At 34.6% G+C, this 72,089-nt stretch overlaps 4 protein-coding genes across 4 annotated transcripts; all 4 read left to right on the top strand.

Moving 5' to 3' along the window:
* Window positions 1-33,478: 33,478 nt before the first annotated feature.
* Window positions 33,479-33,832, top strand: LOC139853856 (uncharacterized mitochondrial protein AtMg00810-like). Its single transcript, XM_071843199.1, has one exon. The coding sequence runs from the start codon at window positions 33,479-33,481 to the stop codon at window positions 33,830-33,832; it is 354 nt and encodes a 117-aa protein (XP_071699300.1).
* A 2,208-nt stretch (window positions 33,833-36,040) lies between these two features.
* LOC139852221 (KH domain-containing protein At3g08620-like) lies at window positions 36,041-42,253 on the top strand. The gene is made up of 7 exons (XM_071841461.1): window positions 36,041-36,267; window positions 36,398-36,486; window positions 36,923-37,074; window positions 38,626-38,742; window positions 38,827-38,943; window positions 39,661-39,804; window positions 41,662-42,253. The coding sequence occupies exons 1-7, from the start codon at window positions 36,188-36,190 to the stop codon at window positions 41,809-41,811; spliced, it is 849 nt and encodes a 282-aa protein (XP_071697562.1). The 5' UTR covers window positions 36,041-36,187; the 3' UTR covers window positions 41,812-42,253.
* Window positions 42,254-45,001: 2,748 nt separating this feature from the next.
* On the top strand, window positions 45,002-46,913 carry LOC139852791 (protein RETICULATA-RELATED 3, chloroplastic-like). The gene is made up of 2 exons (XM_071842123.1): window positions 45,002-45,118; window positions 45,565-46,913. The coding sequence occupies exon 2, from the start codon at window positions 45,630-45,632 to the stop codon at window positions 46,683-46,685; it is 1,056 nt and encodes a 351-aa protein (XP_071698224.1). The 5' UTR covers window positions 45,002-45,118; window positions 45,565-45,629; the 3' UTR covers window positions 46,686-46,913.
* A 5,387-nt stretch (window positions 46,914-52,300) lies between these two features.
* Window positions 52,301-58,165, top strand: LOC139852546 (thioredoxin H-type-like). The gene is made up of 5 exons (XM_071841846.1): window positions 52,301-52,360; window positions 52,727-52,783; window positions 56,868-56,990; window positions 57,335-57,457; window positions 57,789-58,165. The coding sequence occupies exons 2-5, from the start codon at window positions 52,763-52,765 to the stop codon at window positions 57,939-57,941; spliced, it is 420 nt and encodes a 139-aa protein (XP_071697947.1). The 5' UTR covers window positions 52,301-52,360; window positions 52,727-52,762; the 3' UTR covers window positions 57,942-58,165.
* The last annotated feature ends 13,924 nt before the right edge of the window (window positions 58,166-72,089 follow it).

The raw sequence follows: 72,089 nt of genomic DNA, 5'->3' as shown, positions 1-72,089 counted from the left end.
CGACATACTAGTCTACTCGAAAAGTATGAACGAACATGAACACCATTTGCGTGAAGTATTGAAGACGCTACGAAAGGAGAAGTTGTATGCAAAGTTCTCCAAATGTGAATTTTGGCTAAGGGAAGTTCAATTCCTTGGTCATATTGTGAACGAAAACGGTATTCAAGTAGATCCGGGGAAGATCGAGACGGTGAAGAGTTGGGGATGACCGACTACGCCTACGGAAATTTGAAGCTTTCTCGGATTGGCCGATTATTATCGTCGGTTTATCCACGATTTTTCTAAGATCGCTTCTTCGTTGACGAAATTGACAATGAAGAATGCGAGGTTTGTTTGGGAGAACGAGCAAGAAATTGCTTTTCAATTGTTAAAAGAGAAGTTGTGTCAAGCTCTGGTGTTAGTGTTACCGGAAGGTGTTGAAGACATGGTGGTTTATTGTGATGCTTCCTTAAATGGTCTCGGGTGTGTTCTAATGCAAAGAGGTAAAGTCATCGCTTATGCCTCTCGACAATTAAAGGAACATGAAACGAGGTATCCGACTCATGATCTTGAGTTGGCGGCGGTTGTGCATGCGTTGAAAATTTGGCGCCATTACTTGTATGGTGTCAAGTGTACGATTTATTCGGATCATAAGAGTTTGAAACATCTCTTTAATCAACGAGATTTGAATTATCGCCAACGTAGGTGGATGGATGTGGTGAAAGACTACGATTGTGAAATACTTTATCATCCGGGTAAGGCGAATGTGGTCGCGGATGCGTTGAGTCGAAAGAGTCAACATCCAGCGATACGAGTTGGATCGTTACGTTTGATTATTACCAACGATTTTCTTGAAAAGCTTGGTGAGATTCAAATAGAGGCTTATGTTCACAACAAGCATACGGAGCGAATCGTGGGCCAATCGGAGTTTATTACTATGGGTCCGCGTGGTTTGTTGTCTTTCCAAGGAAGGGTGTGGGTGCCTAAGATGGGTGATTACCGACGAGTGCTACTTGATGAAGCACATAAGTCAAAATATTCCATTCATCCGGGCGCGACGAAAATGTATCTTGACTTGAAGAAAGATTATTGGTGGCCGGGCATGAAGCGTGATGTTGTGAAGTATGTTGATCAATGCGTCACGTGTTTGCAAGTAAAAGCCGAACACCAAAAGCCGTATGGTAAATTGCAACCGTTAGAAATTCTGAAATGGAAATGGGAGCACATTACCATGGATTTCATAACAAAGTTACCTAAGACGGCGAGAACCCAATTTGATACGATTTGGGTGATAGTTGACCGGTTGACGAAAAGTGCTTTATTTCTTCCCATTAAAGAAGCGATATCGTCGGAGACCTTGGCTAAGTTGTTTATCAAGGAAGTGGTCGCTCGACATGGGGTTCCTATATCTATTATTTCGGATCGAGATACTCGTTTTACATCTCGATTTTGGGAAAAGTTTCATGAGGATATGGGTACACAATTGAAGTTGAGCACGGCGTATCATCCTCAAACGGACGGTCAAACCGAACGTACGAACCAAACTTTGGAAGATATGTTACGGGCGTGCATTATTGATTTCGGTGGTAGTTGGGATGAGCATTTGCCTTTGGTGGAATTCTCGTACAATAATAGTTATCATACTAGTATCGGGATGCCACCTTATGAGATGCTTTACGGGCGGAGGTGTCGAACTCCCATTTGTTGGGGAGAAGTGGGTCAAAGAGAAATCGGGAGTACCAATTTGGTTTTAGAGACGAATAACAAGATTGATATTATTCGGGAACATTTGAGAAAGGCTCAAGATAGACAAAAGTCGTATGCCGACAAACGTAGACGAACGATCGAATTTCAAGAAGGCGATATGGTGATGCTTAAGGTTTCGCCATGGAAGGGTATTATTCGATTTCGAAAATGGGGAAAGTTAGCTCCTCGGTTTATTAGTCCCTTTAAAGTTTTAGCTCGTGTTGGTGAAGTTGCGTATCGTTTGGAATTACCCGAAGAGCTTGCGGGGATTCATAATACATTTCATGTTTCCCATCTCCGTAAGTGTCTTGCGGATGATTCATCATGGGTGCCGTTAGACGAAATTGAGCTAAATAACAAGTTGGAGTATGTTGAGGAGCCGGTTGCTATACTCGATGAAAAGGTTAAGAAATTGAGAAATAAAGAGGTGAGGACTTTTAAAGTCCAATGGCGTCGAAGTATAGGTTCCGAGTTTACTTGGGAGCCCGAAGAATTCGCGTTGGTTTATCTTCCCTCTTGTCATGCGGCTTGGATTGCGAGGACGTAATCCGAATAAGTGGGGGAGAGTTGTAAGACCCTAATCAGTTTGTACAGCAGTCTAAATATGTTACATAGAGTGTGGGTGATGTTGTGCAGTTAAACAGAAGTCACTGAGTGAGCTGAGCCTAGTGCGCGCAGCGCACACTAAAGGGAGCGCGCCGCGCACCCCTTACTGTAGCCGGGTTCCAGCTTTTTAAATCAGATATTTTGATGGGCATTTTGGTAAATTCACTTATGGACGGGTTAAACACAGATAGGTCAGTTTGGGGAGCACCATTACTCCATTATCAACAACCTTATCACTTTAACTTTAATTCCAGAGAGAGATTGTGATTTTTGAGAGAGAAGGCTTAAATCCAAGAGGAAGGAGCTTATTTTGGGTTAAAGTTCAAGCATTAAAGTCGTTCATCTTATCTCTAGCTTCGTTGTGGTATGTTCTAATTTTATTTTCCTTACTTTGATTTAGTGTAAGGGTTAGAGTTTGAGTAAATGATGAACACAAAACCCATTATTGGTGATTTTGGGTGTTCTTGGGTAAAATTGAGTCTTGAATACTAATTGGTGACTAGTCTAGGGTTTCAAAGTATTAAATGATGTTTATGAACCCTAATTGGTGAGTTAATTGCTAACACACCTAGTTATTTAGTAAATGGGTGTTGGTTAGTTAGTGGATGACCCGAAATGGGTGTGTTGTCTTAAAATGGTTATTTGGGTAATAAATTGACCTAGTTTGGAAAGATGGGTATGAATTACCCTAATTATGTATTAGTTGGTGTTGTTGGACCTTAATCACTAGCTTTAAAGTGATTAGTGGTGGTCTTGACTTTAATTGGGCGGTTTTGGTATAAATGGGCGATTTAATACATTAAGTCATTAAATGCTCATGTGTAAGTGTTAGTATTGAGTCCACTTAGCTTGTGTGTTGATCAAGTACTTATTATATTAGGTACTTTGCTTTAAATCTTGTGGAGGTTGAAATCGTCATCTAATTGTTAAGGTGAGTGGAATAATTATATGCGTATGTATATAATGTATCTATTTGTTGTAGCATGAAAGGTGTAGTATCGAGGTGTTAAGACACCACGTTTCACGTGAAGGGTGTAGCAGCGAGGTGTTAAGATGCCACTCGGGTGTAGCATCGAGGTGTTAAGATGTCACCTAGGAGTGTAGTGTCGAGGTGTTAAGACACCACTCCGTAAAATAATGAGTGTTGCATCGAGGTGTTAAGATGCCACTCGGGGTGATGTGCCGAGGTGTTAAGGTTCCACCCTAGGGGTTAGTGGTGCGAGGTGTTAAGTGCCCTAATGGATGTTATGAACACCGATGGCGTTTTCGCGAGCGCCGTTCCCTTGTACTATTGGTCGACCATGGTTACTTGTGTTGTAAGCATATTATATCATTCCGAGTTATATTATTATGCGGTTGTTGCTAGCTTGTGGTATTGGAGATTATAGCTTGTTAATGTGACGATAAGCTAATTGTGTTGCTAGCAAGTTTGTGGTTTGTGTAAGTGTATGCAAGTAGGTATAATTATATATGTATTCGTATAATTATTGCATTCACTAAGCTTTGCTTACCCTCTCGTTGTTTACCATTTTATAGGTTCAGTTTTGGACAAGGGTAAGGGCATCGTATTGGACTAGAGATCCCGCTTGATACTAGGGGACGCTTTTGGCTTTAGTAGCTCTTGGAGTTTGACCGGTAGTTGGGTAGTTTAATCCCAAACGCCATGCTCATTGTGTAGTTTGGAACTTAAACTTTTTGGTGGTCGAAACTCTAAACTGGTATTAAACTTGTATTTTGGGTCGTGTGGGCCCCGCTTGTAAAACATCATTTTTATGTTTGATTCGTGTTAGTTTTACATATATAAGTTCGTTGTGAAAAGCGTTCGGTCTAAAAGTGTCGGGAAGTCGAAGATCTTTTCGCGAAAAATGGACATTTTGATCAGAACTGTCTCAGGCCTTGTGCGCGCCGCGCACAGGCAGTGGTGCACGCCGCGCACCCTCCAGATCAGTTTTAATTTTTTTTTTATTCCGCATTTTTGGTTGGTTAACGGGTTGGGTTGTTACAACTAACCTTACTACTCAAATAAAGGAGGCGCAACAAGGAGTTTTAAAAGAGGGAAATTTATAGGATGAAATACCCAAAGGATCGGAGAAGCATCTTAATATTCGAGAAGACGGAACCCGGTATAGGGCTGAAAGGATTTGGGTACCAAAATTTGGAGATATGAGAGAAATGGTACTTAGAGAAGCTCATAAAACCAGATACTCAATACATCCTGGAACGGGGAAGATGTACAAGGATCTCAAGAAACATTTTTGGTGGCCGGGTATGAAAGCCGATGTTGCTAAATACGTAGGAGAATGTTTGACGTGTTCTAAGGTCAAAGCTGAGCATCAGAAACCATCAGGTCTACTTCAACAACCCGAAATCCCGGAATGGAAATGGGAAAACATTACCATGGATTTCATCAATAAATTGCCAAGGACTGCAAGTGGTTTTGATACTATTTGGGTAATAGTTGATCGTCTCACCAAATCAGCACACTTCCTGCCAATAAGAGAAGATGACAAGATGGAGAAGTTAGCACGACTGTATTTGAAGGAAGTCGTCTCCAGACATGGAATACCAATCTCTATTATCTCTGATAGGGATGGCAGATTTATTTCAAGATTCTGGCAGACATTACAGCAAGCATTAGGAACTCGTCTAGACATGAGTACTGCCTATCATCCACAAACTAATGGGTAGAGCGAAAGGACGACACAAACGCTTGAAGACATGCTACGAGCATGTGTTATTGATTTCAGAAACAGTTGGGATCGACATCTACCGTTAGCAGAATTTTCCTACAACAACAGCTACCATTCAAGCATTGAGATGGCACCGTTTGAAGCACTTTATGGTAGAAAGTGCAGGTCTCCGATTTGTTGGAGTGAAGTGGGGATAGACAGATTACGGGTCCGGAGATAATACAAGAAACTACCGAGAAGATCATCCAAATTCAACAACGGTTGAAAACCGCCCAAAGTCGACAAAAGAGCTACGCTGTCATTAAAAGAAAAGATATAGAATTTGAAATTAGAGAGATGGTCATGCTTAAAGTTGCACCTTGGAAAGGTGTTGTTCGATTTGGTAAACGAGGGAAATTAAATCCAAGGTATATCGGACCATTCAAGATTATTGATCGTGTCGGACCAGTAGCTTACCGACTTGAGTTACCTCAACAACTCGCAGCTGTACATAACACTTTTCAAGTCTCGAATTTGAAGAAATGTTTTGCTAAAGAAGATCTCACTATTCCGTTAGATGAAATCCAAATCAACGAAAAACTTCAATTCATCGAAGAACCCGTCGAAATAATGGATCGTGAGGTTAAAAGACTTAAGCAAAACAAGATACCAATTGTTAAGGTTCGATGGAATGCTCGTAGAGGACCCGAGTTCACCTGGGAATGAGAAGATCAGATGAAGAAGAAATACCCGCATTTATTTCCAGAAGATACGTCAACACCTCCAACTGCTTAAAATTTTGGGACGAAATTTATTTAACTGGTAGGTACTGTAGTGACCCGAACTTTTCCATGTTTATATATATATTAAATGAAATTGTTATTTACATGATTAAGTGTTTCCAACATGTTAAGAAATCAAACTTGTTAATACTTGATTAATTGAAATAGGTTTCATATAGACAATTGACCACCCAAGTTGACCGGCAATTCACGAACTTTAAAACTTGTAAAAACTATATGATGACATATATATGGATATATATATATAGTTAACATGATATTATGATAAGTAAACATATCATTAAGTATATTAGCAATGAACTATATATGTAAAAACAAGACTACTAACTTAATGATTTTGAAACGAGACATATATGTAACGATTATCGTTGTAACGACATTTAATGTATATATATCATATTAAGATATATTAATACATCATGATATCATGATAATGTAATAATTTAACATCTCATTTGATTTAATAAACAATGGGTTAACAACATTTAACAAGATCGTTAACCTAAAGGTTTCAAAACAACACTTACATGTAACGACTAACGATGACTTAACGACTCAGTTAAAATATATATACATGTAGTGTTTTAATATGTATTCATACACTTTTGAAAGAATTCAATACACTTATCAAAATACTTCTACTTAACAAAATTGCTTACAATTACATCCTCGTTCAGTTTCATCAACAATTCTACTCGTATGCACCCGTATTCGTACTCGTACAATACACAGCTTTTAGATGTATGTACTATTGGTATATACACTCCAATGATCAGCTCTTAGCAGCCCATGTGAGTCACCTAACACATGTGGGAACCATCATTTGGAAACTAGCATGAAATATCTCATAAAATTACAAAAATATGAGTAATCATTCATGACTTATTTACATGAAAACAAAATTACATATCCTTTATATCTAATCCATACACCAACGACCAAAAACACCTGCAAACACTTTCATTCTTCAATTTTCTTCATCTAATTGATCTCTCTCAAGTTCTATCTTCAAGTTCTAAGTGTTCTTCATAAATTCTACAAGTTCTAGTTTCATAAAATCAAGAATACTTCCAAGTTTGCTAGCTTACTTCCAATTTTGTAGAGTGATCATCCAACCTCAAGAAATCTTTATTATTTACAGTAAGATATCTTTCTAATACAAGGTAATACTCATATTCAAACTTTGATTCAATTTCTATAACTATAACAATCTTATTTCGAGTGAAAATCTTACTTGAACTGTTTTCGTGTCATGATTCTGCTTCAAGAACATTCAAGCCATCCAAGGATCCTTTGAAGCTAGATCTATTTTTCTCATTTCCTGTAGCTTTATCCAGAAAACTTGAGGTAGTAATGATGTTCATAACATCATTCGATTCATACATATAAAGCTATCTTATTCGAAGGTTTAAACTTGTAATCACTGGAACATAGTTTAATTAATTCTAAACTTGTTCGCAAACAAAAGTTAATCCTTCTAACTTGACTTTTAAAATCAACTAAACACATGTTCTATATCTATATGATATGCTAACTTAATGATTTAAATCCTGGAAACACGAAAAACACCGTAAAACCGGATTTACGCCGTCGTAGTAACACCGCGGGCTGTTTTGGGTTAGTTAATTAAAAACTATGATAAACTTTGATTTAAAAGTTGTTCTTCTGGGAAAATGATTTTTATTATGAACATGAAACTATATCCAAAAATCATGGTTAAACTCAAAGTGGAAGTATGTTTTCTAAAATGGTCATCTAGACGTCGTTCTTTCGACTGAAATGACTACCTTTACAAAAACGACTTGTAACTTATATTTTTGACTATAAACCTATACTTTTTCTGTTTAGATTCATAAAATAGAGTTCAATATGAAACCATAGCAATTTGATTCACTAAAAATGGATTTAAAATGAAGAAGTTATGGGTAAAAGAAGATTGGATAATTTTTCTTGTTGTAGCAACGTGAAAATTGGTAACAAATCTATATTAATCATATCCTAGCTAACTTATATTGGATTATACATGTATTCTAATATATTATGTAATCTTGGGATACCATAGATACGTATGCAAATGTTTTGACATATCATATCGACCCATGTGTATATATTATTTGGAACAACCATAGACACTCTATATGCAGTAATGTGGGAGTTAGCTATACAGGGTTGAGGTTGATTCCAAAAATATATATACTTTGAGTTGTGATCTAGCCTGAGACGTGTATATACTGGGTCGTGGATTGATTCAAGATAATATATATCAATTTTTTTCTGTACATCTAACGTTGGACAACTAGTTGTAGGTTACTAACTAGGACAGCTGACTTAATAAACTTAAAACATCAAAATGTATTAAAAGTGTTGTAAATATATTTTGAATATACTTTGATATATATGTACATATTTGTTATAGGTTCGTGAATCGACCAGTGGCCAAGTCTTACTTCCCGACGAAGTAAAAATCTGTGAAAGTGAGTTATAGTCCTACTTTTAAAATCTAATATTTTTGGGATGAGAATACATGCAGATTTTATAAATGATTTACAAAATAGACACAAGTACGTAAAACTACATTCTATGGTTGAATTATCGAAATCGAATATGCCCCTTTTTATTAAGTCTGGTAATCTAAGAATTAGGGAACAGACATCCTAATTGACGCGAATCCTAAAGATAGATCTATTGGGCCTAACAAACCCCATCCAAAGTACTGGATGCTTTAGTACTTCGAAATTTATATCATATCCGAAGAGTGTCCCGGAATGATGGGGATATTCTTATATATGCATCTTGTTAATGTCGGTTACCAGGTGTTCACCATATGAATGATTTTTATCTCTATGTATGGGATGTATATTGAAATATGAAATCTTGTGGTCTATTGTTACGATTTGATATATATATAGGTTAAACCTATAACTCACCAACATTTTTGTTGACGTTTAAAGCATGTTTATTCTCAGGTGAATATTAAGAGCTTCCGCTGTTGTATACTAAAATAAGGACAAGATTTGGAGTCCATGTTTGTATGATATTATGTAAAAACTGCATTCAAGAAACATATGTCGATGTAATATATTTCTATTGTAAACCATTATGTAATGGTCGTGTGTAAACAGTATATTTTAGATTATCATTATTTGATAATCTACGTAATGCTTTTGAAACCTTTATTGATAAAATAAAGGTTATGGTTGTTTTAAAAATGAATGCAGTCTTTGAAAAACGTCTCATATAGAGGTCAAAACCTCGCAACGAAATCAATTAATATGGAACGTTTATAATCAATATGAACGGGACATTTCAATTGGTTCGTTCGTTCCGGTTACACTGCCTGTGGAGCTCGAGGAATCAAGTGAGAAATGTGACGACCCGGAAATTTCTGACCAAATTTAAACTTAATCTTTATATGATTTCGATACGATAAGCAAAGTATGTAATGTTGAGTCTAGAAAATTTTGGAACGATGTTCATATATTCAATTGACCTTCGACTGCTCTCGACGATTCACGAACAATTAATTGTAAATAGATATGTGTGTATGTATATATAAATAATAATTCAAAATATAATTTGAAGTATTATATGTTGTTGTTATTAGTAAAAAAATTAATTAATAAAATAAAAATAGGATGTTATAATAATTATTATTTAAAATATATCTCTATATATAAATAAAGTATATTAAAAATAAATATTAAATGATTGTAATACTCGTTTGATGTTTCGATTGATATTAAGCAAGTTAAATTCAAACTTATGTAATTTTAAAATAAACGGTGATACGAAAATGAGTTCTATAAATTTTAGGCTTATTAAAAATGTATTTAGGAACTATTTGTTGAATTTTAAAACTTTTTATATTTTACTTGGGGTTGGGAGTGAATAATTAATGTAATTTTTATTTAATAGTTAATGATCGAATTTCATAACATATTGACCAAAATAAATAAATATAGTTAATGTAAAATTTTGGGATTTTTCCGAAGACTTTTATTCGCCACTGGTTTCAAATAGTGCACGATACACAGTCCGCGAAGAAGCGTCGGCAGAGTAAGACTGCTAACTAATTACCGTGATTCATGTGATCCTTAATATTATTATATAATATTATAATTTATATTTTATATATAAATCAATACATATCCTTATATATTGATACTTGGAAGGATTCACTATCAAGAGCCACAAACAAATCTTCTTCTTCGATCACCAACAACCATCTCATCACCACACTTCTTCTTTCTCCTCCTGCAACAACCATGATCTTTCTTCTTCTTCTGCTTACGATGGCTAACCAACAAAAACTAGTATCCTTGTTCGATAATCAACCACAACTGGACACCATCCTTCATTATCATGAAACCACCACCAAGAGTATCATTATCATCTTATGAACACCATCACATAAAACCACCATCGACCTTCACCATTTTAAACCGACCACCACCTTCGAAGTACAATCAACACCATCTTTTCTCACCATTAAAACCCATCACTCGTCACCATCTCACCCTCTTTTATTTCTGTTGCACACGAAATCATTACAACCCTACACCACCTTTCTTTCTTTCCTTCTTTCATTAACTCGCGATATCTATTTTTCTGTTTAAGAAACAAACCACACAACAAACCACACAACAAACCCACTTCAAACCCACACGCCACCATAGTTGCTTCAACCATTCGATAATCACCACTTTACATCCATCAAATCTACTATTATTCAAACAACCATAGCATACCGTCACTATAACTACTATTTTTACGCTGCTACGCTATATATATATTTTTTTGGTTTTCCCCATCGTGAATTGCTTAGCAGGTACCTTTTTTTCTATTTAGTCATACACGAAACAATCACCGGCCTTTGATCAACCATTGAATTTCCCTGTTACTGCTTTTGCGTGATATTTTTTTTCCTTTTCCTTTATGGCAGACAAGTAACCAAAAAGATAACCCCACTTGTGATTAATAACTCAACAGCTAAAAGTTTCTGTTAAATCCACTTTTTGTTTTCGAATATTTGCTTGTATTATTGGGCTTTATGATCCATAAATCCTAACGGGCCATAAGTTATTCTCTTGGGTTAATTGTTCTTGGGCTCTAGGTGGGCTGTACAAATTTAACATGGCTGTTATTTTGCTCCTCCTTGTATACGATTGACAAAGGAAGACAAAGATGTTAGATAAAGGAGATAGAGCGATGGTGAAGATGTTGTTGCTACTGCCACAACCTTCTGCTACACGTTTATATTTTTTCTGTTCTATTCGAAACCCACCACAACCATTAAAACCACCACTAAATCGTAACAGTGACTGTGTAATCCTCGGTTATTATTTCCGTTCGAAACAATCACAAAATACTTATCAACTACTACATTCGTCGTGACTTTATACTACGTGGTGTTGTTTATGCTTAATATTCGAATAAAACCATAACAACCGAAACCAATACAAACCTATCGAATCCATTACAATTTATTTAATTGTTTTCCTGTTTTGTTCCAGTTGTAAACCACAAAAGAGTACCATCGCATAACCATTGCTGCTTACTGTTACATCCCAGTTCTTCGAAGCTGTTATCACCACAATTGAGTACTCATGTATTTTTTTAAAAACTGAACCAGGAACTAGGTTATCTACTATAGCGTGAATTTTTTTTTCTTCTTCTAACGATTCAATATTTCCAGACCCAAACCCACGTGAAATCCTTTGCTTATTGTTTCTATGTTGGGCCGAGAACTTTGATTAGTAATTGGGCCATTAATCTTAAAGCTAGTAAATCATGCATTGGGCCGATAAGTTAGGATTAAGCCGAGTAAATTTGGGCTGTGTTTATTCGTGGGTCCAAGAATCCGTCATATGTTGCTGTACGAAGTATTTGTTCTGGTCGACTAATACCATGAATAAGCTGACAGATAGTATGGCTTATATTTATTTCTTTTGGGTTAAATCAGAAAAAGCACTGATGGAGTAGTAGTTAGGCGTGTTGTGTTTAACCGAGGGGTCTCGAGTTTGAATCCTGGCAAAGACAGTTATTTTTTTGGAACTTTTTCTTGTAAGGTAGTATTATTATTACTCTTATTGTTGTTGTTGTTGTTGTTATTATTATTATTATTATTATTATTATTATTATTATTATTATTATTATTATTATTATTATTATTATGTTATATGTTATTAATGTTGTTGTTATTATTATTATTATTATTATTATTATTATTATTATTATTATTATTATTATTACAAATTATTTTAGTATTATTCTAACCATTATTTTAACAAACAAAAGATATTTATATAGAAATATATATTTATTACATATATCATAAGTATATCAAATTTACCATGCTAATATAAAAATAACATATAGATATATATAACATTTGACATAATAAATACATTACTATTCTAAATAAGTAAAATATTATATAGTTAATATATAAAAACATGTTTGAATATTATTATATGTTTTAATATATATAACTGATATTGGTTCGTGAATCTGAGGCCAACCCTGCATTGTTCAGCTCCGTCGTATGCATATTTTTGTTACAAAATATCGTATTGTGAGTTTCATTACTCCATTTTTAAATGTTTTTGCAATATATATATTTTTGGGACTGAGAATACATGCGCTGTTTTATAATTGTTTTACGAAATAGACACAAGTACTTAAAAACATTCTACGATTGAGTTACGAGTACACCAGATATCACCCCTTTATAGTCTGGTAATCTAAGAATTAGGAAACCGAGCTCCTAATTGACGCGAATCCTAAAGATAGATTTATGGGCACTCATAAGCCCCAGTCAGAGAATTTGAACTGCTTTAGCACTTCAAAATAGGTATACAACCGCCAGCTTTAAAAGATATGATCTGTTTGTGAGGTGTACACAACCATCATATTTAAAGAGTGGCCCGTTTGTATGCTTTTGCATGACCGTGCGGAATGCCGGTATGCGGGGAATATTCTATATGCATCTTGTTAAGGTCGATTACCAGGTGTTTATATATCGTATGAATGATTTTCCAGGAGTGAGCAGACCTGCACAGATTATTTTCTAAAAATGAGTATCTTGTGGTCTATTATATTATTGAAAAATGATTATTTATGATAAACTAATGATCTCACCAACCTTTTGGTTGACTCTTGAAAGCATGTTTATTCTCAGGTATGAAAGAAATCTTCCGATGTGCATTTGCTCATTTTAGAGATATTACTTGGAGTCATTCATGACATATTTCAAAAGACGTTGCATTCGAGTCATTGAGTTCATCAAGAATATTATTAAGTCAATTATAGTTGGATATATTATGAAATGGTATGCATGCTGTCAACTTTCCATGGAATGAAAGTCTGTCTTTTAAAAACGAATGCAATGTTTGTAAAATGTATCATATAGAGGTCAAGTACCTCGCGATGTAACCAATTGTAATGTATTCGTCCAGATGGATTAGGACGGGTCGTTAGAGTTGGTATCAGAGCGATGGTCTTAGCGAACCAGATCTTGCATTAGTGTGTCTAACTGATAGTTGTTTAGATGCATTAGTGAGTCTGGACTTCGACTGTGTCTGCATGTCAAACGTTTTGCTTATCATTTCGTGTTGAAAATTACCTGCTTATCATCCTTAAAGTCTAGACACATCTTACTACATTGATTGCATGAATAGTGGGTAGACAAGATTCGTACCTTAGCGTATCTGTTAATTCATATCTTAGCGTATCTGTTACTATAAACTTTGCCTGACATATTCTGCAAATTCCTCCGTAATCTACGGGTTCTTCTGTACTATATACAAGTATTCTATGTAATTAGAATACCATCCGATAGCCGGAAATCATTTCATATCAAAAAATCCTTTATTCAATCGTACGAAATGGAACTCACCACTAGTTGAAGTTCTTCGGAATCCGACAGCTATTCCGACATGGATGTTCACCTAAGCTCTGAAAGCAGCGTCACCAGAATGAATCAACCAATCATCCATCCCCAATTCATCTGATGGGTTCGTGATCGACCTAATCAATGGAGACAAGAACAAGGCGATCCATTCCACCAACCGAATTCACCTCTTGGCGAAGAACCTGATGCACTTACCGGAGAACCTATCCGAAACACCAATTTCAGCCTCATTTCCAGAGTATCTCGTTACGATTATATACTATACCAAATTCTAAACCTTATTCATCCGCTCGTTCCGACCGACAATCATCCCGGAATAATAGAAGAAGTCAACGAACTTTGCGCCCGAGTTGTAGCCTTGGAAAATAGGGTGCAAAACGTATCAGCTTCAGCAACATCACCGGCACCAACAGTACCACCAACAAACCAAGTTTCAACACCACATGCCTCAACATCTCATTCTGTACCTCGAGTATAATTATCGTTCTACGAATCGTTCTACATCAATTATCTTCATTCTACGTGATGATTATATAATTTCTAATGTTTTAGAGATTATGTGTTCTAGTTCTAACGATAAATCAAATGAGATTAATATCATATTAACTCATTAAATCCACGATTATATCTCAAGAAAATATATATGTATATATGTTTTCATAAAGATTGTAATAAAAAAAAAAAATTTTCTTTTGTACAAACTGTTAATGGTGAAAATATTTTAACGGGTAGGTAAAACCCGAGAAATATTTAGATTTCACCTTAATAAGTTACACTGTACATTCTTCGAAGCTGATTCAACAGTCATTTACTATCCTACTTACAACCACCGATATACGTATCCGTTCACCGCAGAATAACCATTTTCATTCAAATTCATATTTGGATTTTGACCTATTAGAATCCAACAAGTGGCATAATGAAGAAAACATTTGACAAAATAAAATTTGTTAGAAACAGACAAATTAACTATGAGGAAATTTTGTTAAGAATCCACGCTAACTGTTCCTAGCTAACTGATTACATTTTATTTATCGCAATTTAATTATTGCAATTTATATTCTCGCAATTTTATTTATCGTCATTTAATTTCTGTTATTTATTTTACGTACTTTAAATATCAGGACACGTATACAAGGTTTTGACATATCATATCGACGCATCTATATATATTATTTGGAATACCCATTGACACTCTATATGCAGTAATGTTTGAGTTAGCTATACAGGGTTGAGGTTGATTCTACAATAATGTATATACTCTGAGTTGTGATCGAGTCTGAGACATGTATATAATGGGTCACGACACGTATTAATTAATTTGAATATTATATATTAAACTATATATGAATTGTTGAACTACAAATTGTGGACTCCTAACTATGGACTAATGACATTGGACAATTAAAATGAATTAAAATATTGATTATAACAAATAAAACTAAACAATTCTTCAAGTTTGCCACTTGATTCAATCTTAAACCCATTTGTATCTTGACGATTCCAATCTGCGTTCAAACTTTTCATGATTCTTGAAAACACCTCAATCGAGAGGATGAACCAACCGCACTTCATATACGGAAGAAAAGATTAATGCATATATTTATGCACCTGAAAACACTCGGAACCTGGGTAAACGTTTAACACGTATCTGTGCTAACTCCTTTGGCATTGTTATTACCAAAAATAACATTGCAATTCTTTTTCAAATTAGCCAGTTTTGTCACAGCTCCAGCAAATTAACTTCAACTTTCATTTGGATTAGCCTTATTATAACCTTGATATATATGCGTGTTCTTTTATTGTTACCGTGGAACCTTTTATATTCCACAACATTATCAGCAGATGTACCAGCAACTCCATTGATCTTTGATTTTCCAAAAAATCATTATATTTATTGAAACCCTTATCATATACTCATCTGCATCTTGTAACGAGTATTGCCATATCAATTACCGGGAATCAGCAATCAGTATTTTGAATCTCGCAACAATTCTACAACAACAGTTATATGTATACATATAACATTTATCTCTTAGAATTATGATCTTCCATTCTGAAATTCTAAAAAGCACCCAGTTTGCGAATCGATACTTCAACTTTTGAAAAAGCTGATGAGACAGTGAAAACTGAAGACTGCCTTAACAGTCAAAAGTTTGATGATAAAGAATGAAGTGTTGAAAAAGCTCAAAGATTTAGATACTAAAAAATGAATTGAGCAAACTATGAAGAAGACTGTGGACAAATCACAAAGACTAAACCTGCTTTCAAAGAATCCAAATGATTCAGTATCTGCTGAAGTCATTAATGAATACCTTGCTTCTGACCATACACTTTTACGAACAAATCTTCTCCATCATCCTTCGATCTTAGAAATTTCAAGATATCATCGTACCTTTCATTATAAACATCCTCAATATTTCTGAAGATATCTTCATAAATATTCTCGTCCGATATTAATTATCTCTCCACGCTATCTGTGTTATCTCATAAAAGGAAACTGTTTTGGTTTCTATATTCTGTAAACCTTCAAGTTTGAATTATGAATGTTTTTGAAGTAGTGTTGGGAATTGAAGCATGAGTTAGTATAATATAATGACACTTGATCAACGTGATTATATTACAGTAAGTCATGCTGAGTTTCTAATGGAACTTGATGATTCACAGACCATAACGTCATCAGGTACCATGTTACATGACTCTTACATTCTACCTAATCTCCAAACATATCAAGAATATATCTTCTTGATAGTTCTATCTCTTCTCTTGAATTCTGGTAAATTAACCAAACAATATCATGCTATTACAAACTCTCTCTTAGAACATTAGTCATGCTCATTCGAACTTCATACTTACGAAATGTTGAACCATTTTTCGCTTGACTTAAAGTCGGGAAGAGAAAACAAAAGGATGGAACTTCAAAATATAAAAGAAATGAAGAGGGTGGATTTATAGTGAAATATCCGTCCGAGCAATCAAAACAGATTATCGCATTTAACCAAAGAAGATCATATTTCTTTAATTACCGAAGAATCAAATCTTATATAGATTTCGAAGATTATCTTTAAATCTCCGGAATTCCGGAAATCAACCATGACTACGTCAAGAGTTAAGACGAATCTCTATTTCATTATTTCAAACTTTTGCGATAGCTTCGCTTATACTCTTCGAGTAATCGAATTATCTTATCAATATTACTCAATAATGATAAAATTCTATTTATCGACTCATATTCGTCATGAAAACATTCTTAGTGTTATCCATGACAGCCTCGGTCAAATTTCGGGGACAAAATTTCTTTAACGGGTAGGTACTGTGACGACCCGGAAATTTCCGACCAAATTTAAACTTATTCTTTATATGATTTCGATACGATAAGCAAAGTATGTAATGTTGAGTCTAGAAAATTTTGGAACGATGTTCATATATTCAATTGACCTTCTACTGCTCTCGACGATTCACGAACAATTAATTGTAAATAGATATGTGTGTATGTATATATAAATAATAATTCGAAATATAATTTGAAGTATTATATGTTGTTGTTATTAGTAAAAAAATTAATTAATAAAATAAAAATAGGATGTTATAATAATTATTTTTTAAAATATATCTCTATATATAAATAAAGTATATTAAAAATAAATATTAAATGATTGTAATACTCGTTTGATGTTTCGATTGATATTAAGCAAGTTAAATTCAAACTTATGTAATTTTAAAATAAACGGTGATACGAAAATGAGTTCTATAAATTTTAGGCTTATTAAAAATGTATTTAGGAACTATTTGTTGAATTTTAAAACTTTTTATATTTTACTTGGGGTTGGGAGTGAATAATTAATGTAATTTTTATTTAATAGTTAATGATCGAATTTCATAACATATTGACCAAAATAAATAAATATAGTTAATGTAAAAATTTGGGATTTTTCCGAAGACTTTTATTCGCCACTGGTTTCAAATAGTGCACGATACACAGTCCGCGAAGAAGCGTCGGCAGAGTAAGACTGCTAACTAATTACCGTGATTCATGTGATCCTTAATATTATTATATAATATTATAATTTATATTTTATATATAAATCAATACATATCCTTATATATTGATACTTGGAAGGATTCACTATCAAGAGCCACAAACAAATCTTCTTCTTCGATCACCAACAACCATCTCATCACCACACTTCTTCTTTCTCCTCCTGCAACAACCATGATCTTTCTTCTTCTTCTGCTTACGATGGCTAACCAACAAAAACTAGTGTCCTTGTTCGATAATCAACCACAACTGGACACCACCACCATCACTATAACTACTATTTTTACGCTGCTACGCTATATTTTTTTTTTTTGGTTTTCCCCATCATGAATTGCTTAGCAGCTTCCTTTTTTTCTATTTATTCATACACGAAACAATCACCGGCCTTTGATCAACCATTGAATTTCCCTGTTACTGCTTTTGCGTGATATTTTTTTTCCTTTTCCTTTATGGCAGACAAGTAACCAAAAAGATAATCCCACTTGTGATTAATAACTCAACAGCTAAAAGTTTCTGTTAAATCCACTTTTTGTTTTCGAATATTTGCTTGTATTATTGGGCTTTATGATCCATAAATCCTAACGAGCCATAAGTTATTCTCTTGGGTTAATTGTTCTTGGGCTCTAGGTGGGCTGTACAAATTTAACATGGCTGTTATTTTGCTCCTCTTTGTATATGATTGACAAAGGAAGACAAAGATGTTAGATAAAGGAGATAGAGCGATTGTGAAGATGTTGTTGCTACTACCACAACCTTCTGCTACACGTTTATATTTTTTCTGTTCTATTCGAAACCCACCACAACCATTAAAATCACCACTAAATCGTAACAGTGATTGTGTAATCCTCGGTTATTATTTCCGTTCGAAACAATCACAAAATACTTATCAACTACTACATTCGTCGTGACTTTATACTACGTGGTGTTGTTTATGCTTAATATTCGAATAAAACCATAACAACCGAAACCAATACAAACCTATCGAATCCATTACAATTTATTTAATTGTTTTCCTGTTTTGTTCCAGTTGTAAACCACAAAAAGAGTACCATCGCATAACCATTGCTGCTTACTGTTACATCCCAGTTCTTCGAAGCTGTTATCACCACAATTGAGTACTCATGTATTTTTTTAAAAACTGAACCAGGAACTAGGTTATCTGCTATAGCGTGAATTTTTTTTTCTTCTTCTAACGATTCAATATTTCCAGACCCAAACCCACGTGAAATCCTTTGCTTATTGTTTCTATGTTGGGCCGAGAACTCTGATTAGTAATTGGGCCGTTAATTTTAGAGCTAGTAAATCATGCATTGGGCCGATAAGTTAGGATTGAGCCGAGTAAATTTGGGCTGTGTTTATTCATGGGTCCAAGAAGCCGCCATATGTTGTTGTAAGAAGTATTTGTTCTGGTCGACTAATACCATGAAGAAGCTGACAGATAGTATGGATTATATTTATTTCTTTTGGGTATAAATCAGAAAAAGCACCGATGGAGTAGTGGTTAGGCGTGTTATGTTTAACCGAGGGGTCTCGAGTTTGAATCCTGGCAAAGACAGTTATTTTTTTGGAACTTTTTCTTGTAAGGTAGTATTATTATTACTCTTATTGTTATTATTATTATTATTATTATTATTATTATTATGTTATTAATGTTATTATTATTATTATTATTATTATTATTACTACAAATTATTTTAGTATTATTATAACCATTATTTTTACAAACAAAAGATATTTATATAGAAATATATATTTATTACATATATCATAAGTATATCAAATTTACCATGCTAATATAAAAATAACATATAGATATATATAACATTTGACATAATAAATACATTACTATTCTAAATAAATAAAATATTATATAGTTAATATATAAAAACATGTTTGAATATTATTATATGTTTTAATATATATAACTGATATAGGTTCGTGAATCCGAGGCCAACCCTGCATTGTTCAGTTCCGTCGTATGCATATTTTTGTTACAAAATATCGTATTGTGAGTTTCATTACTCCCTTTTTAAATGTTTTTGCAATATATATATTTTTGGGACTGAGAATACATGCGCTGTTTTATAACTGTTTTACGAAATAGACACAAGTACATAAAAACATTCTACGATTGAGTTACGAGTACACCGGATATCACCCCTTTATAGTCTGGTAATCTAAGAATTAGGAAACCGAACTCCTAATTGACGCGAATCCTATAGATAGATCTATGGGCACTCACAAGCCCCAGTCAGAGAATTTGAAATGCTTTAGTACTTCGAAATAGGTATACAACCGCCAGCTTTAAAAGATATGATCTGTTTGTGAGGTGTACACAACCATCATATTTAAAAGAGTGGCCTGTTTGTATGCTTTTGCATGACCGTGCGAAATGCCGGTATGTTGGGGGGATATTCTATATGCATCTTGTTAAGGTCGATTACCAGGTGTTTATATATCGTATGAATGATTTTCCAGCAGTGAGCAGACCTGCACTTTATTGTTTTCTAAAAATGAGTATCTTGTGGTGTATTATATTATTGAAAAATGATTATTTATGATAAACTAATAAACTCACCAACCTTTTGGTTGACACTTGAAATCATGTTTATTCTCAGGTATGAAAGAAATCTTCCGCTGTGCATTTGCTCATTTTAGAGATATTACTTGGAGTCATTCATGATATATTTCAAAAGACGTTGCATTCGAGTCGTTGAGTTCATCAAGAATATTATTAAGTCAATTATAGTTGGATATATTATGAAATGGTATGCATGTTGTCAACTTTCCATGTAATGAAAGTTTGTCTTTTAAAAATGAATGCAATGTTTGTAAAATGTATCATATAGAGGTCAAGTACCTCGCGATGTAACCAATTGTAATGTATTCGTCCAGATGGATTAGAACGGGTCATTAGAAGAAATCCATATTATGTGTTTGGAATAGGGTTTGATATGAGATGAGTGTTGAATACTGAATGATATATTCGTCTCCTTGAATACGTATATATAGCAAAAAGATTCCGTAATTTATGGAGGAAATTTAGGAAAAGTGTTAGACAAAGTCTATTGGGATTGATATGATAAGATATGATTTGTCTATACTCCATTTATGCAATAATTACAGTATGACTTGTCGAGATAAAGAAATGATAAGTATGCAATCAGATAATCTTTCGATTAAAGACTTTCAATTCATAATGGCCTATTCAGGTCTAGGGACTTGAGCTATAGGATCGTTTAAATCGGTAATCCAAACCCTTCCATTCTAGAGTTTCGTAGACGCCACCCATCAAGAAAGTTCAATGATCAAAAATAACAAGAAAGCAAAGATTTTGAAAGTAATGAATATGAATAGTGATGACTATATAATGTCTTTGAGTTTATCGAGAATCTTTATGAGTCAATAATGACATTTTTCCAGTTCGCAAACCAATGCATAAAGGTATAAGGCACATAGGTACGTGATATAACAAGGTGGTTATAAACGTATGAGTATGAGTAGTAACAATTATAGAAATTTCAAAAATCAGGGACGACATTTCATGTAATACATACGTAATACACAAAACCAGGATAGATGACATAGGAATGTCGAAAATTTCAATAATAATGAGTGACAGCCCTCGGTTTAACCAACCGAGGTGGTTTTATAAAGATAATGCATGTGAGTTATTGAATATTGTGAATCACAATGGGAGTTCCTCCCGGAGTGACAGAATAAAAGATATGCATATATGTGATGCAAGTAATAATGTTCTAAAGCTATAGGTCAGGCTGTAGACTAGACTTTAATGCACCTTATAAATCTGGGTTATCCATGAGAATTTCAGCCAACATGGCCTAGATGGCCCACTCATCAAATTTTGATTTTATAAATTAGCCCGAACAATTAAACGAGCGCGATCCGAGAAAAATACCGCTACGCAAATTAAATACGCGAGAAGAATAATAATTCAAGAAATAAAACATAGGAATATTTTATTAACTCATACGACATCGGAATATCGTATTAAAGTAATTCGGAATTGGAAATCTCGAAAGTCTAATCGTTGGTTTGGAAACCGAGACGATTCATCGAATAAAAACGTTATACGTAGGAACGTACAAACACATAGTCACACATTTTTATTTAATAAATAATATAGGAATATTAGAATATAATTTAGTCACATAAATGACTTCATAAAACCTTTCAAAATTTTGAGACTCATAATAACAAGTTTGCTTATTGAGTCGAAAGCATTCAATCATGTAGAGAATAGACTTTAAAAATAAATTGAAATTTTCCAGCAAGAGATGATAAGTAAATTTTAAAATAAACACATGCGGTCAAAGTCCATACTCACTAATGCATCCTAACAACTACCGGTTAGACACACTAATACAAATTCTGGTTCCCTAAGACCAAAGCTCTGATACCAACTGTAACACCCCGTCAAAAACCATTAACGGCGATGTTAACTCTGGTCCCAGTGCTTGGCTTGACTTCTATGTAACAGCAAAGTTTTACAGCGGAAGCAAAAAGTACCTGAGAATAAACATACTTAAAAAGTCAACACGAGGTTGAGTGAGTTCATAGGTTTGTCATAATTAATGATTTTGATAATAGTAATAGATCACAAGATTTAAATTTTCATAAATATCCTTACACCGCAGTGTAATAAAAAGATTTCTACAACCATGAGCACCTGGTAACAGCCTTAACGATAATAATATAATAATGAATACCCTTGATGTCTATAGAGCACCGAATCAAGTGCGAAAAATACCCTCGAAGTACTAAACATCCGTTGACTGCTAGCGCGACTAGCCCGGATGGGGTTATCAAACCTGATAGATCTATCAATAGGATTCGCACCTACGGTACAGAGACCAATAGATTAAGTTACCAAGCTAGGGGAATAATTTGTGATTCTAACTCACGTAGAATTAAGTTTAGTACTTGTATCTATTTTGTAAAACATATATAAAACATTGCATGTATTCTCAGCCCAAAAATATTTATAAAAAGGGAGCAAATGAGAACTCACGATACTGTATGATATTTCGTAGTAATTACGAGTATGATGGTACTGAACAAGTGCAGAGTTGTCCTCGAATTCTAGAACCTATATCAGTTTTATATATATTAAAAACATGTAATCGTAATTGAACAATTTCATATATTATAATTTATATTATATATTATGTATATTTAATTTGTGTATATGTATTTAAAATGATAAACGTTTATATAGTTATATTAATATATATTTGGTTAGTATTATATTAAAAATACCTAATTTGTTATATAGGAATATTCGTATAAAAATTGTTAATATGGTTAATATATACTTATATGTAATATTACTTATAAATATGTTTTTATATACAAAATATTTATTTAGTAAAATAATATTAATATTGGTAATTCAAAAGTTGTATTTGATTATAAGGGTAATAATAATAATAATAATACTAATAGTAATTTATAACAATAATAATAGTAATAATGATAATAATAATACTAGTAGTAAAAATGATAATAATAATAATACTAGTAGTAAAAATGATAATAATAATAATAATAATAATAATAATAATAATAACAATAATAATAATAATAATAATAATAATAATAATAATAATAATAATAATAATAATAATAATAATAATAATAATAATAATAATAATAATAATAATAATATAGTTTTGATGATAACAAAAATGATAATTTTTATAAAAATGATAATAACAATAATACTTTTTAATAATAATAATACTAATAAAGATAATCATATTAGTAATAATAATAATAATAATACTAATAAAGATAATCATATTAGTAATAATAATAATAATAATAATAATAATAACATTAATAATAATACTTATAAATATAAAATGATACTAATACTAATAATAATGATAATAATAATAATTTGTATTGTTTTCAAAATAATAGTAATAATAATAACTCTACTCATAATAATGAAAATAATGTTTAAAATGATAATAATAATGATAGTTAGTAATAATAATACTAATAATCTTAATGATATTAATAATAATACTTTTAATGATGTCAATAGTAATAATAATTATAATTATAATAATATCAATAATAATAATAATAATAATAATAATAATAATAATAATAATAATAATAATAATAATAATAATAATAACAATTTTTAAAAATGAAAACTACCTTCAATAATCGGATTAAAAATAAAATGCCCCGAACCGGGCTCGAACCCGCGACCTCTCGCTAACCCGTAAACATCCCTTACCATCCGGCTGTCTTCCTTTTTTTGATTTAAAACACTCTTTAATTATATATATCCCGTTTTATAAACTGTTCTTCTTCCCCATAAATTAATCGTCGAACAGTGAATTAATCTGTCACTAAACGTTTCATTTGGTTTTTGGATTGAAATATAATCGATTATTAACAGACTCTTGAATTAATTTAAGCAATTAAAAAAATTTATAAACCTGCTGTGTTGTTCGTCGAGAAGAAAAAAATAAATAAATCGTGATTTTGGATTAAAGACCGTTTTAGCCAAATATTATAACACGAAATTTGTTGCATAACATTCCTATAAAGTATCCAAATCATCAATTTTAACAAAAATGTTAAAACAAAAGCGAATTTTATGATGAACACGAAGTTTGACTTTCAAAAACAGAAACTTTGACTCGAAAATTAGAGATTGATAGAAAGATTTGGAATCTGAAATTTTGAAGATAGTATGAGTGAACGATTCCTAACACAACTGCATTTACAGTTTTTGAAATTAATTTCGAATTTGAGCTTTTCAGAAATTGAAACACGTACAGAGTATTATCGAGTTTTTATTTATTTTTTTTGTTTTTATTTTCAATTAATAGAGACCTGCATCAATTATATAACACTAATAATGTTGTAAATCGAACGTGTAAAGCTGGATTCATTGTTGTTTAATAATATTGGGTGTCGACTGGACAAAATCAAAACCAGTACAAATAAAATAATAAGATGATAAATATAAAAAAAATTGGATCACGATAAATAAATAAAAAGCTGTTACGATCAATTAAAAAAATAAAAAGCAGATTTAAAAAAATTTCCATGATTAGTTCATTGTTTTTGACTTTCTTTTTATTTTTTTAATTGATATTCATTATTAATAATTATAATAATAATTTGATAATCTTATAATAATAAAAGTAATAATAATGATAATAATAATTATTATTAAAAATGTTAATAATGATAATAATAGAAATAATAATATTAATAATAATAATACTATTAATAATAATTTTATTACTAATAATTTGTAATATTAATAATAATGAAAATGATTATAAAAATAATATTATTAATGATAATAATAATATTATTTTTACAATAATAATAATAATTTATACAAATGTTAATAATGAAATTAATATAACATTTATATGTTAACTTGTAATTATATTCAATATATTAATATTATATATAATATATAACATATCTTGAATATTTAATACTTATACCTTTTATATATTTATTACAATATATTTATTATGTATAGAAATTATATGTGCGTATATATATATATACATACATATTTATTTACACACAAGGTTCGTGAATCGTCGGGAATAGTCAAGATTAAATGAAATCATGTAAAGATTCCGTTTAAATTTTGTCGAAAATTTCCGGGTTGTTATACCTACAGACTTGATGGAAGATTCTTGGACACCATGTTCAAAGTTCCCAACTAGAAGAGATATATTCGAAGGCTTTTCTCTACAAAGGAAAGGATACCAAATTCCAACAAAATTCCACTGAGTGAAGAATGCTCAGCATTACTCAGAAACTCTCTACCGCAAAAGCTATTAGATACGGGCTGATTCATTTTCCTGTGTTCAATCTACCAATCTGAAACCATTCATGCGCTAGCACATTTAGGAGTAAGTATCAACCTAATCCCCTACTCTCTCTACAAGAGATTAGAGCTAGGAGACTTGTCACCAACTAAAATGATAATCCAACTTGCCGATCACACAATTCGATATCCTAAGGGCATAGTTGAGAACGTCTTGGTGAAAGTCGACAAATTCTTGTATCCTACGGATTTCGAAGTGACGGAAAGTAAGGAAGACCTACATGCGCTAATAGTATTAGGGAGACCTTTCATGAACACGGCTAGGACTGTCATTGATGTGTACAATCAAACCTTGATCTTGCGATCGCATGGGGAGAGCGTTACCTTCAAAATTGACTGACCTACAGATCTTTTCGGACAAGCAGAGATGTATGCTATTTCCACCGGACGGATCACTTTCGATGATGAGTCCCCACCACCAGCCGATGATATCTAGATGGGTGTCAAATCACAGTCTGTTGACGACCCAGAAATGGAAGAAGAGGATCCCAACGAAGAAATGTAGGAAGAGGAAGAATCTTAGGAGGAAGAAGAAATGGGAGACGTAAAAGAAACTGTGATGATACCCTCTCCAAGCTTGGAACGTCACGAAGAATTAATGAGGCTAGAGACAGAGGATCACAGTTTAATCATTCGATTAAAAAAGAAAACTGCTAAGGACGTCGAAGTTAAAGATATAAAGATTGACCCTGCAAGTGTTGAAATGAAGCACCAGAATACTGAAGAAGCCCGTTCATCAGATGAATCTACAAATGAAAACTATACCGATGATGACGAGGAAGAGCAAAATGAAGACATTCAGGATGATTCATATTCTCCACTCGTACCAGATCTAGAGGAGCCCGACTCTTTTTCAGATCAGATTCTGGTCATATCTAATCACGCCGACATGATAACCTTCATCAATGACACCGATGAATTTGAAGACATTCTCGAAGCCATCCGTAAATCGAAAATTGTTTTCACGCCTCGCTTAAAGGAACGGATCAAGGCCATCGAAGATGAATAAAACCTCTATCTATCCAGAGAAGATGATGATGTTGAAATCTTAGAAGAACGCATTCAAGACTTTATCAATACTCTTCACGATCATATCTACCATGAAAAAAGGTAACGAGAGCACAATTCAGTGGATCGCACTATTCTTGAGACAAGGTTTTGTCGAGATCCAAAGATCATTTACTCTAAGATTTATAATGCCTTGGCCGGATCTGCACTTCCGTTCTCAGCAAACCAACGAGCACTACTGACTCTCATCCGAAAGTGTATGGATCTTTTCACCGGACGCCCGACTTATCACTCTGATTTGCAAATGATCGAAGATATTCACAGCCTCTTCATTCTCTTAGAAAAATATAATTTCAAAAGCACGCCAGACAGGCAAGTGATTTACGTAACAATTGATCAACACGCTTATCTGATTATCAAGGAGTTACGAGATGTAGTAGTGGAAGAAGGGAGACGCAACAATCCTTTCTCACACCTGGAACAAGACCAAGTCAACATTGCCACCTTTGTTACGAAGCAGATAACACGTATCTTCCACGAATCCATGGATCCTAGTTTCACATTCAAGGCTAGATGTTGAGAGATATACTCCAAGACGGTGACATTAATGCTTGGGTCAGGATTGTTTTTCACTTCTTTTCAGCTTCGCCTCTTGAAAAATTTGTACAAAGCTACAGAATCCTACTATGGAGATCATCGTTCAGAAGATTTTGAGATACTAAAGATACAATTTCTGACACTATTTGAAGACCTCCGAAATGAACATCCCGTCAGAGAAATAATCACTACGAGTACTGCCTCGATGATTGACATTCATGGATCAATCAGCAGAGCCGTAGATCATATTCTCATCGGACTTCAAGATTTGTCACGAGCTGAAACCACACATTATCTCTCCTTCAGAAGATCTTCAAGAGAAATACCAGGCCTTCTACCACTTTTGGTACGTTACTTTCTTTGAATCTATCCACCAAGACTCACATTCCCTCGAGAAGACCACGATTACAACTACCAGAGGGGAATGTCTACTTTTTAGGCATCATTATAGTTGAGCCAACAACCTTAAACAAAAGCGCCTCTCTAGAGGCAACCCGTGCAATAAAGTAGAATTGAAGAATAAAGGATGACAAATGAGCCGATCAATAAAGGACGTAACTTCCAAGATTGCTGACACAACCTGCAACCATCCGCTAGGGGTACTCCTTTATCCTCGTTACAAGCTTAAATTTAAAATTATGCCACATGCTAGCTTATCACTAAGTGTGGGATTCCAACCCAAATAAACACTAGACAAATATTCCCAAAATCTTTAACTAAAACTCCTAAGTGTGGGATACACTAGGAATATTGGAGACAATGTTCGTCTAAGTGTGGGATGTTGGTATAATCTTTTATGATGTATTAAACCCCATTATAAAGATTCCGAGTTCTTAAGCCAAATTTCAAAAAAATTTAACAAAAGAAAGCCTTTTCGAAAAAGTACTTTCGAAAACCTAAAACGTTTGTAGGCTTAAGTAAGGTAGAAATCTTGTTGGGACAAAACAAATCTCTAATAGAACATTGCATGACTAGGCATTTTTGACCTAAATTGATTATGGTGAGGCACCCAAATAAGACCATATAAGCATTCATCTTTAATGCTTCACTATTTTTCGTTGAGAATGCCAATGTCTGTACTCAGAATCAGAACTTACTCTAGATCTACATTTCCAAGTAATTAAATGTGATTCGTGTATAATCAGAAGAGCTAGCCATTTGTCAAATAAACCTTTCACACCTTCCACCACTTCCACCACATCAAACCATCATCCATATCATCTTTACTATCACTCGACAAATCCAGAAAAATGAGATTATTTCTGAAAAACGCGATGTTATAAACCTCTCAAGTATCACGACAAAGGTCTTACGAAAGTTTACCGGCAGAAAGTTTCTCGAGATAAAATCTCCAAAAAATGTGTATTTTTAAAGTTCTGAGAAAAGGAGCAGATCTTATAAAGAGAAACGCCGAAAAAGAACTTGACCAAAAGTGCTTCTCAAAAATATCAGCACTCCTATCCTATCTTTCAATTCCGCAACTCAAAAATAAAAGTCTTTAAAAAGACTATATTACCGTTTTTCTCAACCCCTTAGAACAACTTCACCACCACTCTAAAATTCATTTCCATCCTTCCAAATTGAAAAATGACCTAGAAGCTATGGTTATTACCGTTTTCACATTAGTAGCAAGGATTTGAGTCTTTATTAAGCCTATGACGATGGGTGCAACATGAATGGCTATGAACGAATTCATTTCTTAGATCTATAGGGAACTCTAAACACTTGTGTGATTTGAGTGACCCGTGAAAGCTAGACTAAGTCATGTAACCTCCTCGCATTCTTGCAGAGATAGTTTCAACCCTAACATAGATAATTCACCAAATTTTTCGCTCTTATAATAAAAAACAAACCGCTTATGCTGATAGAAAGGAAACTCTAAAAAGATTTCTTAAGGTAAAAATGAGAAGTTTGCTAGAGGACAAGCAAAGTATAAGTGTGGGATATTTGATATCGGCTGAAAAGTCACGTTTTCACCTCAGTATTGAGGCCCAAAAACAATAAAGTTCCAAATTTTATCACCAAAATACTCGCTTTGTCGGAAGAAATTGAAGATCAAGTGATTACTAAGCCGGTGCAAAAAGAATCAAGAGAATCGGAGCTAAAACAAAGATTATAGAGCTAAAACGGCGAAAGACAAGAAACTAAGTTACGATCAAGGAAATCAAGTTACGATCCAGCAAAAACAGCAGACCAGGGCAGGCCATCCGGCCTGCCACTATGAAAAACGGCCTGCCATACGACCTTAGTATACAGGCACATAAAACGGCTTGCCTGGTCATACGGCCTGGCCATACGGCCTGCTATACGGCCTGCCAGCCGTATGCCAGGAAAAACTTTGCTTATTTAAGGAGCTTTTTTCATTCACTTTTACACACACTTCAATTCACTTCTCTCTTTCTCTCTCTTTCTACAATATTAGTCATACTTTCAAGGTCTTCGACTCCGTGCGGGAAATCTAGTACCCGGAGAAGAACGTCGAAGATTGTATTAGAAGTGTTCTGGAGTTTGAAGTTGTCACTTTTGTATTCGGAACTCTTTTAATCTACTTGTACTTCTATCCTTTGCCGTTATATAATGTCTTTCATTATTATGCTTTGTGATGTTGTTGCCATGATTAGCGAGTACTTTTCTTTAGTGAATGCTATCATGTAGTCAGTTATAGTGTCGAAATAATATTTATGGTTTGTGTATGTTGTCGAGATGCTTTCCGATTATGCTTTAAACTCAATTGCTTTTACAACTAATAGAACGTAGTTATCGGCTCTGTTATTGGGAAGTCGTGAACCCCAATTCAGAGTACACTATCTGTGTCACCCCTTGGTAAGAGAAGTCTATCGGATACAACGTAAGTTTAAATGAGGCACACCGGTTGTAGTAAGTCCACCGAGCCTTGGATTCTGACTGAGGATTCTTTCGTAGTGGAACATCTAACTAGACCCCTAGTACATTGTCGGTCCTAGACCAAGCTAGTGTAGTCACCAAGCATATAAACTTTGTATGTGGCTATGTGTACGCTGAAGCACAACGGTTGTTGTAAGCTGTACCTCTGCTAAGTAAGGCCATGGAACCCGGTCAGTGCTGATTAGTACACTTCACCATAACATGGTCTCAAGCATTGCACCCTGCTTAAGGGATTCTTAGTTAATTAAGGAACTGTTTGTTTAAACACATAAAGGATTGGACCGTTAGGATAACCAAATGTGTTCATGAAAGTCAAACTGACTTGGCCATGGTATTCTTTATGGTTGAACTCTTTTCAAAGGGCTTAACTATCTTTTTAAATCCAATCATTAATGAAAGCATCAAAACACATCACGTATCTCGAATATGGCACACCATGTATTCTATTATGCTTAAGAAAGTTTAGACCTTTGTGGAATGTTAATACGTCACCCAACCGAGTCGCTCAATTGGATGAGCCGTCTGAACGTGTATGCATGTAGTCAGACTGCACGGGCGTCGGGGGTAAGGGACGTTGCTGTCTACTCAGAATCTTCAAGCTTAACGCATTACCAGTGACATGTTGTATGACAGGGGCGTTAGGACTAGTTTAATGAATACAAGGTCACTACATATTCATGAGCCAGCATTCCATAATCTCGGCAAAGTAACTGATGAAACCATAGTATGAACTTGCTTTAACCTTATCTGAATTACAAATTTTATCGCATTTACTTTATTTTATCTTATAAACTATAAAAACCCAAAATTAGGTAACAAACCACTACTCCTTCACTTTAGGATTATCTTAAGTTTTAGTTATAGGTTCGATTCTACTGATATCTTAAAAATTAGACACTATGTCACACTTCCCTTACTGACCATAATAAGGAGTAGTACGATTTAGGCCCCGCTAAATATAAATTTAAAACTATTGCTTCCTCTCCCGATAGCTGATTCTGACGTCCTGCGGCCTAACGACACCGCAAAAATAAAACCGTCCGTTTCAGTCATATCAATTAGCAATGAGGGCGACTTCATTAATTATTGTATTATCGTTTAAAGAGTGAACGATGGTGCATACAAACCATCTGATCTGATTTACATCCATATTTTACTTCCGACCAAATGGCCCGAAAAGGTAACATGTGTTACCCTATTAATCAAGGTAACCCCCAATTTACCTAAGCCCAAAAGGACTTCAATTTTATTTTTGCTCAAGAAAATGATTACGTATTCAATTTTAAAATTGAGGTAATCTTAGTTAAATTCATTAACGATCGTTAGTCAAAAATACAAAATTGATCCATGAAGTTTCTTAAAATTTCACCCATAATCCTCTTCATCACCATCTTCATCTTCACCGCCACCATCTGCATCTTCACCACCACCATGTTCATCATCGTCGTCATAAACCGCCACCATCATCATTTTGTGTGGAATCCGGTGAAGAACGGTGGCGGCAGTAGGTGGTTCACGGTGGTTTTCAACAAAAACACCTCAAATCATAACAAAAATCCACCAAATGATGCAGTTAGCTGCGTTAGATCAATCCAAAATGTTCCTAATGCCATGAATTATACTTGCATGATTAGTTCTAGTTCTAATGATTCCGGTTTGTGTCATGCACATTTAGGACATGTACATTATAAAATTTTACATGATATGTTCAAGGAAGATTTGGTACCAAGTTTTGATCTAAATTTGGAAAAATGCAAAACTTGTATGTTGACTATAATTAGACAACCATTTAAAGAGATAAACCAAAAATCTATGCCACTATAGCTAATTTATAGTGATCTATGTGACTTTCATGCTACTCTTTTAATAGGTAACAAGAAGTATATGATCATATTTATAGATGATTCATTTAGGTATCACTATGTGTATCTTTTGCATGCTAAATATGAAGCTTTGGAAAAGTTTAAGATCTATAAAACTGAAGTAGAATTATAACGAGATTGTTCAATTAAAACATTGCGTATTGATAGAGGTAGTGAATACTATGACCCAGTTTATTTCCATTCAATAGGTGTGATTCACCAAACCACGGCTCCTTATACACCACAACGAAATGGTGTAGCTGAAAGGAAGAATAAGACACTTAAAGAAATGGTTAAGTCATGAATTCCTATTTGGGTTTGAGTGAAGTTTTTTAGGGTGAAGCCATGTTAACGGTTTGTTAAATCTTGAATAGGGTTCCCAACAAGAAGGGAAAAATGACCCCTTATGAACTTTGGTATAAAAAACAACCAAACTTGCATTACTTGCATGTTTGGGGATGTCGGGCGGTCGTGAGACTAATAGAACCTAAAAGGAAAACTTTAGGTGATAAAGGTATTGATTGCATCTTTATCGAATATGCCTAGCATTCCAAGGCCTATATGTTCTATGTCATTGAACCTAATAACTCGGTTTCGGTTAACACCGTCATAGAGTCAAGAGATGTTATCTTTGATGAATCGAGGTTTACTTCAATACCTAGACCAAAGGACACAGTACCTATTGCAAGTACCTCCCAAGGAGCTCAATTGGAAGAAATTACAAGTGAGACACCCGAACCTCGTAGAGAGAGTAGAACAAGAACTCCTAAATCGTATGGTTCTAACTTTCAACTATATCTAGTTAAGGGATCTATGGATTGTATTCAATATCATCTCTACTATTGTCACAATATAGAGGTTGTACCTATGACCTATGATGAAGCTATGAGATCTCGAGACGTTGCTTTTTCGAAAGAAGCAATCCGTGATGAGATGGACTTTATTGTCGAAAAATAATACTTGGGTTTTAGCAGACTTGCCAATGGGGTGTAAACCATTGGACAATAAATGGATCTTCAAACGTAAGATGAAGGTTGATGGGACGATTGATAAGTTTAAAGATCGATTAGTTATCCAAGGCTTTAGACAAAAGGAAGGCATAGACTAATTTGATACATATACTTAGATTGCACGTATTACCACATTAGATTGTTGATAGCTCTTGCTTCTACTCATAATCTAGTGATCCACCAAATGGATGTGAAAACAACCAATGGTGATTTGGAGGAGGAGGTATACATGAAATACCCCGGGGGATTTGTAATGTCAGGACAAGAGACAACGGTGTGTAAATTGATTAAGTCATTGTATGAACTTAAACAAGCATCTAAACAATGGCATAAAAAATTTGATGATATGGTGTTGTCTCATGGCTTAATTTTAAATATATCGGACATGTGTTTTTATAGAAAATTTGATCAAAAGGGGAAATGTGTGATCATTTGCTTGTATGTTGATATTTGGCACCGACCATGATCAAGTGGATAAAACCAAGGAATTTATGTCATCAAAGTTCTCAATGAAGGATATGGGAGTGGCGAATGTGATCCTTGGTATAAGGATTAAACGTGATGACATGGGTATCACAATCACTCAATCTCGATATATTGAGAAAATTCTCAAGAAATTGAATCATGAGAAGTGTTCGACGATTAGTACCCCTATTGAACATAATATTAAGCTTTTGCCTAATACGGGCAATGCGGTATCGAAACTTGAATACTCTCAAGCAATAGGTTGTTTGATGTATGCTATGACTAGTACAAGACCGGATATTGCTTATGTTATGGGGAAGTTAAAGTAGATTTACAAGTGACCCGAGCACTCACCATTGGCATGCGATTAGTAGAGTATTCAAGTACTTGAAGCAAACCATGGATTATGACATCACATACTCCGGATTTCCTTCTATCATAGAAGGATATTTAGATGGGAGTTCAATTACAAATGTTGAAGATCATTCTTCTACAACGGGTTAGATATTCCTACTTGGTGGAGGAGATATTTCATGTGCATCGAAGAAACAAACATGTATTACTACTTCGACCATGGAATATGAGTTTGTAACTTTGGCGGCAGCCGATAATGAAGCCAAATGGTTAAAGAATTTAATCTATGAGATTCCTTTGTGGCCAAAGCCTATATCTCCAATATGTATTCATTGTGATAATGCTTCAACTTTGGTTAAGGGCTTATAGCCAAATATATAATGGAAAGTCTAGACACTTAGGTGTTAGACATAGCATGATTTGAGAGTTGATCGCCAATGGAGTAATTTATGTTGACTTTGTGAGGTCACAACAAAACTTTGGCTGACCAAAGGATTAGCAAAGGACTTAGTGCACAAGGCTGCTATTGATGTGAGATTGAAGTCCATTTAGATCTTCCAAAGTGGGATATCCAATTCCCTTCTAATACAACGCTATGAGCTGAATTCAATGTGGAATGCCTACTTTTTGAAGTTTGGAACACATGTAAATATGATCTCAAGGTATGTGTTCTGACCTACAAGATAAAGTTAGGTTGAAGTTTAACACCTCTTAATAGTTTTCTTGAAAACTGCATTGTAGGAGCGAGATTGAAGAAAACTACCTATATGGACATGAACTTTTTCCGATTCAAGAAAGCTTGGGAAATAGTTTTCGATATGTTCATGAATGGATTGGGACACATGGTTTTTAAATTGTCAGGTTTAATTGTTAGAAAGTACGAAACTGATGTGTATATTATCTTTAAATTTTCAAATGGACTGATGGGTCCAAACGTTACGAGCACCCTGATTTTTGAATTCTTAGAATGTGTAATATACTAGGTGGTAATTCAATTCCATGAACATTTCCATTGATGCATTAGTTTGACTGTTTGTTTACATTTTAGTAAATCAAGGTTAACACTAAAATAGGGGGGATTTGTTGGTATTTTAGTGTAATATAATGAATCATTTTGGTATATTGGATTTGCTAGGTTGAAAGTGAAGGTAATCACTAATACTCTGGAACGAATTTTGAGAGTGTGGAGTACACGTCCGTCAAAGATTTGAAGAGATTACTTGAGTTGGGATTTAGTTTGAGTTGAATTAAACTTTGGTTGGGATGTCCAGGATTAAGGTGCACCGCACCATGTTGGTGGTGTGCCACACCATAAAACGAGAAATGGACCATTCATTAACAGTAAGTTTTGATAAGTTATGGTGCTCCGCAATCATCAACAGGTGCGCCACACCTCTTGTATGGTGTACCGCATCATAATGTTGGTTCTGCAGAAAAGTGGTAACTTTTGCCCAAACGTTTTGCAACATTTCATAAACGGTTGCATGGTATACCTAGACGTTTTGGGACATGTTCAAAGAGTTTATTAGTGTTCTAATGCACCCTTTCAAACATGTCCATAGCCAAATGTTGTGTCTTTTGATCATAACCAATTTTGAAAGAATGCATCACTTCAATGCACATTTTGACCTATTATAAATATACACTTTCATTCATGAAAAAATGTCCCAGAAATTTGCTATTTCTAAACTCATTTTCAACACACCAACTTACAGAAAATACTCTATACACTTATAGGATTATCATCTTTTAGTCGAGACAATAATCCATTCATCGTCTTATCCTAATATTGATTTCGTGCGACCCGTGGCCGATTGAGCATATGTGATATCTGTCTTTGTAACAGTGCTAACGCCCTAGAGCATCCTATCTCTTTTTTATTCGGTTATATAATTTGTGTTTTCGGGAAAAAAAGATATCATGTATCATTGTCACTGTTCAGAATTCAAAACCTTTAAAAATGAAAGATAATGTTTGCGTATTAACTTTTGATCCTAACCAGATTCGCATCATAATACATATACAGTTACTAGCGAAGTAAAGACTAAACAGTACAGATCCGATTAATGACTAAAATTCTTAGTAAAAAATTCTGACCGACCTTTTTGTTCTGCGCCTCCTTTATTATTATTGGCACAAACAAACCCTTTTCATTTTCTTTTATTTTATTTTAATTAAACAAAATAAAATAAAATACTGTTTTCTTCTCATCATCTTCCCTCCGCCCCCAAGTTCCCAAACCCCTATTTTTTATCTACTCAATTTCCACCCTTGTTTATCGCTGGAATATTATTATTATTATTATTATTATTATTATTATTTTATTCTTTATGTCAGGTTTGTATAATCCTAACTTCTCTCCAGCAAGAGCTGTTTCACCACTTATCAGAACTAACCCAGATGCTGATAGGTTTGTAAAGTTTGTATCTTTTTCACACTTTGTTATACTTATTAGGTTTCTTGATTTTTTATTTTTATTTTATTTTGATCTAATCCTTTTATGGGTTGTATTTTGATTGGATTTATCTGTTTGTTTGTAGTCAATACTTGACTGAATTATTGGAGGAGCATCAAAAGCTTCAACCTTTTATGCAAGTTCTTCCAGTATGCAGCAGATTATTGAATCAAGGTTTCATTTTCTTGTTGGATCTTTATTGTTTTGTGTGTGAATTTTTGGCTGTGTGATGTAGATCCCTTTGAATGTTTCTGGACCAACAATAGTATTTGGACTTCATGAATTGACAAATGGGTCAATTTTATGTTGACCCCCCCACCTACACAAGTTGATAATTAACTAAAGTCTTAATAATTATTTCATTTACATTATAATTACATTAATTATCTTGCTCTTGGTTAGCGGTTAAAATGCTGATATGGAGGTTGAGTTGGGGACACACCGATGAATTATATAGTTCGTTGAATAATGTTGCTGATTGGGAATTCTAGTATTTTGATATAAGTTTTATCCAGTGCGAAAATTACATTTACAATTACAATTACAATTACAAATGCAATATGATTTTAAGTTCTTTAATAAATTAAGAAGTTTATTTTGTTGTTTCTAGAGATCATGAGGGTCTCGGGTATGCTGCCTAATCAAGGGTTTAATGAGCTGGATAGACTGCGACATAGAAGTCCGAGCCCCATGGCGTCTTCAAATCTGATGTCAAATGTTTCGGGGACTAGAATGGGTGGCTGGAACGGTCTTCCACCGGAGGTAATTATGAATCTTTTGTCATAATATTTTGAGAATGATTACTGCAGTATATGTATCTTAATCCATGTTTGTTTATTGGATTTTGCAAAAGGATTGTCGTTAACACTCTTAAAACACTTGTATATAGCAGTTGGTTATTAACTTTATGGTGGCGGTTATCTAATAGTACAAGTGTTTTAAGTGTGTTAAAGACAGCTCCAAGGGCCGTCGTTAGCAAAATCCTTGTTTATTACTGTAGTATGTAGTATTTTTTTTTTTTCCCTTTGGTGAGAACATCCTAGCTGAGCTTTCTTGGATCACTTATTATCATAACTGGCACCACATTACCAAAACTGAAACACCATAAAACACATTCTAGCATGACTTATTAGTTACTCATCACTAACCAACTGGGACCCACATTTTTTTATTTATTTATTAACAATATTTTAGTTACAAAGAAAAAAATGCTACACGCTCATTGTGTACACCACGTACCCGATCACCACAAGGTAGTACTTATGGTGTCGCTTGTGGTGCAAGTTAGAAAGCGCACACGACCTTTTCCATATGGACTGCTCTTAGAGGAGTTGTTAAGACTTCTAAGAGAAATTGGTGATTAGATGGAGCTTTGCAATTTGTTAATTTAAGAATGAATCTTGACGTTGAGAGTGAGTGAAACAACCTGATATTAAACGACGGTAAATGTCATGGATTAACAGCATTTAGTCACAAATGCTCCATTTTGTATCGCTTGCTTTTCATTGTGCATGCCCGGTCATTTGATTTTGAAATGGTGTTTGGTCCCCTGGTTACAGTAAAAATGCTAATATTGAGATGGGACACTGATGCAGCATTTTTCGTTAAAAAAATGTTGCTGATTGGGAATTCTGTTATTTTGTTGTATTTAATATAATCATAGCCCTCGGACTCTGGCATAGTGTTATTTTGTATTTGATTGCTGGTGAAATGAGACATGTTCATGGAATAAATAGGGTTTTTGTTAGTTGTTTTTTGGTCCCTGTGATCTATCGAGGAATCATAATACTCGAAGGAGTAGGTGGGAGCACTAAATTGGAGACTTCTTTTGGTTACCCATTACCACGACGTAGTCTTTTGTACATGTCGAGTCTTGTTTCTCCACACGTTTGTTTTGATCTCTTAGTCTTTTTTTTAATGCATTTTATAATTTTTGTGTATTTTAATTGTGATTAATTCGAGTAGAAAAATTTGTTGTAACTAATATAAAATTTTAACAGAACTATATAGAAGGTTTCTGCATTTTAAATACACTTGGACAGTTGATCTAATCCTTTTTTTGGGAATGGAATCATTTTATACATTTGAGATACAGTGCTGCCCATTTGAACTTATTTATGGCTTGAAATTGGTGTAAACACTATATTGCACCTTTTTTGTTTGAACATGATTATGCTAATTTATTCTATTCAACCTCTTCGAGTTAATGGTTCTGCTAGAATAAATATCTATACATATTGTTGAATCACTCAGTAGAACATGTGTTTTGTCTGAAAAACTGATACATGTTTGGTTGGATCTTATTTATGACAGAGGTTAAGTAGACCACCAGGAACAACTATGGATTGGCAAGGAGCTCCCGCAAGTCCGAGCGCATACACAGTGAAGAGAATTTTACGATTAGAGATACCAGTCGATAGTTATCCAAATGTGTGTATTCTTCTTTCTACTTTTTACGGATTACGTTTATTTTAATCACATTTTACTGAGTTTATCTATCTTTTTGTATTTTAGTTTAACTTTGTTGGAAGGCTACTCGGTCCCAGAGGCAATTCACTAAAGCGGGTAGAGGGTACAACTGGTTGTCGCGTTTATATTAGAGGAAAAGGGTCAATCAAGGATGCAGAACAGGTATAATTCAACCAAAAGCTCTGTTTTTGTATACAGGGTGTGTTTTTTGACAATATAATTGGCAAATTGACTTATTTACATGTGAATGGGTCGGTTTGAGTTATTATATAACTTTAATGATTAACGTGGGGCATAGCCAAAATACTCAATAAATTGATACATTTCAAACAGGTCAAACGGGGTAGTAACTAGTAAGGCTGCGTTTGAATGACTAATGATGTTGAACCATATAACATGTGCTGAATCATTGAGAGTTAAAATATTCTCTTCACCTTTCAGCACCTCAATTTATTTTATCATGTTCCTTAAATTATATCCAGAACACTTATTAAACAATTGTATTATATTTATTTATTCATTTATAAGGTTAATACCTCAGTTTACATCATTCATAGATATCATTCAGAATGATTATCGTACATGTTTTTTTCGTTCAGTACCAAGTCAGAACCTTTGAATCATTCAGATTTTGAATCATTCAGCACTTAATCATTCTCTTTTATCAAACGCACCCTAAGTCTCTCAAAGTGTAAATTTTATGTATACGAAGTTTCTAAAATGTTTGTGCAATAAAATGTGTTGGTTTAAGCTGACTTGTTTCAAACCTTATAAAAGAACTTGCCTCTTTTGACCCATTACAGAAGCGTCAGAGTGGCCCATTTTGCTACCTTTATATGTCAATGTTGTTTTGTTGATTCTCGATTGTTATTTCTACAGGAAGATAAGTTGAGAGGACGACCCGGCTATGAACATCTAAACGAGCCTCTTCACATTTTGATCGAGGCGGATTTACCTGCAAGTGTTGTCGATATCAGGCTGAGGCAGGCACAAGAAATTATCGAAGAACTGCTTAAACCTGTGGTATCTTTCTTTACCATCAATGCTCCTATTTGTCAATGTTAGAGGCCGTGAAATGCGTTGGTTTTGACAGATTGGGTAACGGTCTAGTGTTAGTTTGGTTAAAAACGAATATTCTGCTAATGCGGATTGATAAAATTTATGAAATGCATCCTTTAGAATTACGTTTCTAGTTAGTAATAATAAATTACTACATTTTTAATAAGTATTTAAGGTAAATTTTGGGTTTTGATTCATCTGGAGGTGGAAACATTACGTTGGTTTAAATAACTAAAACTAGAAAGTTATTGGGTTATTTTGATGCTTGAACGTTGATGTGCGTTTTGAAAGTGATTATGTAGTATTATAAAATTAAAATCATATCATTGGCTCTAATTAAATGTGATGTAGGAGATAATTTTTGTGTATGAGATTGAGTTTCACATAAATGATGTTGGAAGTTGGACACACAATACACACTTTGGTAAAAAAAAAAAAAAATCAAAATAGAAAACGAAAAACGATCTGGACACATGGCAACATGGGATTGGTCCAAACCTTCAGTCACACCATTTCTCTTCCTGTGATGAAGCTTATCACGCCAAAAAAAATATCAGCTACGCCGCTGTAACACACCGCGTTAATTGTGGTCTAAGTATTACCATTATACTTTTGGTGGTCCCCTGTGCTAGGCTTGGTTGTGTTGTCATATTCCTTTAAGGAGCTTATTTCCTTTAAAAAATTTTGGTCCCGCGTTTGATTCGTATGCCTAGTGCATGTGCGTAGAGTAATGCCTAAAAAAGATGGTTAGATAAAATATATAAGTTATGTGTCAAACAAGAAATGTAGTAGAGGCATATATGTTGGTATTTATATTAGTCACATTTATCATCACTCTTCGAGTATTATGTCTTCTGTGATTGAAAGCTAAGCTAGAACACAAGGTTGTTAAAGATCAAATTGGGCTAAGTTTCACCCCTAAGTTTGACTTATGAGGTCAAATAAACTACTTTTGATTTCCAAACAAGAAGTGTATTTTTGCTTTATTAAAAGCGATATATGTAGAGGTCGTCAAATACGTCCATTTAGTTATCCAAACGTTGTTGATGACTTGACGGCTTAAAGAGATTGTCATTTGTGGATTTACAAACTAATTTGCTTGATCTCTAATTTTAAAAGTTAACCTTTTTATTATTTTATGTCTATAAATACAACATTCTGATATTACTTGAGATTATTACAGACATCATAAGTAATGTCACAGAACATGCATTATATGTTCTTCCGTGTTGAAAGAAATGCAGCTGACTTTTGATGAAGTTTGCACTTTTTAGTTTCTGAAACTTCTAATAATTTTATTATAGATTATTACCTCAATTTAAATTTCTACCGTGTGTAACATTTTTATTACATAGTGTGGCTATCAAATTATTATAAATATGGTAACTAAATATTATTATCAACTGAAAATAAACTGTATTTTATTATTTCCCTGCAACAAAATTTGTACTTACATAAGAGATGATTGTTTCGACCCATTTACTCATCACTGCGCTTGAGGTTTATCTCAATTGGGTCAAGTGGGTCAAACTGTTTACTCGGGTGAAAATCCTCCCCAGTATACTTTTAATGCATGCAACATCATAAATTGTTCTTGTTTAAAGATCTTAATTATTATTATTATTATTGTAATATCACTGTTTTAGTAATCAATTAATCATAGTTGATGCATTAAGTATCTGTAAATATAGATAACATTTGTTTGCAGCTTGCTCTGACCCAATTTAGTCTATTTTGACCAATGCTATTTCGACATTATATATTTTATGGTATCATTTCTGTAATTTTGTGCTTGTCTTACATATGTCGTGATGAACACAGGACGAGTCCCAAGATTATATAAAAAGACAGCAGTTACGTGAACTGGCGATGCTCAACTCAAATTTTAGAGAAGATAGTCCTGGACCGAGTGGCAGCGTATCACCATTTAACACCAGCAGTGGAATGAAACGTGCAAAAACTGGACGTTAAAAGTGAACGATACTATAAAACCTTCTGCAAACAATCTGAATATAATGAACACCGATGGACTTGGCTTCAAGAATCATATATGTGTGTACACAGAACCAGTGGTATGCTACCTTCCTATACGCCTTCGTATATTTCATGGATTTTGAAACACAAATCAAGAGTATAGGATGGAGGTTGTGGCGGACGATTCTTGTTTTTTTTTTTCTTTCTGAAATTTAATGATGGATATAGCAATGAAGTACAAAGCAAAAAAGTTCTTTTTTTGGTTATTTTTTTTTCTTCCCTTTTTTGGTTCGGTCTTATTTATATTCTTGTTCGGGTGATTATAAGGTGATGGGTGTGTTTTTAACTTCGATCAATTCGATTTATTCTTGTGTTGGTAAAAGTGTGACGGTATCATATCTATATTTATAAATAGATTGGTGGATATGAACTTGTTTTTTGTTGCTGTGTTATTAAATTCTATCTGCTGATGCTGATACTTTGTAAAGAATCCAGTTTGTTCTTGTACCCATTCTTAACAACTGTGTTGTTATATATTCTCTTGTGATCATATTTAGTCTCTAGTTACAGATCTTCGACATGTACTGTTTACCTTATGATGAATAATAGTGAACACTGGACTACTTCAAATGTTGTTTAAGCGTGACAATATATGGATTCGTTTGTTATTTGTGTGATGTCATGTTAATTTCTGAAAAGTGTGAAGTAAATGATGTAGTACAATACTACCATGCTGTTCTTCATTAGCAACTTGGATGATTTATGCATAATGCTTATATACAATACACAATATTTGCCCATTTGTTAATATTCTTTAAAAACTTATGTTTGCTACATGTCTGAGAAAACTTTTTGTGCTGCATAAATAATTGTGTGTTATGATACAAACATTTGGTAAAAGATTATATAATATTTCCGTAAATATAAGAAAATCTATATGATATTTCCACAATGTTTGTTGTGAAGGATCAATCCAAACTGGGTAATAAATAGGTGTTGATCAAGTCAAAATTGACTTGAGTGTAGTAGCGTGGATTGCAATTAAATGTACACCAGTGTAGTAGTGTGGATTGCAATTAAATGTATACCGTAAATAAGTCTAGGTAACCATTTCGTTAAGGAGCCACCAGGACTCCTTGTGAAGCTGTAGGCTCGGGTTTAATCTTTGCCAATGTCTCTTTAAGCCTAATTAGGAATTTTTACAGTGGAAGGTCTTTTACCTGGTATCAAAGTGACGTCTGAGTTCCCGATGTTCGAGGTTTACTTGCTATAAGGGAGCCAATGTTCTCGTTCATGAAGGAGATATGAATTCCATTCATGTGGGTAATGGCTTGGCAATGATATGAAAACACATTTTCAAAACCTAGCATTAAGGGTATTACGACGATATATGAGAGGAATGGAGAAAAACTCATGATTTGTGTGGAGGGGAAGCAATAGAAGTAGAAGCATGCTATGCAAAATAGAAGTCCTGAGTGCTAAATCGACCAATTTCATCGGCAAGCACAGTTCCCTTTAACCGAGATGTGCTTCTCCTGAGTGAGAACTTTACGGGAGACTACTTATCGCGAGTGAGAGACATTACTTATTTGTTTATAAATAAACATAATCTTAGCTTGTAATCCCGAAGCCTTTCCCTTAACTTTTAGCATACCTCTTAATATAATAGGCGGCAAAGCGCAATAGAAAAGAATAGACGAGCTACATGCAGGGAAACTTATACGTGTGGTTCTGGCCGGGGAACCTAGTATCTTTCGAAGGACTTCTTGATTTGCTCCTCTGACGAGCCCCCTCTAGCCTACCCGCCCTCCCACTCTCTCTCATTTATTCAACAAAAAAACTCAAAAAACGTGGGCCCTTTCTTCATAAGTAACGAATCGACTCCTTTTTTTTACACGTGCAACATCCCGAGAGGGTATGACTTCAAGGGATGGACTCGATCGAGTGATGCGCATCATTTACATTTACATATATACTTGTTACCTTATTTTTGGTCGTATCAGATTCTAAAGCATGTCGTATTTTCTCAAGGAAGATAACTGTCAAATGAGACATACTTAAGGGGTAAAAGATGAAAATGTTCATGGGTAAAAGATGAAATATTTCAGGAGCAAAAGCTATAACTTCAGGGGCTAAAATGTAACTTTTGAATTTAAATAATATTCATTAAATAAAACTCACCCATTTTTTTGACGGGATATATTTTTTTTTTCCGCCCCGATTTAGGTTTCTCCGTTACCACTTATCACTGTTCAACTCGAAATAATTTTACAAACAAAATGCAACTAATTATATTCGAAACGGAATTTTATTTTTTATTTTTTTTAAAAAAGGAAAGCATACATATAATAACCTAACTTATTATAACAAGTGGATGGCTAGACCGATTGGTAAATTTATTTTTTCGAGCCACGTACAGATAAACTTGCACGTGTGGTTCTGGCCGGGGATCCCGATATTTTTCAAAGGACTTCTCCATTTGCTCCCCTTATGAGCCCACTCCAGCATACCCGCCCTCCCACTCTCTCTCATTTATTCGGCGAAAATACTCGAAATTGCGGGCCTTTCGTTCAGAGTAACGAATTGACTCTATTATGACACGTGCAACATCTCAAGAGGGTACGACTTCAAGGGATGGACTCGATCGAGTGATGTGCGGCTTTAGATCTAAGATGTAATATGCGCAAGAATTGTTACAGTTTGTTGATGAATTTATTATAATTAATGGTGAAAATATGTCATAAACAAACGAGTGAAGTATAGAGGTGATAACCACGCAGACTTGTCTGAGTGGTTAACGAGTTGTCCAATGAAGCATACCACCCGGGTTCGATTCATATCGTTCAAAGTGTGACTAGAGGGTGTGCATAATGCGCAATTCACCCGCTACTAGATCTCGCGTTCGGAGATCTTGATTACCCGAGGTTTTCTCTCTATGAGAGAGCCAATGTGCTCGTTTATGGAGGGTCTTATTGCTAATAAAAAAATAAAAAGCATAAATGTGATGAAAATTTCGTTTTCAAACAAATAAGAAGAAGAAAAATATGAGGAAAACAAATACATATATTATGCGTATATCCCCATCCTCATATGTGACAAAACACAGATATTTTTTGATTTCTATTAATTTTTGAAATGATAAATAGTTAAAAACGAAAACAAACGAAAAACAAAAACAAACACCTATATCTCGTTCTAGGGTTTTTTATATTAATTTTTTTACTCTTAATTGCGCTTTCTCATTTCACTCCGTTATTTGACTGCCGTCGTGGTCTCATTCCGGTCATCTACAACACCGCTCCAGGTATATTCAACATACTTAATTCTCCGTTTATTCATTATATAATAATAATAATTAATATTTAATAATTAATAATTAATAATTAATCTTGATTTTTTCCTTACGATTTCTGTTACTTGTATTGTAAGTTGATACCTCTGCCTTTTGATGTTAAGGTTTTATCAGTCGTAGTTTGTTAATAACGACACACTCTACAAACTGTGTTTAACATATAAATAAACATATAAACATATTAATATTAATTATTAATCTAATAATGATAATAATTCTTGTTTTTTCCGCCATTCATTGATTATATGGTTTTCGTTAATTGTAATTTGTAAGTTGATACCTCTATATGATTTTATAGAGGTAATCAATAGTAGTTTGTTAACAGTAACACCACTAAACACGAACTTTAATATAACTATACTGATGCTAATTCTTGCCAATGGCTTATTCATTTTCAGGTTCAGTTTGTTCTTCATCAATTTTGAACCCTTGTTTCTCTATTGTTAGAAAAAGAGTAGTTAGTATGGCTTCTGTAGCTCAGATTCATTGTTCACATATCATCGGTAACCGTCGTCCTAGTGCTCGTCCTGCGTCACACATTTCTAGCCTCAATTTACCTAACTTAGCAGATAAAAATCAGCTTTTTAAACCAACCTTAAACATTACATTTTCGGCTCTAAAGTCAAAGCCTGATAAACCTAGTTTACTAGCCGAATTGCATCCAGTCCCGTGTGTCGGTGGTGGTAGTGGCGGTGTTGGTGGCGTTGGCCATGGAAGTGGTGGCGGTGGAGGTGGTGGTGGTGGTAGTGGTAGTAGCAGTGGAGGATTTGATAGTTTCGGACCGTTTGGTGCGTTTCTTAGTGGTTGGAGATCGAGGGTTGCTGCTGATCCTCAGTTTCCGTTTAAGGTCTTGATGGAAGAAGTGGTTGGTGTAAGTTCAGCCGTGATTGGTGACATGGCATCTCGTCCTAATTTCGGGCTTAACGAGCTTGATTTCGTGTTTTCAACACTTGTTGTAGGATCAATTTTGAATTTCACTCTTATGTATCTATTGGCACCCACTATGGCTTCTACATCAGCAGGCCTTCCTTCAATTTTCGCCAATTGTCCAACTAGCCACATGTTTGAGCCCGGTTCCTTTACTCTCGTGAACCGTTTGGGTACGCTCGTTTACAAAGGAACCTTATTTGCAGCCGTTGGTTTTGGCGCTGGCCTAGTGGGAACTGCGTTATCGAACGGGTTGATTAAGATGAGGAAAAAGATGGATCCTAACTTTGAGTCACCGAACAAACCGCCACCTACGTTGTTGAATGCCGTCACTTGGGCTATTCATATGGGCGTGAGTAGTAATTTAAGGTACCAAACTTTGAACGGGATTGAATTCTTGCTGGCAAAAGCGTTACCGCCTGTTTTGTTTAAGTCCTCTGTTGTTGGATTAAGAATGGCGAATAATGTTCTTGGTGGGATGACGTTTGTGATGTTAGCAAGAGTGACTGGATCGCAAAGTTCTGGTGCAGATACGAAGACGGATAAGGTGGAGAGTCTTCTTGAGGAAGAGGATCGGGTTCAGGTTAAGTGAGTAAGTTCGGTATGTGTTTATGTTTTAGCATCTATGTATGAAAATTTAAACGATGTTAGGGTCGTCGGCTTGTTTTAGGATGGTTTCGGTTTTAATAAGAGGATTTTGAAGAGTCTGAGTTATGTTTTTATTTAGCGGTCGGATAGTCATTGTGAGTTTACTACTTTTAATGGTTGTGGGCTTGCTTTCCTTGCATTATGAATGAAACCATCTAAATGTTGAATGTTTTATTTTGTCTTATAATTTCATTGTCATTTTCTGTACAAGTATTTGGTTTCTTTGGAGTTGTTTATAGTGGTTGATGTGGTAATTTCAACCCATATATTTTGAGTTGGTGACATGTCAAAGTAAAAGGAGTAGTTAATAAATGGGTCAACTTGGTGTTTGGGTCAAATGGGTCTAAAGTACAATCTTGCAAATTGTTCTACTCCATAATCATAATCATAACTCTTTAAAAGCGGGCAAAAAGGTTTGTGGGTCAAACTGATCCGCACTCAAAGTAACCCATTTCAGTGACATTATCATCCAACCCTTGCATTTCGCCATCTATAATGTTTGAGAAGGAAAGTAGATATGTTCCTCCAGGTCCATGACGATACCAAGTATACTTTTTTTTGGCACAAGAAACAGTAACATCTATTAAACAAGGGGATCCCTTAAACAAGAGACTTCAATAAAAATTGAAACTCAAAGCGAGAACTACAAAGAACTACCAAACCTAATTATCTAAACTAACATAATGAAATTACACCAACAAACAACCAATGACTCAATAAAGAAGGAAAAAGAGGGCGACCAATCAAACAAAAGATGAGCGATTAGCAACCATCTTTCTCCGGGTCTCACTAAGCATCCTTGCTCAAAACCCCAAATTTCTCCATCTTGGCCCTTTGAATTCGGCGTCTTCTTCTTGAGTTCCTCCTTTTGTACGTTTTTGAATCAACCACATTAGAAGAGGAAAGGAATGGCTTCACCATTCTCGGACTCGGCCACCATAGTATCCATAATAGACACAAAGCGTCCATTGATTGAACCGAAGTCAAAGAACCATCTTCTTTAGCCAAATCCGCGGGTAATATAACCAAGTTGGCAAAGATCATAAATAATGGACATTTTTTTGTTTGTGCTTAAAAAATTTCTTATATTGTGACGTGATATTCAAGATTTGCATGTTCATTATTTACTTTTTAGTTTTTACATGTTTGTGCTTAAAAAGTCGTAGAAATCGTTATTCATCATTTGTTTTTACATGCTTATGTTTAGACCAATATTGACCATTCTTAACGATGATGGGTGATAGGGGTGTGATGGGTGTGTTTTTATGGGGTATAGTGCTGATTTGGCAAAGGTGATAGCGTGATAGCGTGATGGAGTTTGTGGTGGTACGACGTGATGGTTGTGTGATGGGGTAATTGGTCCCATATTTTTATTTTCTTTTTCATTTTTCTATAACTTATTAATTTATTTTTTTAGTTTATTATTATTATTATTATTAATTATTATTATTATTATTATTATTATTATTATTATTATTATTATTATTATTATTATTATTATTATTATTATTATTATTATTATTATTATTATTATTATTATTATTATTATTATTAACAGAATATAATAATTTTAATTGAACTGAACGATTACATTCTTTTAATAACATAAAGCGGTTAAATTTGTTTAATTACACTACGGAATTAAACTAAACAATTAAAACAACAACGTACGTTATTAGAAATCATCGGAATAAAATTTGCCATCAGTGTCGTATTGTGACCCGGAAGGTACATACTCTTCATCATCAGCATCCACAACATACTCGCTTTCATCTCTGAATTCGATATACACCACAAATTTTTCATTGCGTGTCACTGCTCGACCAACCAGAGCATTTAAGTTTTCATCATCTTCAAGAACTTTGGCCTGAAGGTTTGAGTCTTTGAAAAACCATACATGTTTGTGTTGAATAGGTATGTATTCCTTTAAAAATGCAAGTACATTCGTTAACACCAAATTGTGCACCTCCAAACAATACTCCTTTTGTTAACCACTGGAGTACGTCTTCACTTCGCGGTCAAATTCACTGTCGAATTTAACTTCTAACACAATACGTGTTTGACTCATTTTTAAGTGGAAAGTTGAGGTGTATTGTGAAAAATGGAAAGAATGAGAGTGATAGAAATGAGAGTGTTTTTGTGAAGAAATGTAATGAAATGTATTTTATTTATAGAGATATAAAAGATTTATTATTTATAAAATTAATTAAAATATAAAAAAAATAAAAATACAGCAACGAATAGTTTCAAACATTCAACGGGTAGTTGAATTTGCAGCCAATTAGAAAGCAACATGCCCAGATCACGCTCCGGTGATGGGCTCATCGCGCCGTCAGTTTTTGCCACCCATCACGCTCCACAGTGGCCAATGGTGGTGTGATGGTGGTGTTTTTGAAGCGACCACGCTGCATTACAACCAGTCTTAACGGTATGTGATTCGTGTATTTTTACTCTCAAGCCATTGATCGCTCCACAAAAAAAATGTTGGTGTGATGCTTTTTAGGCATGAAGGGTATTTAACCAATCATAATTTAGATAAATATATTTATAATTTAATTAAATAATTAAAAAAAATAAACTAAAAAGGGTGGGACTCACTATTCATTATACTCCATCACTATTATAAACTTCATCACTTTATTCACATTTTTCACATGAGCATTATACTCCACAAAAATCCAGTATCACATCCATCACGCATGCACCATTAATAATGATCGTTAAAAGTTTCTTATATTATTGTTTGTGAATTGTGATATTCAAAATAAGGTGTGATAAATATACAGAATATTTTTTTTTACTAAATGTATCAAAGTCAACTTAATTATTACATTGTCACATTTATAAAAGTTCTTCCATCTTTCAAATAAAAGTTAATGATCAAGTTGATTTTTTCTATAGAAAATTTTAGTTTGTTTATGTTACATTTTTAATTATTATTCCATCAAATATGTTTATTTATTAGTATTTATTATTTATTTCCAACATAAAATAAAAGGAGTTTTGTAATGATAGTCGTAGGAGCTATCTTAAAAAAATTGTGCGTATGAATTTGTACAAGGAACAGTGACGGAAGCAGGATTTTTCTTCACCGGGGGCGAAATTTTTTTTTAAAACCGTAGCAACTTTTTTGGGCAAAATACGGAGTTTTGGGACAAAAATTGGAGGTTTTTAGGCAAAATTTTGAGGTTTTTGGATAAAATTTGAAGGTTTGTGGGCAAAATTTGAAGGTTTTGGGGCAAAATTTAGAGAATTGTGGGCAAAATTTGAAGGTTTTGAGGCAAAATATGTAGGTTTTGGGGCAAAATGAAAAAAATCTAAATTTTTACACTAAAATTTCGAAATCGACTGGGGGCGGGCGCCCCCTGCCCCCCCCCCCCCCCCTCCCTCTAAATTCGCACCTGACAAGGAAGTTAGTTAAATTGGTTATTTGCATGTTATTAGGGTTTTTATTACTTATTAGAATTATACAAACATTCAAATGCATGTCTTAAAATCGTAAGGATAGCTCTAAGAGTTATATTTAGAAATTTCTAAATAATAATACAATGTGAACAATCGTACATAACTGCGTGTGTTTTTACTGATAAAATCGAACTTTCACTAACTCCAAACAAAATTGAAGTTCTAGTCCTATTTGTACAAATAAACTTATTTTCTACCAATATTTTTGAAACAAACTTGTTTGAATCTGCCCCTTTTATTTAAAGAACCAAAAAAAATTTGGTTCCAAAAAAGGTAGAAATTTTCATATGGAGATCGAGAAAAAAACGCATTCCAACTTTAATTGAGCTTGATAAACGTGGGATTGATCTCCACTCCGTTCGTTGCCCACTTTGTGACGAGTGGTGGAATCGGTTGACCACGCCTTTCTTTTGTAAACATGCGTTCGAGGTTTGGGAAAAAGTCTTCAAATGGTGGGGGGGTTAAATGTGTTCTCTTCGGCTAGTTTGTGCGAGATTCTTCAAGGTTGTTCAAATGTTACAATGTCGGATTCGGGTTACAAGATTTGACAAACGGTACTTTGGATTTGTTGCTACCTCATATGATGGAATCGAAACCAAACGGTCTTTAACAAAAAAAAGTTGGACTTCTCCGGTTGCACTATGTGAGATACAAATTAAATCATTCGAGTGAATCGCCAAAAGATGCAAGACAAAGCAAATCGATTGGCACTCTTGGCTACATAATCCTCAATCTCTAGTATTGTAATTATTCGTGTAATTTTGTATATGTTAGCTTAGCGACTTGTTGGTTAGCATATAACTTTCGAGATGTAATTTTGCTAGTAATCTAATAAAATTGTTGCTTTTCAAAAAAAAAAAAAAAAAAAAAAAGGAAAGAAAATTCCTGATTCATATATTCGTTGGAGTTGATTATGTCACAACTGAAGTGTAAAGTAACTTTCTAGCAAAATGTTATGCTTAATTACAAAAGTGTAATTATAGGACAGTAACACTACCGTCCTTTTATATGGACAATAATTTTATTAATAAAGAATAGGACCATGATTGCTATTAGTTTGACTTTTTATACAATTGTATCATTTTTTTTTTGTTTAAATTTAATTATTTTATGAGTCTATTGATACGTGCTCACATAAAACATACCATGTTTTATTTATATAAGCTAAAAAAATTTCAGGTATTAACATTTTTATTTATTTCTTAGACTCAGTATTAAATTTAATATTTTTCATTTTTATACATATATTAATTATTAATTACTATATATATATTATAATATATATATCTTTTTTGAACGACGATATTGACATCGAATGCTTTCATTTGTCATCTACACACGCGTTGGGAGGAAACCCAATTCCCGATGATGTTGACAGTACTATCGAAGATTGAAAAAAACCCCCCACAAACCTTCTCAAATCACATTATGTTAGCAGTATCATCAAAAGTTGGAAACTCTCTACCTTAGTTAAAGAAGTTAATCAATTCAAATTCAATTCAAAAAGAAGAATAAAATAAATATTTTAACACATTTTAAATTGAACAATTTTTGGTTGGATGACATTTTTATTCGAACTGACAGAATATCTATTACTTCCTCCATCTCTATTTTAATGTCAAGTATACTATTTTGAGAAGTCCAATTTTAATTGTGTATTTAATATTACAATCAATCAAAAAGATTATAATTGAGAGGAAAATATATTATTAGTAGAGAGTCAAGTTAGTATGATTTTTTAAAACTGTGCGTTTTCTATCTAATGATAATTAAATGGGAATGGAGTGAGTACATAATAGATACATCAAAATAAGGAATTGTAATTTTATAATGTATCAACTCAATATATAATTTTAATATATTTTTATCAAATAATATTATTACCATAATATTTTTACTGTGGCAAAGTAATCGGGATATCCGCATTTCCGAAGACCCCACTATACGGGTTATGTCATGACTTTTATGTCATATATTTTCCGTTTGGCAGCTGTTATTTAAAACAAGTACTAGTTCCACCCTCTTTCTCCTCCTACCAAATTTCAAGTCTTCTTTACTGTTTCTTCATTACCCTTTCTGTTCTGTTCTGTTCTGTTCTGTTCTGTTCTGTTCTGTTAGGGTTTATTATAACAATCAACTAACCTCAATTCTCAGGTATTCAATTTCTATCAATCGTGTATGTATTACCAGTTCCACTTCATGTTCTATTTAGGGTTTTATATGATTAAGATCTTTATTATATTCATATATCATGTGTTTTTTTCCCTCCAATTTTAGTTTCAGAATCCTAAATATCTATCTACTAGTTTTATTAGATCGCAATATGTAATTTTGGTATGTGCTCACTTCTCAATTTGATCCTGAGTTACAGTCGATATATATGATTTTTCTGCTCTTTAAATCGACTACGTTTAGCATTATATTTTGCTATCTTGCATATGTTTATGTTTATATAAATCATACGGTTCAATTTAATACATTATACACATTTTAACGTATCATGTTTAATCATTTGATCAGAGTACAGCTACAGTAACCGAAGTTTCAAACGTCATAATGGGAATTTGCTTCTCTTCGGTGAGTTCTAGCCAACTTGACAACTAATGGTAGTGTTTAGCATGTGCGCACATCGTAGATTCGTGACTGAAATATTATTACTGCTAGCTTTTCTTGAATTTGTGTGCCATGAATTATATGCCTTTGTTTTGTTCCTATAACAAATCCACAAGTTATAGAGCACTATAGATTATATGGATGTTGTTGGTAGTGAATTATCCCATTTGTTATGTTATAAGGTGAACCTGAATGTATTACTTTCGGTTGACATATAAAAGGTTAAGGTTTGTTCATAAGTATACATATATAATGGGACTTGTAGCATCATTTTCTTGATCCTGCATACTGATTTATGGAATTTGTGATTAGCTATTATAATGAATGTTACACCTTTTAACAAGGATCCTATCTGTTTAATCTGGTGGTAGAAAGGTAGTCAATGAAGACCGATTTTCGGAATTTGTGAGTAGTTGGTATTAGTACCTTAGATTATATGTTCTGTAAGGTACGGAAAGTGATTTGTGAAACTTGACTGTATTGCGGTCAACTCTAAGGACTTTTTCACAAAGTACAAAATTGAAACTGTCATGGCAAAAGGCAAATAATTTGTATGGTTATGAATTTTAATGGCAGAAAATGTTGAGTAAGAGAGAAGTTGTGAAACATTTATTGGTTTTGAGTATTGTGTGGTACTTTTGGTAGTTTCATATTTAACCTCTATGTTTTATGGTTGTAAGGCAGCTTTCTAATAATTAAGTACTACTGTATTAAATTCTATAGAAATTTGCACACCCACCTTAAGGTTTTTTTTTTTTTTTTTTTTTTTTTTTTTTTTTTTTTTAATAAAAAAAAATATGTTACATTTGTTATTATCAGAATTGGGGATCAGATTTTACCTCCACAAGAGTCCTTTAGATATTTAGGCTCGATGCTTCACAAATCGGGAAGGATAGATCATAGATGAGGACGTGACGCATCGTATACGAGTAGGATGGTTGAAGTGGAGGGCAGCGAAAGGGGTGTTGTGCGACAAGAAGGTACCTCTTAAATTGAAAGGGAAATTTTTCAAGGTGGCAATCAGACCGGCCATGTTGTACGGCTCAGAGTGTTGGCCAATGACGAAAGCCCAAGAGAGGAGGATGGAGGTGGCAGAAATGAGGATGCTTAGGTGGACGTGTGGCAAGACCATGCTAGATATGATACCAAATGGAGTTTTTAGGGAGAACTTGGAAGTTGGGAACATAACCAACAAGTTGAGGGAAGGACGACTTAGATGGTTCGGGCATGTTATGAGGCGCCCACTTTTAGCCCCGGTTAGGAGAGTCGAGACCCTCGTTGTTGGGGGCGTAAGGAGAAGGGGTAGACCCAGACGTAGGTTGGAGGATAGAGTGAGGCTTGACATGAAGGAGCTCTTATTGACCGAGGACATGACTTCTGATAGGAATTTGTGGAGGAGTAGAATTAGAATAGATGACTAGGTTCTACATATTATTTATTTTATATATTTATATTATATTTCTTGCCTACTTGCTTGTGTGCACTTCATATATGTCTTTATTATGTATTTTTTTTTTCGTGGGACTTTACGTATATATAATATATCTATACTTATTGTAGCATATTCACATGCTTTATTGCACTATATGGTTACATGTTTGTATTACATTATATAGCAATTAAATTATACGTACTTACATATCACATGTTTTTATGCTAACATAGTATACTTATTTGTCTATGCCTACATAGTATACCATCTATTTTATACTGCATATTATACCTACATGCTTCTTACCAACATGTTTACGTATACTTATTGTACTTACATGACTTGTTATACTTGCATATTTGATACTCACATATTTTACTTATATGTTATATTACATTATATTGTTATATGTTTTATTTACCTATACATATCGTATTGGAGTATACATTATTCATGGTGAAGTTTCTATTTTATCAACTTTACTTGTTTTTTTTACTTCACATATCGGATTTCATGGTTCTTTCTGGTCGGAGGTCCCTAGGAAGCAGCCTCTCTGCTCTACAGAATAGGGAGGGACGACTTCCTCTACCTGGGGACCGATAGGTATCCGTGGGTGCAGGGGCGGTAATATTAAGGGGTGGAGGGGGGCAGCCGCCCCCAGTGGATTTGCAATTTTTAGTGTAAAATTTTTGGATTTTTCGATTTTGCCCCCGGTGGATTTTTTATTTTGCCCATAACTCTCCATAATTTGCCCTAAAAGCCTCCATATTTTGCCCCAAAACCTCCAAATTTTGCTCAAAAACGTCCAAATTTTGCTCAAAAATATCCATATTTTGCTCAAAAAAATTGCTACGCTTTAAAAAAGAATTTCGCCTCCGGTGAAAAAATTTCCTGCTTCCGCCACTGCGTGGGTGTAGGAATGACTTCCCTTCTACTTTAGGGTAGAGGAAAGGACTGTCTACATCTAACCTCCCCATACTCCACTTTAGTGGAATTGGGTATTGTTGTTGTTGTTGTTGTTGTATTTGTTATTATCACTTGTGTAGTATGTTATGATATATCAGTAACTGAACTATATTGCAATTGTTGTCCGTTAAGTGGATCAGTACAGAAGTAAGGATATGATCACCTTATTAGATGTGTACACTATAGTCTATAGATTGGATTTATAGCTACTTACAAACTTATATGATTTAGGAGATATCTTATATCTACAAAACATTATCGTGTTAGTGATGGGATACTGAAGGTACATCATGTGGCAGATAAGCACATGAATTTACTGAAATCTTTCAAATTTGATAGAATTCAAAGATGAACAAATTATATATGATAATACCTATAGCAACATAACGACCTACATTCATAGACAGGTCAACTGTTCACAATCTTGAGTCTTGCAATTTTCGGTGATGAAAATAAGCATGCCACTTTAATTAATCCACCTTATCTATAGAATTCCCTTAGAATGCAAATATCAAAGCTACTTTTCACTAGACGATACAAGTCTACATGAACATTATGCTCTTTATGATTAGATATACATAGGTAGGATTTCTTGATAAATACTTAAAATACGTGAGAAAGTTGTAAAATCGAAATAGAGGGAAGCTAAACATTATAACTAGGTGAGTAATAGACGTGGCTAAAGTCAAAAAATAGGAAATGCTTAAAATTAGGAGTAGAAGTTGCCAATGGGTGCATGTCTCTCTGAACTGAGGAAAACCTCACCCGTTCCTAGACCTCTCTTTGCTTTTTCCACCCACTAAATCCTTTGTTTTCCACATCTAAAAATTGTACGTAACGTCTAAGTTTGTATTCAAGTTCGTTAACATATTGTCACAGCTCATAGCAGTAGTGTTTTACCTATTCGAGTACGTTGAGGGTGCCAATTCACTATTTCAACAACAGACACAATTTGCTGTCAGCCGAAGGTCAACCTTTTTAAGACACTGTTTTTGCAGTTAATACTCTCATTTTACGGTCTAAATTGATATGATATATCACTAATAGCATAATAGAGGTCGTACGAGTTGTCCTGTATCTGTCAGTTAGAATCTGATGTCTGCATCTCAGTTAGAATCTGATGTCTGCATCTCAGTTCCACTGAGAACAATTTTCTGGATGCATCCAAAATCTGTTTGCATGCATCCAAAAAAACACTACAAGTTTGAATGGCATCCTTGATGTAAAAATGAATTTTATCTGGATACATTCTTCCCAGAATTAACTTCCTATTTTTATTTATAATTAAACTAAATATAGACTTGACACTCTTACTTCCTTACATCTGTTAGGTCACATGGGTGGGTTGGATTAAATGATTTACTATTTATACATATTATACATAGTGTATGGATAGGGCATATATGTTGATATTGTTCCAATTCTCATAACAGATGTGTTCGGTTTTGTTTTGAATTTTCACCCGATTAGCACACTTCCTGAGTATTCTAATACACTTGCACACTTCCAATAAGTTAGTTTAGATAATGATCAACATAATAACCAGATGCAAGCGATCCAATTTAATTTTTTTTAATAGACTTTTAGACTAAGCTTAAAATATCTTAAGAATAAATGGACCATGGAGTTTGATGTAAATACTTTTTTCAGAGCCAGAACGACGGAGATGACTCGGACCATAATGCTGAGTTCGCTGGCGGTAATGTGACTCTCGTCACTACCAAGGATGCTTGGGATCAAAAACTGTCAGAAGCAAAAAGGGAACACAAAATAGTAAGTGATTGGTTACGTTTTTTATACTATAGAGTATATTTTATATTTCTTTCCTGATTATCGAGGTGGAAAGCTAATTTTTTACGGGGTGAATTGGGTTGGATTGATTTGTAACACACTGTAATTATTGTAGTTTGTGGACCAAAATCATTAGTATTAGTACTATCGATAACAATGAGGAGATGGATGGTTTTTACTTTTCAACATTTTGCTAAAAAACGAACTTATGAAGTTTTCATGTGATACCAAAAGCAGAAGTTGCAATTTCTAATGAGTTGAGGGAGTAAATATAAATATAAATATTTATGTTAAAATACTGCCTGCTATATGTTTGTTTGTTACAGGTGATTGCCAACTTCAGTGCATCCTGGTGTGGACCTTGTAGAATGATTGCACCGTACTACATTGAGCTATCCGAGAAACACCCTTCTCTTATGTTTCTATCCGTTGATGTTGATGAATTAACTGTAAGTTACCTTCCTCCTTTATTCTTTATACATTTAACATAAATTTCAGTTTCAAAATTGTATAGTTAGTCTTCAACACCTGAAAACAAATCGGCAAAAGGGGAGATACAATGCGTATAGTTGTCTACTCGTTACTCGAAATTATGAATTTCATCTCATGACTCGACTCATAAGAGTCATAACACAGACACTGGCGAAGGTTTTTTTTTTTTTTTGTCAAACCGGTTTAACTCATTAAACATAAAACGTAACCCCATTTCCACAATTCCACCTAGTTGTACCCCATGAATTATTAGCAGTACATTATATTACCCACCACCTAATGATGCAGGACTTTAGTACACAATGGGATATAAAAGCTACTCCAACGTTCTTCTTCCTAAGAAACGGAGAGCAATTCGATAAGCTTGTTGGTGCCAACAAACCCGAGCTCCTGAAAAAGATAAACGCTATTGTGGATTCAGAATCTCGTCGCCATATGTAACTACAACTACTTGATCTATATGGTGTTCTCTTGTCAAAACTTTATCAGTTAGTGCATTGGTACATAGCTTCCCCTTCCTATATATCTTTGATGCATGTAATTTTGTGTGTGCCTTCTATTTATACAATAAATGATCTTTCGGGCATGGTTTAAGTTGACAAACACAGAGCAACATGTATGTTATACTGATAATTGATCAATTTTAACCTGCATGAATGTAGCTAAGCCTTTTCTCATGAATGAGTATTGCACCTGTTGATTGGTGAGCCTTAAATCCGAACATTTAGATGGTTCTGGATTGATTTGTCGCATCAAATGCCTTAAATTATGATAACATAAATGAAGGATTAGTCTTTCACTTTCTCTGTTCTGATCAAGCTTAAATCCCGAGGCAAGTTTCTAATCAACTCCGAAAATTTCTAACGTTGATGTTTCCCACAACCATGTTTGTTTATACGTGTCAAATACTGATATGTTTACTTTTCACTTAATATCAGTAAATAAAGTTACTGTTTCTTTAGCACTTGATCTGAAAATTGTTCTGTTTTTTAGAAGACAGAATCATACACATCTTTTCATTAAGAGACAAATGAAAATAAAACTTAATAACATAATTATAATTTTATTTTGTATTATTATTAATTGATTAATTGATAATTGATTGATTGCATCAATTCAATAGCATATCTATTTTCAAAGTTTGAACGTAAAAGAATATAATATATTATACAAAGAACCTTTACCTTGAAAAGTAGGTGAGAGTTTAAATTATAATCCAATAATATGTGAATTTGTCTTTGAGAAGAACATTGTTAAATATTTATTTACATGTGGCCCTTTTTTTAAGTAATTATTTGCACAGTATTATAATTAAGTAAGCTTATAACTACCTTTAGTGGTTTGATTCTTGATTAAGAATGCTAATAATGAAGTGTAAGAACAAAGATGATAATGGAGAGAAAGAAAAAACACTTTGTAAGTGTGAGAAAACAGTGCAAGTTTAATGCTTGCATTCATGGCTATTTATAGCAAAAATATCACAAGTTTAGGTAATACAATAATATTATTTTTGTGTATCAATAATTGACTATCCATTTATATATATATTTATATATTATAACACTCCCCTTTGGATAGCAATTTTGTTTGTTGAAGATCAACTGTAAGTTACTGTCTCGTTAAAAACCTTGCTAAAGAAAACCCAATGGGAAAAAAAAACTTTAGCTAAGGGAAAAAGAGTGCAGCATGGAGTTGACTCCCCCTCAAGTAGACATCACTTCAGTTGTTACATCTTTTGAACATGTCTCATACCAATGTTATGAACGTGTGTTCTGAAAATAGCAGTTGGAAGTGCTTTCGTGAAAAGACCAGCAGAGTTTTTGCTGGATTGAACATATCTCATTTCAATCTCGTTGTCCTTAATGAGATTTTGAGTGTATGAGAAGAATCTAGGAGGTATGTGTTTGGTTCGATCACTTTTGATATACCCTTCTTTCATCTGTGCTATGCAAGCTGCATTATCTTCATAGATAATTGTTGGACTTTTATCGCGTTCTAGTCCACAAGAATCAGTAATGATTTGTGTCATTGATCTCAACCAAAAACATTCTCGAGTAGCTTCATGTAATGCAATCACTTCGGCATGATTTGATGATGTAGCAACAAGTGTTTGTTTTTGAGAACGCCATGATATTGCAGTACCTCCATTTAAGAATACATATCCAGTTTGAGATTTAGCTTTATGTGGATCAGATAAATAACCTGCATCAGCATAACCAACCAAATCTTGTTTTGATTCGTTAGAATAAAATAATCCTAAATCAGTAGTTCCTCGAAGGTATCGAAATATGTGTTTGATCCCATTCCAGTGTCTTTTGGTAGGAGCAGAGCTGAACCTTGCCAACAAATTAACTGCAAAAGAAATGTCAGGTCTTGTACAATTTGTAAGATACATAAGAGCTCCAATTGCACTAAGATATGGTACTTCTGGTCCAAGAATATCTTCATGATCTTCACATGGACGAAATGGATCAGTTTCAACATTGAGTGATCTAACAACCATAGGAGTACTTAATGGTTTTGCCTTGTCCATATTGAAACGTTTCAGAATCTTTTCAGTATATGTTGTTTGATGTACAAGTAAACCATTAGGCATATGCTCAATTTGTAAACCAAGGCAATACTTGGTTTTTCCGAGATCTTTCATTTCAAATTCTTTCTTTAGAAGTTGAATGGCTTCATGGATCTCTTTATTTGTACCTATGATGTTAAGATCATCAACATAAACAGCTATGATCACATATCCGGATGTTGTTTTCTTAATGAAAACACAAGGACAAGTAAGGTTATTTGTATACCCTTTGCTTATCAAGTAATCACTTAATCGGTTATACCACATACGTCCCGATTGTTTTAACCCATATAAAGATCTTTGTAATTTAATCGAATACATTTCTTTGGGTTTTGCATTTGATGCTTCTGGTACCTTAAATCCTCCAGGTATCTTCATATATATATCACTATCAAGTGATCCATATAGATAAGCAGTCACAACATCCATGAGATGCATTTCTAAATTTTTAGAAACTGCCAGGCTGATTAAGTATCTAAAAGTAATTGCATCCATAACAGGGGAATAAGTTTCTTCATAATCAATTCCCGGTCTTTGAGAAAAACCTTGAGCTACAAGTCTAGCTTTATACCTTGTAACTTCATTTTTCTCATTTCTTTTTCGGACAAAAATCCATCTGTATCCTACAGGTTTCACATCTTTAGGAGTGAGAATGATGGATCCGAAAACTTTTCTTTTATTGAGTGATTCTAATTCAGCTCGTATTGCTTCTTTCCATTGAGCCCAATCATGTCTATTTTGACATTCAACCATAGATGTTGGTTCTGGATCATCATCATTATTCATGATGTCATATGCAACATTAAATGAAAATTTCTCATCAAGATTTTTCATTTCATTTCGGTTCCATAATATTTTTGAATGTGCATAATTGATTGCAATTTCTGTATTGACATCATCAATCTCCTCTGCAGTAGGAGTACTGATTTGTGGTTCTTCTTGAACACTTTCTTTTACCTTATTATCAGCTGATTTTCTTTTTCGAGGATTTTTATCTTTGGAACCAACTGGTCTCCCACGTTTCAGACGTGGCATAGATTCTTGAGTGACTACATTATCAGTTTTCCGATTTGGAATCTCAACTCGAGCTGGAGTATTAACTGCTGGTATATATGATTTAGTCACCCTTTTTGTATCTGTGAATGCATCAGGCAATTGATTTGCAAGTTCCTGTATATGCATTATCTTTTGAACTTCTATCTCGCATTCTTTTGTGCGAGGATCAAGATACTTTAATTGAGGTTCACACCATGAAACATCATTTTCTTTATTTTTTATTTCTCCCCCTAATCTAGGAAACAATGTTTCATTAAAATGACAATCAGCAAAACGTGCTGTAAAAACATCACCTGTCATAGGTTCAATATACCTTATGATTGAAGATGTTTCATATCCAACATATATTCCCAACCTCCTTTGAGGACCCATTTTTGTACGTTGTGGTGGCGCAATTGGAACATATACTGCACAACCAAATGTTCTAAGGTGGGAAATATTTGGCTCTTGACCAAAAGCAAGTTGTAGGGGGGAATATTTATGACTTGCACTTGGTCTGATGCGAATCAATGCAGCAGCATGTAAAATTGCATGACCCCATATAGATACAGGGAGTTTTGTTCTCATTATCAATGGTCTGCGATTAACCGTAAACGTTTAATCAGTGACTCGGCTAAACCATTTTGTGTATGCACATGAGCAACAGAATGTTCAACAACAATTCCTATCGACATGCAATAGTCATTAAATGCTTGAGATGTAAATTCACCAGCATTATCAAGTCTCACCTTTTTAATGATGTAATCAAGAAAATGTGCTCTCAATTTAATAATTTCGGCAAGAAATTTTGCAAATGCCACATTACGGCTTGATAACAGACAAACATGAGACCATCTACTAGATGCGTCTATTAGGACCATGAAATATCTAAATGGTCCACATGGTGGATGAATTGGTCCACAAATATCACCTTGAATTCTTTCAAGAAACATTGGTGATTCTTTCTCAACCTTAAGTGGTGAGGGTCTAGTTATCAATTTTCCAAGAGAGCAAGATATACATGGAACCATTGTATCATGAAGGATTTTTCTATCCTTCAGTGGATGTCCATGTGTACATTCAATAATTCTTTTCATCATTGTTGATCCTGGATGACCCAATCTGTTATGCCATAAATTACATACACCAGGATCAATATACTTTTCTTTAATCACCATATGTGCTTCTGGTACATTTATATGTGTATAATGTAATCCAGAATTAAGTCTTGGCAGTTTTTCAATCACGTGATTCTTGTTAGTGATACTTAAATATTTCTCATTTTCTGCCGTTACTGACTGATAATCATATCCATTAAGGTATATGTCAGAAAAACTCAATAAATTTCTGCTTGACTTAGGAGAGAATAAGACATTATTAATTAAAAATGTTGTACCGTTTGGTAATATGAATTTTGCCTTTCCTATCCCTTCTATCAAGTTAGCAGCACCTGATATTGTATGTATAGTTCCTTCCGTTGATTTCAAATCAATGAAATATTTTTCAGATTTAAGTATAGTGTGTGTAGTACCACTATCAGTATTCATATTAAACTTCATATATAAGAAACAAACAGTAAGTATATAAATGTTACACAAAATATTTATTACACACAAATAGATAAAACTGAAACATTTGACATACATAGAATTGAAACATCAAACATAGAACTGGAACATTTGATAAAACATATAGAACTGAAACATTTGAGAAAAACATGATGACAAAGGTTAAATCGTTTTATTTATAAAAGAAACATATTAATTTAATTCAAGAAATCTTCATATAAATCAGATGGTTGCTCAGTGACTGTTGGATCAATATTATCCACAAAATTTACTTCCTTTTCTTTACCTTTCAGCGAATCCTGATACATCTTAACAAGATGTTTAGATGTTCGGCAAGTATTAGCCCAGTGGCCCATTCTACCACATCTGTAACAAGATTCTTCAGAATTTTTAGAAGAATTTTCTTCAACATCTTGTTTAGTGGGCTTGTTTTGTGGTTGATATTTATATTTTCGTGGATTATTATTTCTTTGACCACCACGGCCACGACCACGGCCACGTCCACGCCCATTCCCATTACCATAAGGATGGTTTCTACCATAGTTATGGCTTTTGGCATGATGATGGCGATGGTTATTATAACCACGACCTTGCCCGCGTCCTTGTCCCTGTTTATAATTATTTGCAGTATTTGCTTCAGGGATTGCAAGTGTACCAGTAGGACGGGATTGCTGATTTTTCATTAATAGCTCATCATTTTGCTCTGCAACCAAGAGATATGAATTAAGTTCAGGATATGTGTTGAACTTTAGCATTCTCAAATTTCTTTGCATTGTGATGTTGGCAGCATTCATTGTGGAGAAAGTTTTCTCCAACATGTCTACATCACTTATTTCATGTCCACAGAATTTAAGTTGTGAGACTGTATTATACAGAGCTGAGCTGTATTCATTTACTTTCTTAAAGTCTTGGAACCTTAATGTTCTCCATTGATCCATAGCAGCTGGAAGTAAAATTTCTCTTTGATTATTGAATCTGCTTTTGAGACCTTCCCATAAAACATGGGGATCTTCTACAGTCACATAATTATTTTGTAAGCATTCATCAATATGTTGATGAATAAAGCAACATGCCGTTGCTTGTTCTTTTTCAGAACAAGTGTTGTTTTCATTTATGGTTTCAAGAATGCCCATTAATTTAAGATGCATTTTTACTTTTATAACCCATGGCATGTAGTTGTTTCCCGTTGATTCTAAAGGAGTAAATTTAAGCTTTTTCAGATTCGACATTTTCTATTATCAAAAATTAAAACAAACAACATGATAAATTAGAGTCAATTTATATTCATAAGTATATAAACATTAAACATAAATTTAATATAACATAAATGATAAGTAGGCGACAGTGTCGACCATATGTAAGCAATCATAAATAAATGTTATATAACATAAATGATAATTAGGTGACAGTGTCGACCATATAAATGTTAGATAATAGAAATATAAATGTTAGTAACATAAATGATAATTAGGCGACAGTGTCGACCATATATTATTCAGGTGGTATAACCGACCATATATCATTTAGGTGGCAGAGCCAACCATAATTAGTATTAAGATTATCGTGCTGATAACGTGTTATAATTCAGTAGGCTTATAACTACCTTTAGTGGTTTGATTCTTGATTAAGAATGCTAATAATGAAGTGTAAGAACAAAGATGATAATGGAGAGAAAGAAAGAAACACTTTGTAAGTGTGAGAAAATGGTGCAAGTTTAATGCTTGCATTCATGGCTATTTATAGCAAAAATATCACAAGTTTAGGTAATACAATAATATTACTTTTGTGTATTAATAATTGACTATCAATTTATATATATATTTATATATTATAACACACAGCCTCATTATTTATGTATACTGTATTTATGAAGTATTATGAAATTTATAACAATCTTTTTATTATGCAAACTAGTTTATAACTCGCGAAAACGCGAGACGTAACATGAGTTAATATTAATTTGAATATATCTTTAAAAGAAATGTATCAATATTGTCTTAAGTCTGTTAAAGTAATCTTTTATTACGGTTTTGATGATCGTGATTTATAGCATTTGTGTCAATTATAAGAACCAATTATAAGTTGTTATTAAGTGTGTATAGTTTTGGCAACGGCGGGGTATGGATCTCTTATATCAACAATCCCCATAAAAAAACTCTTTTTCCGTCAAGTCCGATGTACCCGTTAAAAGGTTATTTTCTTTTCGCCTATACTTGTAAATGTAATATGAGGATACCAACGACTCGCGAATCATAAAATTTACAATCCAACTAATAAAAAAAACTAAGATAACATCACAAACTAAGAAATATATGCAGATGATTCAACTTTACAATTATAATAATTAACATGTGTCTACAAAATTATCACTAACGACATTTTGTATAATGTTTGTATGTCGACACCTGTATAGGGTTGAGAAGCTGTAGAATGACCAAAGTTATAGGTACTAGAGTAAAATTGTATGCCATTATTTGGGAGGCCTAATGTGTCGTTGAAATTTTTCGGGTCCTAAATATACGGTTGGTTATCAAGTGTAAAATGGACCGTTTTGACGCTTGCAAGTCGTGGGAATTCAAAACACATAGAACTCCTGGACACAGTTAGGATAAACAGGATAATTATCGGTTATAAGACAAACTAATGACAAAAGCTCAAACATTTGGTATTCAAAACAATGGCTAGTATGGGTTGGATCGTAAATTTGACAACTTCCGGTGTGGATAGCCCTTGATTTAATATCACTATAAGACATATGAGATACAGCTGAGTAAAAGAGAAGTGAAATTAGGTGTAAAAATTGAGTTATAGGGTAGTCTATTTATACATGTGAAATCTTATCCGATGAATATACAAGTTGTTAGAAAATCTATAAAGTATATTGATCGTGCATATATCTTCCGTAGGGTCAATATGCCTGTTCAATACGTAAAAAGGGGGGGTTTAAGGATCTTAGAACAAGGCTCTCCAGTCCGGCTACCGTGAATAACCCTGGCCGACATGATGATGTCGGCGAGGTGGCCAAGTGATTAAGTCCATCTTCGATAACGATCGTTGATCAGAAGGCCCCTAGCAAGGTTATAGGTGCCAGCTAATAAGAAACTAACCTGTTAACCTTGAGAAGATGAACGATGGTAGCTTGCTACGTAGGATGTGCAGTAGGTGGTGGTTACGTAATGTTGGTTATCCCTAGAATGATAATTAGGGTTTATATATATAGGCAAACCCTAATTCTAGAACCATCCAAGATAATGATAATCTCGTCCATAACTAACTCCCCCGAATCACGGATATAATTATGGCAAAGATATTGACTTGATGACCAAGTAACCGCCGTACTGGGAACCAAGGCATTGGATACATCAACGCATGCCGCATACCGCATACAAGGTACACGCATACGCATGCTAGCGAGTGCCCGCATACGGATGGAATGCGCATGCGGGTTGCGGTATCATTATGTCCCCCCAGTTTGATGTTATATGACGCAAGACATATGATATCAAACTATTAAGCGAAAAAGAAAAAACAAGAAAACGGCTAGCATTAAATTTTCCGCGTGCGTCTCGAGGTCATTAAATGCCTGTCACTGTTGCAGAAGCCCATTCGGCTAACAAGACGTAAAGTGGCAGTTGGCAGGCGCGTGTTAGCCACGCGCTCAACATTGGGCACATCAAACTGACATCCACGCGCGTGCAAAAAATGTCGAACGTTGATTGCGTTACACGTGTACAGCCACGATGAAACCGTTTCACCCCATGACTCCCAATCTCCACTATAAATAGACCCAATTCAGCCTCATTTCTACTTTTCTGCCTCAAGCTTCTCCGATACGCTGCGAAATCAATTCCGATCAAATCCCAAATATTTCGGCCAACTTCAAAAGGTTAGTTACTCTTCGATCACTCAAAGAAAATGAATAAAGCCAATGAGACTTATGTAGATAGTGTAGAGTCGATAATTGAGCAAAAACACATAGATTCTTTAGTGAAACAATACCCACCGTTAGCACAGTACAATCCGGTGCCTCCCCAATCTAATCAACGTGCCCACAAACCGCCGGAGAATAAGGTAGCCATATATGAGCATGCGTTTAAGCATGGCAATTTTAGGGTGCCACTTTCCGACTTCTTTTTAGGCGTTCTAGATCATTTCGGCGTAGGACTAGGGCAATTACACCCTTACGCCATAGGGAAAATAGTGTTGTTTGAGATGTGGTGTGTTGCACTAAACAAGGTACCATTAGTTAAGGTATTCTGCCATCTATACCACCTAGCCAATCATCATAAGTCGTGGTTTACTTTCTTCGCCCGTCAGAACTTTACCAAAACCCCCCAAATCGAACGCGGGTCACTGGAAAGAAACGCTCTTTTTTATCGACCAATCTGTTGTGGGAGCCAACTTTCCGCAAACACTTGTCTGGTGCGAAAACATGGCTAAGGATGTGAACAAAACCCCCGTCCTTGATGACGAGGAAATGAAGTTGTTAGAGGAGTGCGCTAACGCACAGCTTGTGCACCGGTCATATGGGAATGTTATGCTGTGGTTAAGAAGGATATCCGCGCACTGGCCATGGGAGAACATGCGTCCAGCCATAATCGCGCCGAATGGCAAGGGTAGGAATAGTACAAATGCATATGAATTTATAACCACTAGCGTATACATACATGCTCTAACATTGCGCATATGTTTGCTGAGATGAAGATGAAGAAAGTGCTCACTGCGGAGGAGATTGTGGCTATCTCTTTCCTCAAGCAAAATATTAACGAACCTCTTGAGCAGGAGAAGACCGGTGAGAACGAGGTGTCCGCACCCGCTACCTCGGCCAATAAGCGCAAGGCAACCGAAGCCCCCCAAACTAAGCAAAAGAAGAAGAAGCTTACTCCTAAACAAAAGAAGGACATGCGGAATGACAACTTTGTCCCCGTCGATCCAGCGTCCACAGATCTACCTCCTCCTACCACCAGTAAGCATCTCTTTTCTTGCGTAAACACCGCACAATTAACTTCATGTGCTAACGAGTTACTGATTTGCAGAGCATATTGAGGAGACGCATCAGACGCCGCCGCAGGAAAATCCGGACCTTGAGGCTACCGCCACGTCCAGGGACAGGGCGATACACCTTGACTCCGATTCTACACCAATCCCACCACACGGCAGCTTCCGATTGGCGAATCTGGTGCAGCTCACCCAGTCCTCTGCTGAAAATGCCGCAGAGCAGTCCGCCTTTCTACAACAAATTTTTCCGGCTGAGTTTCGCAATCAATTAGCCGCACTGCCCTTCCACCAAGCGCACAACGCCTTCATTCAAAACGGCCTTGTGTTCCTTGGTATGTTCGTAGATCAAGCACGCCGTTCCACTAACCTATACCAAGTGGCCGTGCGGAAAGAAACATAGCTTGGATTGCTGCAGGCATGGGTAGATCAGGTTAAGAAAGATAGGGATGCCGCGGAAGAGGCGCGCAAGGCGGTGGAGGTGACTGCGGCGGAGACAAAGACCGCACTGATTGAGGAAAGGAAGAAAAACCGCGAGTTGGTTGGTGCGGTTGACCAGGCTAAGGGGGAGACGGAGCGCCTGCGGTTGGAACTGGAAAGGGTGCGCAGGGAGATGGATGACGCGGTGACTGGCCGCGAGCTGGCAGAGGCAGACTTGTTAAAGCTTCGCACCTCCCTTCCTGTCATTGCACAAAAAGTAATGGACTCGGGGCCCGTCACCGAAAAGTGCAACGCCTACGTCGATGCAGTGAAAGAGCATGACCGCAACAAGGTGATGCTTGAGGTGATCAAAGGCTGCGACCTCACGCTACCGTACCCTGAAGTTGTGCGGAAAAATTTGAAAGAGGGTACAGCTGAGGCGCTCCTAGAAGCTTAGCAGGCCATCCAGTCCATCCCGATCCCCTTAATAGACGCTTTCGCTGCGGATCCCAATATGTCAATTGATGGGTTTCTTAAGGAAGATTTTTAATTTGAACACTTTAACGTTATGCGCCGTAAGTCCTATGCTTAGGCAGGCATTTGGTAATTATAATTTTTGAGCCCGAAGTCCCGTGTTGGCAGGCATTTGAAACAATTGTTACCTGTAATAACTTAGTTGTATTATATATTTTTTTGTTATGCATGTGTTATGTATTAATTGTTTATATATGGCGAATCAAAACAAAGGACAAACCGCATGCCCATGCGCATAATTAACCAAAACTCATGCGCATACGCATGTACTGCGTAAAATAAACCAATACTTTAGCAATTTTACCTTTAACAGTTTAGACTCAAAAGCTACTGCGTTATCACTTTGTCATGTGCTAGAGGTGCACTTTAGCTGTATGGTAAGCAACGCAACTAAAAATAAACCAATGCTTTTATACTTAAGAGTTCCTCATGCAAACCAATGCGAGAGTAATTATGCACAAGCAAACCAATGCTTGTATATTTTAAGTCGACTTGGCAGCCATCTAGTCTGCGTGGCGCTTGGTTAGGGGAAAGCCAATTCCCTTCACCTGTCGTTAATGTCTAGCCTTGTAACCAAACAGGCTTCTGCCGCACGAGGGCTAGAGGACACCCCTTAAGTAGGCAGGAACCGCATACAAAAAAGAAAGATATATACAACAAAAGTATGCGCGAGTAAATATTTTAATTGGCATTAATCATGATTACAACCGCGACACATCCAAACGGATGTAAATTACACAAGGAGAAAAATAATGTGCTAAAATATTTGGAGTGATCAGGTCCAACCAGCTACATGTAACATTTTTCAACAATGTCGCGTGCCAAGTGCGTTTCACAGGTTTTCCATCTAATGTCGCGAGATGGTATGCCCCGGTGTTACTTGCTCCCACTACCTTGTATGGACCTTCCCAATGGGGGCCCAATTTTCCAGTATCTTCCACATGGCTTGCGTCATTCTGATGCCAAACTAGGTCCCCGCACTTATAAGAGTGCGAACGCATACGCTGATTGTAGTACTTTGCAATTTTCTGCTTATTGTTGGCTTCGTTTATCGCCACAGAATTTCTGCGTTCTTCCAACAAATTAAGATTTTCCCGCAAAGCTTATGAGTTATTCTGCTCGTTGAAATTCTGTATGCGAAACGTTGGTACCCCAATCTCTGCGGGTACAACAGCTTCTGACCCATAGACCAAACTGAACGGAGTCTCACCAGTGCTTGCTTTGGGTGTTGTTCTATGTGCCCATAAAACCTTTGGTAGTTCGTCCACCCAACCAATGCGACCATGACCCAATCTAGCTTTGATTCTAGCTACTATATCCCGGTTGGTGACTTCGCACTGGCCATTCGCCTGCGGATACGCAATGGAAGTAAAAGTTTGCTTAATATTAAGCTCCGCGCACCAACTGCGAAAAGGATCCCCCGCAAACTGTGTACCGTTATCACTAACGATTTCGTTTGGTATGCCAAATCGACAAACAATGTCTTCCCATACAAAATTTCGCACCCTCTTTCCTGAAATTGTTGCTAGCGGTCGTGCTTCAACCCACTTTGTAAAATAGTCGATTGCAACAATCAAGAATTTGATGTTTCTTGCGTGTGTAGAGTATGCGTAAGATATTGACGTAAGTAGCATATGGTATAAAATAAATAATAATATTACCTCAGCCTAATTAGATAGCCATTGCATTGTAACCGAGTTCTAGAAGCTGTGGAATGTAATTTTACCGATTCTCTCTCATACCGAGTCTTCCTCCTACATACCGGATCTCACTCTATCTTATCATTTCTCTCAATCTCAACATGATCTGAAATATCATTTGGTATTAGAGCTTTCAGGAAGTGATTCTACATCACTATATCGATCCAGAGATTGTAGATTACAGAATCTGAATACTCTCGGTAAAATGAATCAGATTCGGTATTATCGAATTTGATAATCTGATGTTCATATTCTTGTGATAAGTTCAGCGAAGGTGTATTAGGTCTATTAGAAAGAATTTCGATCATCATTACAGCTTTTTAACTTCAATTATGGAGAATCAAGTTGATTTTTAGAGTTTGTGGCTAAAACTCTCGGTATTGCTTAATTCAAGCTTGATTCTGGTGTTTTGTGAATATTTAAAGATTCAGTTGTGTTCGTGAGGTGTTAAATCACATTTCTGTCGGTTCAATTTCTTCAATTTTTCAAGTTTTGAAGATTTGATCAACACTTGGTATCGTAACTGTCATACCGAATCTGCTTCATTACTGGAATTTCATCTTAAGTGTTGCAGATTGTGGTGTGTTTGTGATTCTATCACATTCGGTTTGTTCATACGCAGCTAATTGGTGTGGTTTGAGAAAGGATTTTGTTATATTTCTAAGTTTTAGACTTAGACTCGGTATTGTCAACTGCTACAGTTAACATTCGGTATCCTGAATCTTCGGTATCATTGATATTCTGTTGTTACTAACTTGTTTTCTTGTGCAGCAAGGTTACCGAATCTAATTCAAGGGAATTGGATTGAGTTTACACATAATATTTTACAGAATTTGACTACCGAGTCATTTACCGAATCAGAATCTCGGTTTCACTTAATTCTTTGGTTTTAAGTATTCTGAGGCTTCAAGTTGTGTGGTTATCGAATCCATACCGAATTTGAGTGTGTTACTTGTGATTCTTATCAGTTTCTGATACAGAATCTGGTTTACCGAATTGTTACCGAATCTGCTACAGTACCGAACCACTTACCGAATCTGCTACTGTACCGAATCTTTTACCGAATCTGACATTCTTGTTAGATTTTATACTGAACCCTGATCATAGATTGTGTTTAATACCGAATCTATACCGAATCTACCTCAATTTAAGATGTCTACTCAAGATACTCTTATCATTGGATCAGATTCCCAACCTCCAGTGTTGTTTGATGGCAAGTACACTCAGTGGCTTCATCGTATTACTCAGTACATAGACTATAAGGGTGAGAAAGCTAAACATATTTGGGCTTCTCTGAGAGATGGTCCAGTTGTTGATTTTCATCCGGATACTGGTATGCCAATTCCAGTCTATGAACTTTCTGATGATAAACGTGAAAGAGCTCAGGGTGACATAGAGGCTAAGAATATTGTCATGCAAGCTATCCCATATGAGCTATTTGAAAATGTTGATAGCAACACTACTGCAAAAGATATATGGGATGAGATCAAACGACAACAAGAAGGTTATGACATGTCAGACGTTACTAAATTGAATAAGGCTCTGGGATTGTATGATGATTTCAAGCAGGAACCAGAAGAACTACTCAAGGATACCTACCGTCATTTCAATGGTGTTCTCAATGATTTGAAAAGGTGTAAGATTGTAAAAGTACATGCTGAAATCAACATGAAATTCCTCAAAAAGCTCAATGTTGATTGGCTTCCTTATGGAACCATTGTTCGATCTACCAAAGAGATTGACAAGTTGACTATTCATGAGCTTG

The sequence above is a fragment of the Rutidosis leptorrhynchoides genome, chromosome 6 (assembly GCF_046630445.1).
Source record: "Rutidosis leptorrhynchoides isolate AG116_Rl617_1_P2 chromosome 6, CSIRO_AGI_Rlap_v1, whole genome shotgun sequence".
Classification (NCBI taxonomy): domain Eukaryota; kingdom Viridiplantae; phylum Streptophyta; class Magnoliopsida; order Asterales; family Asteraceae; genus Rutidosis; species Rutidosis leptorrhynchoides.
Note: the sequence above shows the minus strand (reverse complement) of the source record. Positions and strands in the feature narration are given on the sequence as shown.

Bases quoted from the DNA above. Each gene is read 5' to 3' on its own strand.
- LOC139852791 (XM_071842123.1), top strand. From the start codon at position 45,630: ATGGCTTCTGTAGCTCAGATTCATTGTTCACATATCATCGGTAACCGT.
- LOC139852546 (XM_071841846.1), top strand. From the start codon at position 52,763: ATGGGAATTTGCTTCTCTTCG. The intron at 56,991-57,334 runs GTAAGTGATTGG...TGTTTGTTACAG, and splicing joins CAAAAAGGGAACACAAAATA to GTGATTGCCAACTTCAGTGC. The intron at 57,458-57,788 runs GTAAGTTACCTT...CTAATGATGCAG, and splicing joins TTGATGTTGATGAATTAACT to GACTTTAGTACACAATGGGA.
- LOC139852221 (XM_071841461.1), top strand. From the start codon at position 36,188: ATGTCAGGTTTGTATAATCCTAACTTCTCTCCAGCAAGAGCTGTTTCA. The intron at 38,743-38,826 runs GTGTGTATTCTT...TTTGTATTTTAG, and splicing joins CAGTCGATAGTTATCCAAAT to TTTAACTTTGTTGGAAGGCT. The intron at 39,805-41,661 runs GTATCTTTCTTT...TGATGAACACAG, and splicing joins AAGAACTGCTTAAACCTGTG to GACGAGTCCCAAGATTATAT.
- LOC139853856 (XM_071843199.1), top strand. From the start codon at position 33,479: ATGTTGATATTTGGCACCGACCATGATCAAGTGGATAAAACCAAGGAA.